At 38.5% G+C, this 72,089-nt stretch overlaps 1 protein-coding gene and 1 pseudogene across 2 annotated transcripts; both read left to right on the top strand.

The window, feature by feature from the left end:
* Positions 1–27,622: 27,622 nt before the first annotated feature.
* LOC145070298 (putative UPF0481 protein At3g02645) lies at positions 27,623–28,909 on the top strand. Its single transcript, XM_079017235.1, has one exon. It carries the CDS (start codon positions 28,076–28,078, stop codon positions 28,769–28,771), a length of 696 nt encoding a protein of 231 aa, XP_078873361.1. The 5' UTR covers positions 27,623–28,075; the 3' UTR covers positions 28,772–28,909.
* A 17,522-nt stretch (positions 28,910–46,431) lies between these two features.
* On the top strand, positions 46,432–59,773 carry LOC145067539 (UPF0481 protein At3g47200-like; annotated as a pseudogene). The gene is made up of 5 exons (XR_013688852.1): positions 46,432–46,598; positions 46,706–46,786; positions 53,388–53,640; positions 58,570–59,297; positions 59,373–59,773. The product of XR_013688852.1 is annotated as a UPF0481 protein At3g47200-like (transcript).
* Positions 59,774–72,089: the final 12,316 nt, after the last annotated feature.

The raw sequence follows: 72,089 nt of genomic DNA, 5'->3' as shown, positions 1-72,089 counted from the left end.
TCTGGAAGAAATTCCATGAGGAGCTGGGTACTAAACTGCATTTTAGTACCGCATACCATCCCCAGACAGACGGTCAGAGCGAGCGGACGATTCAGACATTGGAAGACATGCTTAGAGCGTGTGTGTTAGACTTTGGGGGTAGCTGGGATGCGCATTTGCCTTTGGCTGAGTTTTCCTACAACAACAGCCATCATTCGAGCATTAGTATGCCACCTTTTGAGTTGTTGTATGGTAGAAGGTGTCGGACTCCCATTTGCTGGGGAGAGGTGGGACAGAGAGTGATGGGCAGTACAGAGATCGTACTTCAGACGACCGAGCAGATTCAGCAGGTTAGGCAGAGGTTATTGACCGCCCAGAGCCGACAGAACAGTTATGCGGACAGACGCCGGTCCGAGCTCGAATTCCAGGTTGGCGACTTCGTCCTCCTAAAGGTTTCTCCTTGGAAAGGAGTGATCCGGTTCAGAAAGAGGGGCAAGTTGGGGCCCCGGTTCATAGGTCCATTTCGTGTAATTGCAAGGGTAGGTCGGGTAGCTTATCGGTTGGAGTTGCCAGCAGAGTTGGGTCAGATTCACAATACCTTTCACGTATCACAGTTGAGGAAGTGTATAGCCGATGAATCGGCAGTGGTTCCGTTAGAGGATATTCAGGTGGATGCGAGCCTGAATTACGCCGAGAGACCAGTAGCTATCAGGGATCGGAAGATCAAGGTTCTGCGGAACAAGGAGATACCTCTGGTGTTGGTTCAGTGGCAACATCGGAGGGGATAGGAGATGACTTGGGAGCCGGAGCGTGAAATGCGGGAGCAACATCCGGAGTTATTCGCAGAGTGAGACTTCGAGGGCGAAGTCTAGTTCTAGTGGGGGAGAGTTGTAACAGCCCGGTATTTCAGGTATTGTTTTAAAACTATTTTTGGGGACATTTTAGGAAGGGACTCGGCGAGTTGGTGCCTGACTCGCCGAGTAGGACCACAGGCTTGGTCGCGGATGCGCGACTGGACTCGATGAGTCCAGATATGGACTCGGCGAGTCGACGCTGTTCAGCAGAAACCCTAGCCGTTTAGTTTGGAACATATATAATGCCTCTTAGGCCGTCACTGTACGTTTTTTTTGGCCGATTGTGAAGCACCTAGCATCTGTGGACAATTAGAGGAGAAGGGAAGGCTATTGGGGACCTTGAGGAGATTTTTAGGCAAGAAGAGGCAAGGTTTTGGTCAAAGGAAGATCAAGAGGATTGAGTTCTGAAGGTTGGGGACACAGAGATCACGTTCTTCAGGTAATGCTCGGCCCATTTCTGTTGTTTTGATGGTGAGCACGAATCTAGGGTTTATGAAACCCATTTAGTGATTAGATAGATTATAATGTTGTTATCAAGTGTTTAAATCCCAGTAATAGTATGTTTAGAGGTCCAGGAAGTCCCATGTATATGTATATATCGGAACCATGCGGATTACAGGAGGCAGTTGATCGACTGCATGGCATGGACTCGCCGAGTCCAATGATCAGACTCGGCGAGTAGCTTGAAGGCTCACTGGGACTCGCCGAGTTGTTCTTCAGACTCGGCGAGTATCTTGAAGGTTCACTGGGACTCGCCGAGTTGTTCTTTAGACTCGGCGAGTGGAGTCGGGGTGGCCCCGCGATTCTTCCACGAGGATCTCGTCGAGTCAGGAGGGATACTCGACGGGTAGAAAGGGGAACAACAGGGAAGTTGGGGAGGACATCTAGACTCGCCGAGTCGCCTTTGCACTCGACGAGTCCGGTCAAGTTGACCGTTGACCAGAGTTGACCTGCATGTAATTTCGTAGGGTCAGTTGTCTTGTTTGATAAGATTATTAATAAGGGTATGTGGTATTATAGGGAGTCTGCAGTTTGGCGGATTGAGTGCGAGTAGTTTCAAGAGTTCTAGCCTACATACTACGAGGTGAGTTTTCTCACTATACTCCACCCGGAAGGGTTTGACTGTGAGACCGGAAGGTCGTATATGATATGTGTTATTTATGTTATAAATAGAAAGATAGATGTTATGCATGATATGTATGTTTATGTGGGCCGGAAGGCGATATATTATGTGGCAGAAAGGTCAGGTATGATGTATGTGCTACGTGCTATGTGTGTTAAGTTATATGTATTATGTGTTGTAAATGTTATGGGCCGGAAGGCAATATACTGTGGGCCGGAAGGCAATATGATACGGGCCGGAAGACGATAAGTCATGGGCCGGAAGGCAGTTATGTTACGGGCCGGAAGGCAATGTATTGTGAACCGGAAGGTCAGGGCCTGGAAAGGCGTATGTGTGTAAGTTGTATACTGGGGAACTCACTAAGCATTTATGCTTACAAGTTGTATGTATGTGTTTCAGGTACTAGCGAGGACCGTGGGAAGGCGCCGGCGTGACGCGTACACACTGCCATTGTTGGAGATCTTGGGGATCCTTTAAATCGTATTTTGAAATGAAATTTGGAATAAATACTATTGTTGAGTGAAATTGTTTTATTTTTTTGAAAAATTTATTTCAGAATTTGAGCTGTTACACATTTTTAGATGATTCTAGGATTTATTCCAAGGCTTTTGGTGATGTTGGATGGCTTTTTAACATATTAAAATGGGTTTACTCCCCATGAATGAGGAGTTTACAGCCCAAGCATGTTCCTTGGCCGTAAACTCTTATTTTTCCCTTAAAATCCATGTCTAGGGTGTTCTAAGTCCGGTTTTGCAAGCCTTAAGGTCATATCTAAGTCCAAATGATGGTTTGGAAGGGTTAAATTGCTCAAAAACCCAAGTTTAAACACGAATTTGAAGGCCTAAGAGGTTAAACAACAAGTTGGGGATGTTACCTCAAAGATTTGGAGCCTTAATTCAATGTTTTGGACCTTGAATCTTTGATTGAGGAGAAAGGTTAGAGAGAGAGAGAGAGTAGTGAGATGAAGCAAAATCTTCAAATGAAGGCTTAGAACACTTTAAATAGTGTTCGGGATTTGGACATGGTGAAATTCTACCCGATACCGGCTTTAGACGGGGCTTTTGGTCGCACCCGGCCAAGTTGCCGTAACCCGATATGGTTGATTCTAGAAATGTTCCGATCACTAGAATGGGGTGTTAGAATGATTTCTAAATGCATTAGGACACCCATTAAGTCATTTTAGATAATTACAATTTAATGACTTAATTAAATAGCTAAATTGGAAACGACGATTGGTTGATCGAAATGGATTACGAAAAGGGTTACAAGTAATGATACAAAATTTCGGGTTGTTACAACAGCTGCTTTTGAAAGCTTACGATTGCTAAGTCGGATCCTGAAGTCACATTGGCAGCTATAGTTATTAAATTTATCCAAATGGGAGACTGTTAGATTTGGTGTCTAATCCCATAACTATAACTGGGATGTACTTGACCCGATAGTAGCATGATCCTTTTGGGTTGCCTTCACTAGTGCAATTTGATAGGATGGACTTTTGAGAATAAGGTTATTTATGGTTTTTTAATATATTACAAGTATAATATATTAATATGAAATGATATGATTATTTAATTAGTATTGATCATGAATTAATTTGGAATTAATTTTGTGGTTAAAAGAGACTAATTAAATATATAGGGATTGATTATGTAAATCATTGATTCTTATAATGTGGGCTAATGATCCATGATTTTGTAGATGGGCTAAATCAATAAGATAATCCATGGAGGTTAAAACCCATGGAGCATAAGAATGTGAAAAGTCATGGAGCATTAGGGTTTCCAAAGTGTAACCCTAGCATTTGCTATATTATAAATAGACCCCGCATGAGCCAAAATCAACTACACCCTCTTTTGAGTCAAGTAACTTATTCTCTTAAAGCCTCATCTTGCATATTGGTGTTTGTGAACCATTAGAGGCATCACACTTGGGGTGCTCAAGATTTCAAAGGTCAAGAACTCTACCCTACTCAAGAGGTAAGCATCCAAACTAAGTTTTTTATGTTATATAGATTCAATTGTATGCTAGCTAGGGTGAATGCTTTGGAAAAAGAAAATGCATGTATAATTATAGGAAACATAGATCCAAAGCCTTTAGGGTTGCATGTGCACCATAAAAGTGTTATAGTGCTAAAAACCCAACCTGTAGGGCATAACCTTGGAGTACACAATGCATAATGGGTTTTGCCTCGTTTACTCTTCTGTGGAAATGCGGTATACAGGGTGTAAGTATGGAGTATCCAGGGTGTAGTCCCATAGGTGCACTTGGGCCATTCTTGGGATTGGGCCAAGTTGGGTGGGTTTAGCCTTGGAAGAGTAAAATGGTATTTTACCATTAGTGAAAGAGATTATGTATTGGACCTTTATGATGGGTTATTACCATAAGTATTGACTAGTATTGGTTTTGTTATGTTTAGTTTGAGGAGCCTTTGTAGCAGAAGCACCTATGTGATTGGTTATCTTCAGATTGACGTGAGTCTCCTCACTGTGTTAGGGGGTCGAAGACACCCATATCGTCCGTGTAACATCCCAAAAATCAATGCAAAAACTTTCATTTTCAAACCAATCCAAAATCCATAATATCACAAAACATAGTTTCCAACAGTTATTAAACATGAATCAGAGTCTCCCCAAAAATCATAATCACATAAAATCCAGGATGATGTGCACGATCAAGAATTTGCCTTTACCCTGTCCACTGAAGTACCTAAAATCACAAATTCAAATTGTAAGCCAAAGTGTCACACCCCCGAACCAGACGGTGAAAACGTCCGAGGGCTCGTGTGACTTAAATTGAAATATCATTACAGAGTATATAATTGAAACATAACATCATCATCATCACACATGTAATATAACAACATTCATAGTTTACATTGAGTATTGTACTTGAATATTACATGCTACATAGTTAAAGTATGATGAAACCAAACATAACTAAATATCCGCTAGTTTGTTCAGCTCAACCTGCTTGAACGGTATCCTGAGAATACAAGTTAATTTAAAAAGGTCAACATAAAAATCTTGGTGAGTTCATAAGCATGTTTGCGAAAATGATTTGTATAACTTTGAAACCACTAGAAAATCCTATATTTTCTGAAAGCAATTTAGTATGTTAGTGTCAGATCTTATATGTAAAGGAAATGTAAAGAGAATGCCTCCAGACAACCCGATGTTGTCCGTAAACAAGAATGCTGCCATACCAACCCTCGAGGTTGAGTACCAGTACAAGTATGTTTCTGAGTAATCCAAGAGAAAAGAGAATGTAAAGAGAATGCCTCCAGACAACCCGATGTTGTCTGTAAAAGAAAATGCTGCCATACCAACCCCCGAGGTTGAGTACTAGTAAAGGTATGTTTCCGAGTAATCCAAGAGAAAAGAGAATGGTCTTCCGTACTCTTCATAACGTTAATTCCTCTAAGTGAGCCATCATAACCATACTAAATAATGACCATTTCGTCTGTCTTGGCATTGTTGGACGCTGATTTTGATTTTTGATTATAAGGTTTTCATCACCCTAGACTGAGTTAGTCTAACTATAGTGAACAGCTCAGGTGTGGGGTGTCATCCCCGTATAGATCTATACACAAATCCCCGCTTTCCCTCCAAGAGACTCTGGTTATAACTACAGGCTACGATCCTTAATCGAATTTACGTGAAGAAAAGTATAATCTCATTCTAGGCCCAATGAACCATGTAAGTGAACCACTAAGGCATCACTAAACATGTAAATCATTTAAAGGCCCAAATTGGAATGAAATTATATAACATTGGCCCGAAATATATATAAGAAAGGACAACTAAGGTCCATTTCAAATGTAATGTATTTACAGGCCCAAATAGCACACAAATAGTATCGAAGGTCCGTCGCACATGTTAAAGGGTCAATGAGGCCCAATAAACATATAGATAGTATACATGACCTATCACACATAAAAAATGGGCCATTGAGGCCCAATAACCTAGAAAATGATCAAATTAATCCGTTTGTTAGTTATCGTTGGTTTTGGTTCAAGTATTCACTAAAATAGCATGAAAGACCACTTTTTGTAAAAATGACGTTTTTGGCCCAATAAGCCAAAAATTTACAGTTAAGGCCCATTTTTTGTAAGAAATACACTTTAGTCTCCATTTTGTTCAAAACTTGTGTTGATGACTAGTTTGTGGTAAAAATAACATTTTAAAAACCATCATTGTCAAAAATGTCATTCTTGGCTTGATTTTTGTGAAAATACACATTTTCTGGTTTTTGAGTTTTCCGACCTAGTTGTTGGAAACTTTGTAGAAAAATCATCGTAAGTCGAAATTTGGATCTGTAAATTCTAGAAGTTTGGAAATTTTGTCTACTTTGGTCACAATTGTTCTCATAATTTTTAATAGCTTCTAACAAGTGTGAAATTGCTCACCTTCACAGGCTGGTCCGAAATTATTTCAAATCTGATAGGTAGTTTTGTAAAATTCGCCAAAAATTGTAGAAAAATCGTATGAAAACGTGAAAGTACTCATTTTAAAGGTATAAAGCTGAATGTTTTCCATGTAAAACAGTTTTGAAAAATACTTCCATTAAGAGGGTCAAAACAGTTCGAGATTGGGCTAAAACTTTCCTGTCAAAAGCTGATTTTTGAGTATAAGTTATAGATGCACCACAGTACACTACAAAATCCTCCATCCCTTCTGGTAGAGCAAGCACCGGAGCTTCGCACAATCTATGGCGAAGGGTCTCAAATGAGGTCTGCTGCTCCGGACCCCACGAGAAAGTAACACCCTTCCGAGTCAACTTGGTAAGTGGCACGACGATCTTGGAGAAATCCCTGATAAATCTCCAACAATAACCAGCGAATCCTAAGAAACTCCTGATCTCGGTAGGCGACCTCGGCACCTCCCAAATCATCACTGCCTCGATCTTGGCCGGATCGACCAATATCCCTTTCTGGTTAATGAGGTGCCCTAGGAACTAGATCTCCCGTAACCAAAAATCGCACTTGGAGAATTTGGCGTAAAGCCTCTCTGATCTCAGAACTCTGAGGATCTCCCTCAAATGCTCCTCATGCTGCTCTCTGTATCTCGAATATACCAATATATCATCAATAAATTCGATCACCGAACGATCCAACATCGGCCGGCACACCCTGTTCATGAGATCCATGAACGATGCTGGTGCATTGGTGAGCCCGAATGGCATTACAACAAATTCGTAATGCCCATAACAAGTCATGAGCGCTGTCTTCTGGATATCTTCATCTCGTACCCTCATCTGGTGATATCCCGATCTCAAGTCTATCTTGGAGAACCAAGACGCCCCCCTGCAACTGATCGAACAGATCGTCGATCCTCGGTAACGGATAACGGTTCTTGACCGTCAACTAGTTCAACTCCCGGTAATCATTGCACATCCGGTGTGAACCATCCTTTTTCTTGACAAAAAGGATCGGCGCTCCCCATGGTGAGCTGCTCGGTCTAATGAACCCTTTTCCCAGCAGCTCCTGAAGCTGCGAGGATAACTCCTGCATCTCGGGCGGCGCAAGGCGATAGGGTGCCTTGGCGATAGGTGCCGCCCCCGGTATCAAATCAATAGGAAACTCCACCTGCCTCTCGGGAGGCACACACAAAAATTCCTAGGGGAAAACATCAGGGAACTCCCACACAATCGGGACCTCATCAATCGAACTTAGCCTCCCAACAGCCTCCCGCGTGTCCATCACATAGGCCACAAACCCCCTACAGTCCTGCTGTAGACTCTGCCTCGCCCTGGCAGCCGGACAAAATGCTGACTCAGGATGGGTACCCTCACCGTACACTGTAAGCACTCCCCCACTAGGGTCTCGTATCGTCACCAACTGACGCTCGCAATCTATAATAGCTCCAAATTGACTCAGCCAATCCATGCCCACTATAACACATACGTCCCCCATCTCAATCGGGACTAGTTCAATCGGGAACCCCACAACGAAGATCTCAAGTCTACATCCTCGAATCACCTCGGTGGCATACACCGCTCGCTCGTTAGCTATAGAAACTCGGAGAGGCCGACTCAATTTCCCCCCGAAAAATACTAATATGACGACTAAAAGCTAACGGCACAAAAGATCGACTCGCTCCCAAGTCAAATAGCACTAAGGCAGGTACAAAATTCACAAGAAAAGTACCTACGCATAACATAATATAAGCATAATATCGCAGACTCAAAATAAATAGAGAGAAGAATACATACCGAGACAACGTTGGGTGCTACGCGGACCTCCTCCGCTGTCAGCTGGAAAGCTATCCCGCGAGCCTTCGGCGCCTCGACCTTCGCTGGTCGAACCTCGGTAGCCCTAACAGTAGGCGCAGATCCCTGATGTAGCTGAGGGCACTCGACCTTTCGATGGACGGTCTGGTTGCAATGAAAGCAAACCGAAAACCCCTTTGGTCAATCCCTCGTGATATGCCCCTCCCTCCTGCACTTGTAGCATACCCCCGCTCTGCACGACCCCTCGTGACTCTTGCTGCACTTCCCACAAGAACGACCCTTCGCACTCCCAGATCTCGAATCAGCGGGCCTAGCCCGCTTGGCTGCCAGCTGAGACTGTGCTGGCCGCCGATCCCTCCCTTGAGACTCCGCCTCTTCCCTGGCCTGAGTCTCCAACTTTATCTCCCTCTTTCGGGCATTTTCTTGGAGCTCGGCAAATGTCTGGTATGTCGAGTTCGCCACGAACTCCCGAATATCCTTCCTCATCACACTCAGATACCGGCTGATACGAGCCTGCTACATAGACACCTGCTCAGGGCAAAACACCGCCCTCTCATGGAACTTCCGCGTAATCACAGTAACTGAATCAGTACCCTGCTTGAGGGTCAAAAACTCCTGAGCTAGTCGTTCCCTTTCCACAGGTGGAATGTACTCATCACGGAACATGGTGGTGAACCTCTCCCAGGTCACCACAGTAAGCTCAGCTGGGGTGAAATCTGCTGACACAAACTTCCACCAGTCCTTCGCCCCCAGGCGAAGCTGGTTCAGCGCGAACTGCACTCTCAAGTGCTCTGGACATGAACAAGTGTAAAAGCACCCCTCAACATCTGCAATTCACCTCATGGCAGCAATCGGATCCTATGTCCCATCGAACTCTGGTGGTTTCGTGTTGTTAAACTCCTGATACAGCAACGAATCACCCCCATGCGGCCTGGTAGCTGCGACCGCTACGGTGGCTGCAGCAACAACAACATCAGTAAGTGCAGCATACCGCTCATAAAATGTCTCAATCAATGTGGTCTTGATAGACCCAAACATCTCCAGTATCTCCGGCCGAATAGCCGCAGCCACCTCCTCATGAATCATCCGACGGATCTCCTCGTCGCTAACACCGCTGCTCTTAGGTGTGTGTCGTGTCCCAACCATGACGTCTCTGAAATACAACATAAAAAACATCAGAGACTCGATCGAGCATGCTCGCACTCGATAATGCAAACCTACTCGTCCTCCAGCATCCTAAGGATTCTTACTTGGACTGCTCACTCATCCGGTGTCTTCGGTATTACGGGCCCTATACTACCGACCACACCGCATCAGCATTCACCCCAAGTCCTCCTCCTTGGATTCCAGATCGCAAGTAATCTACTCTCGCTATGCATTGGCTACCCTCTGGTAGACCTTTCATGAGCTCCTCATTGCTACCTACTCTCTCTAAAGGCATCTCATAGCAGCAGTAATCTCCTAGGCTAAGGCATCACAAATCAGGCCACTCTAGTCCTAATATGAATACCTAGCCTACTCTAGCATGCATAACATAACATAGCATATCCCATAACACATAATGTAAGGTTATTTTGGGGATCCACCGTTCGGGTGCTGGCTGACTGTACACACTGCTCTGATCGGGTTGTCTCAAAACTTCTTGCTCTTTTTAAAATTTGCCAAAAAATTGTAGAAAAATCGTATGAAAACGTGAAAGTAGTCATTTTAAAGGTATAAAGTTGAACATTATCCATGTAAAATAGTTTTCAAAAATACTTCCATTAAGAGGGTCAAAACAGTTCGAGATTGGGCTAAAACTTTCCTGTCAAAAGCTGATTTTTGAGTATAAGTTATAGATCTTTGAGCACAACACTCATTTTTGCTATTTTAAGCGTATAATTTCCAAATCTACAAGTTTATATGTAAAATATGTGATAAAACATTGTAACAACGTAATTTTCAAAACAAAATTTTCATTTTTCAACAACCAAAATTACATTTAAAAACATTCCCAAAAGAGTATTTCACAATTGTTATTTCTTAAAACATTTTCCCAAGATCATAGACAACTGTCCACTCTGTGTGTACGGTTCATGCTGGTGCCTTCCCACGGTCCTCGCTAGTACCTGAATCACATAACACAACACTGTAAGCATAAATGCTTAGTGAGTTCCCCAAAATACCGCATACAACACATAGGCCACTCGAGGCTATAGCACGACCCTCCGGTCGATGTGTCTCAGTGGGACCCTCTAGTCCCGTAGCTCGTTGGACCCTCTGTTCCGGTCATAGCTCGTTGGGCCCTCTGGCCTGGTCTGAATTGTTGGACCCTCCGGTCCGGTCTGTATCATTGGACCCTTCGGTCAGGTCTATAAAATCATAAAACATATATATATATATATATATATATATATATATATATATATATCACATAGCACATAATCTCATACATAGCACATAAGACCCTCTGGTCAACACATAATACCACTCTAGGTAACGTATAGTGAGAAGACTCACCTCGTGTAACTCGATAACTCGGAAATCTCAAACTCTGTGAAATAGGACATTGCCTCCACCTAATCATATGAAATAAACACTCGACATCAACATATTTCCCAAGGCTAGACCAATCCCTCTAATCATTCTCAAGAAGGGTAAAAGACCATTTTATCCCTTACTTGGTTCAAATACACTAAATTTGGCCAAACCCTAAAAGTCAACAAAAGTCAACCCTCCTTGTTACGCTGCGCGTACCAAACATGTACGCTGGGTGTACTTGGAACCTTTACAGAGTTGGGGGCACGCGGCCCCTTACGCCGCGCGTACTGGGATTACGCCCAACATAACACCCAACTTCCTTATCCATCTCATTCAGGTCTTAATCAGTTAAGACTTGCGTCCAAAATCCAGATCTGACTCCTATAGTACGACTTAATCCATAAAGTTGGTGACTTTAAGCCTTTGCATGGGTGTAAGGGTCACTTTGTGCTCAAAACACCTTTCCTCTTTCCATAATGAAACTATAACTCGTGCATGACACAAGACTGAATTTTTATGAATCCTCAACGCACTATACACTAGAAAAGGCTAGATCTAAGCTCATGGAGACTCTTTGCACACAAAGTCTCAAACTTTGAACCAAAAGCCCTAAAAATGGTCCAAAAAGCAAAACTTATGAAGAACAAGGAAAGCTCTGAGCTTTTTACGTCTAAAGGGATCTCCAACCACTGTAGAACTCGGATCTACACTTGTTCTTCAACTTCTATCTCCAACAATGGCTCCTTCTTCTCCTTCTTCACCTTGAAAAGATAACTTCAAGCTCAAAAACACACACACAAGCTAAAGTATGGATCTCAGCTCTCTAAGGACTCACTCAAGGGGATATGGTGGCTAGGGCAATGGGCTACATGTTCCTTTTATAGTGCACAAGCCAGAAATTAGGGTTTGCATCTGGGCTCACTACGCCCAACGTAACCCCTGGATACGCCCAACGTACTCGGGCAAGTCCGCGTCCAAATTAAGTGCGTGAGTACGTGCGGCGTACACCTCAGTACGCTCAACATACTCACTAATCCAACATACAACTTAAGCGACTAAATTTACCAACTCTCAAATTAGAAGGGTCATAAAGCTTACCCGGATTTTTGGCTGTTACAAACATACTTTTCTCAAGGTTCTTATGAAGATCCAAGTGATAAACTTCAAGTTCTTAACATATTTTTAGATTAATGAAGTAATCAACACATAATCACCAAATAATTCATGGAAAACACATATAGTCATGCATACACACATAGATAAATACAGAACAACTTGTATTCTCCCCCAAAACAAAGTAAAAATCGAAAATAGGTGGTATGAACTCGCCTTTGCTTGTTGTTCTCGGTTTTGAAGAAGAGATGAAGATATTTTTGGTCCTAGCAACACCTTGATGTAGATCTCGAGCTTAAGAAGTTTTCTAAGAGTATGATCACCAAAAGCTTGTTTAGGAGGAGTGATCTAACATGAGAAATGAGTTATATAACTTGGATATGTAAAAACTTACCAAAGAATGATGATTTTTCTTGTGAAAACCCTCTTGAAACACAAGCAAGATTTTTGATATTTTAAGAAAGGAGGAGAACGATTCTTGAGAGTGCTTGAGAGAGTTTGATGTTGTGTGTGTGGGTGTTCTTTGCTGTTGGCAGGGATATCAAGAAGAGAGAGAGGGTGAGATGAGTGTGCATGGATATATGGGACTTGTATAGATGTATGTGATGCATTAAGCTTGGTTATTCTTTGAACCAAAGTGATGTGTCATGGTGTGGATTTAATAGCCATTTCTCTGTCTCTCTCTCTCTCTCTCTCTCTCTCTCTCTCTCTCTTTCTGTTATATAATACATGGGCCGAGATTTGGGTTAGGAGGAAGGAAGTGGATTAAATTAGGGCCATTACTTTCCTTTGCTCGAAATCATGAGGCCCAAATAATTATTTTCCGGCCCATTGGGCCCTTAGGAAAGTTCACGGCCCATTTGAATAAAAGAAATGGAGTTTATGGCCCATCTGGGCTATTGAAGCTTGTTGTGGCCCAACTTGGCCCATTAGAGATAAAATGACTCATTTTAGGTCCATATGACCCAAAATGTTAAGTTTTATGAGAGTGGGTCCATTTAGAACACACTTAAGGATTCTAGGCCCAAAATAGTTAAAATGAAAACTTATATTGTGCATTTGGCCCAATAAGAAATTCATAGTTCATAATGGCTTAAACCAGAATTTGTACGGTTTCCAACTTTTATTTGACTATTTGAAATGTTTTGTATAGAGTTTTGCACTTTACTTGATGAACCTTGATTGAATTTCTTGTCATTGATTTAGCATAGTGATTGATATCCATAGGAATTACATATATCACAATGGATGATGTTTACAGGAGTACAAAATTTCCTAGCTAAATTACTAGTTGTGACATCATCCCCCCGTTAGAGGGAATTTCGTCCCGAAATTCTTTCGAAAGATAGGTCCACAAATGAGAGAATATGTGAGGGTACTTTGTTTCATTTGGTCTTCGCGTTCCCATGTGAATTCTGGTCCGCACTTAGCGTTCCATCGAACCCTCACAATCAGAATGCGGCTTTGTTTTGTACGGTTTACTTCCCCAACCAATACCTCGACTGTTTCTTTGATGAATAGGAGATTCTCATTTATTTCGATCTCTTCTAAAAAAAATGATAAGAGTTTCATCAGATATGCATTTCTTTAGATTAGAGATGTGGAACATGGGGTGTACGTTGCTGAGCTCCGAAGGTGGCTTATAAGTTACTGGACCAATTCGAGCAAGAATCTAAAATGGACCGATGTATCACGGATTTAGTTTTCCCGTTTCCTAAGGCGAATCTGTCCTTTCTAGGGAAAGACTTTCGATAGTACCCGAACCCTGACTTGGAATTCCAAAGGTTTTCATTATTCGTCAGCATAACTCTTTTGTCTATCTCGGGATGCTTGAAGTCGAGTTCTGATTTGGATTATCTTCTCTGTCGTTTCGTGAATGGTTTTTGGTCCTGTGAGAGTACTGGCGAGTGATCTGCATTTATGAATATAAAGAGCCTCGAAGGAGCAACCTTGATGCTCGTGCGATAATTGTTATTGTATGAGAATTCAATCAAGGGTAACCAGGTATCCCATGAATTGCTAAAATCAAACACCCAGACTTGTAGCATGAATTCGAGTGGTTGAATGGTTCGTTCGCTTTGGTTATTGGTTTGAGGGTGGTAAGCAACACTCATACTTAGCTATGTTCCCATATCCTTCTGAAATGATTGTCAAAGTCTTGAAGTAATCCCGTTATCTCGATCCGAGATAGTAGATACCGATATTTCATGGAGTCTCACGATCTCCTTGATATAGGTCCAAGCTAATGTTTCCGTCTTGTTTGATTTTTGTATTGGCAGGAAATGGGCGGATTGGGTTAACCTATCGACGATCAACCAGATAACGCCCAACTCAACTTGCATAACTATAAGCTTCTTCCTTCGACTTCGAGAGTTTTATCCATCCATGTAGTGTTTTCTTTGCGATATTCTCTAGCTTTGATGCTTTCAAGGTTGGTCATAGATGTTGATAGTGTTTTGTTCTTACTTCGTGAGTAGTTGAGTATGTTATCATTGAAAATACATAAAGGCTGACTAGGAATGGTTAGGAGAACTCAGTTTGTAGGGTCCATGAATACTGTGGGAGCATTCATTAGACCAAAGGGTATCACAACGAATTTGAAATGGTCGCGACGAGTTCAGAAAGCAGTTTTTGGAATGTCCTCTTCTCGGACTTGGAGCTGATGGTAACTAGATCTTAGATCTATTTTGGAGAAGCAACTAGCTCCTTGAAGCTAGTCAAATAGTTCGTCAATCCGAGGAAGTGGGTATCGGTTTTGATAGTGAGCTTATTCAATTCCCTACAATCGATGCACATTCTGAAGGATCTGTCTCCTTGATGAACTAGATTCGAGCTCCCAGAGTGAGAAGCTTGGTCTTATGAATCCTTTGCTCAACAATTCTCTTAATTGACTGGATAACTCCTGAATTTCGGCAGGAGCTAACCTGCAGGGTGAATTGGCAATTGATGTGGCTCCTGGTATTAGGTCGATTCGAAATTCAACCTGTCTTTCTCGAGGTATTCCCGGAAAGTCTTCAAGAAATACATCCGGAAAAATCGCAGGCCACTGGGATGTCTTTAATGTTGATTTTCTTCTTTGGCTTTATCTACAACATGGGTGACGAACACATAATTCTTCTTGTGCAGGCACTTCTGTGCCTTGATGTACGAAATGAGACGAAGATTGGTGCCAGGTTTATCACCATAGGTTATAAGGGTTTTGTGATTAGGGAGGTAAAGGAAAACGGCCTTCTTGCGACATATAGTATCAACATGGTGGGGGATTCACCAATCCATGCCGATCGTTACATCAAAACTCCTAATATTTACTGGCATCAAATCTATTTGAAATGGATGGTTGTTTAGTGTTAAGGTGCACCCTACATAAATTCCTTTGGTTGATTCATTTTTTTTCCATGAGCCATCTCTACCGAGAAGGTTTTGTTTAGCTTCTGGGGTTGTTGTTTTAGTAAGTGTTTGAATATGTTACTAATGAAACTTCGCTGAACTCAACTACTGAATAAGATGTAAGCGAAAGAGTTGTTAAGTGGGAACATACCAGTAACAACCGTCGGGTCTTGGACTGCTTCGCCTTGACCTAAAGTTAGGACTCTTCCTGATCCTTCTGCTCCTTGATTGTTAGCCTTGGGGAATTGCGCCCGAAGTGACCGATTCCTCCACACCTATAGCATGTGTGAGTGGTCCCAACATTAGTGTTGCTGTTAAGGTTGTTGCGATTGTTGTTGTTGTTGTTTGGATGTTGATTATGTCGTTGATAAGTTCTACAGTATTTGGTGGTGTGACTCTTTCGATTGCATCTATTACAATATGGCTCCCGGCAGGCTCCCTTATGATGGAAGTTGCACTGGTTGCACTTTGGAAGGCTTCCAACATATGATCTCGCAGGTGTTGATGTAGTAAGTGTCATGGTCGCATGGACAGCAACAACATGTTGCTTCTTCGAGGACCCTTGAGTTAGCTGTCCCTTTCCCTTACGCTCAGACTTTCACTTCCTGCTCTTAAGCATGGGGTTTGGAGTGCCTTGATGAGCTGTCACTCGTTTGTTTTCGTGCTCTTTTCTTTGGCTGGAGTTGTCGATGCTATTTCCACCTCTGTTGGTGTTGTTTGCGTTGAGTTGTGCCATAGCAGCAATTACGGCAGCTGTTACAACAACTTGGAATGTAGCAGAGTCCATCTACAAGATTGGTGTCTCATGGGTGCGCTTGTTATTTCTGCGGGGTGTCATTTTTTGCTACATGATGATGATCAAGATCGCCAGTGGCGATGTTTATTTCTAATTGTACTCTATAACTTTCGCGTTTTGTCGTATGATTGTAAATGTTCCAACCTACATCCTCATGATGTATATATGGTGGTGAGTAATAGTAGATCCTGCACGAATATTAAGTCTATCCCTAGAGTACATGGATCATTTTGGTTCTGAGATCCTTGAGTATATAGCAGTTTCAGGGGTTCGGTTGTGCATATAAGTGAATTTGTGCGATAACATGAAGCAAGGAAAACACATAATTGCTTCATTAGTGAATACCATCTTAGCACGCAAAAGAGAATCATAACAAATAGTAGGGGGGGGGGGGGACTGATCCTAATCGTGGTGGAAAGTGCCTGGTGGTGGTTCTAATGATGTGGATGCACCCCGGAGACGAGCTACTTGTCACTCGGTGTCTCGTAGTCGTGCTTCCCAAACTGACTGTCTCGCTTGGAAGTCTCCGATCACTTCCTGTGTTTGTCTCTCATCTCAATCAACAGCAGTCCACATTTGGTCCGTTTGATTTGGGGTGTCCTGAGCTTGGTTGTCAATATCTCGGGTGAGTCGGACCATGTCCGAGAGGGCCCGATCAGCTGGTCCTCCATGACTAAGATTGAAAAGACCTCGGTTCATACCATAGGGCGGTTCCATCCCTTGTTGGCGACTCCATCTCCAATATCGTGTGCCTATGAGGCGTGGGGCCTTCGGGGCCTATACGACAAGCCAGTACTTTGGCCACATATGGAGGATTGATGACCTCGAACTCTACATCCGAGTCATCATCGTCATTTCCCTCGTGCTCTTCCTCTTCGAGGTCCACCCATGGCTCGGCGGGTCCACCTGCAAGTTCTACTTCTTGTTCTTACTATGGTTCTTCCTCTGAGTCTCCTTCTGGGTCTTCTTCTGGGTCAACCACTCGGCCTTCCCCTGACTAAGGAGATAGGGGTCTCCTGGCTAATGACACCCGACCATAGTGTCTGCACGAAGTTGTATAAACACTAGAAACTAATAGCACTCCAAATACTCCTATAGTATTTTAATTTTTTATAGGTTTGGTTCTATAAGCTCTTTGGATAATTAGGTGGTAGGTTTTTCATCCATTGTGCATCACGATTACTTCCGAGCACATGTTGGTCGTATTTTGAATAAATGTAGTTGATCAGGCTACATTCACCCCCAATACGACTACATAACTGCCTGAGTTTAATTGTGATGTTCAAATCCTCCAAAGACTTTTACTGTTCTTGTTGTGTTACTACTCTAAAATGCACACATAAGTAGGTATTTTAATTATTTTGTTCAGAGCAGTTTGCCCTATTGTACTTATAGTTGCATATCCTGTATGATTAGATATGCTAGTTCATTATAAACCTGGCTCTCATACCAACCTGTCACACCCCCAAACCAGACGACGGAAACGTCCGAGGGCTCATGTGACATAAATTGAAATATCATTACAGAGTATATAATTGAAACATAACATCATCATCATCACACATGTAATATAACAACATTCATAGTTTACATTGAGTATTGTACTTGAATATTACATGCCACATAGTTAGCGTATGATGAAACCAAACATAGCTGAATATCCGCTAGCTTGTTCAGCTCAACCTGCTTCAACGGTTTCCTGAGAATACAAGTTAATTTAAAAAGGTCAACATAAAAATGTTGGTGAGTTGATAAGCATGTTTGCGAAAATGATTTGTATAACTTTGAAACCACCAGAAAATCCTATATTTTATGAAAACAGTTTAGTATGTTAGTGTCAGATCTTGTATTAATGCGTGTGTGTTATTGTTTATGCGGATGTATCAAGATATTACTGAAATGATAAAGAGAATGTAAAGAGAATCCCTCCAAACAACCCGATGTTGTCCGTATACGAGAATGCTACCATACCAACCCTCGATATTGAGTACTAGTACAAGTATGCTTCTGAGTAATCCAAGAGAAAGTAGAATGCAAAGAGAATGCCTCCAGATAACTCGATGTTGTCTGTAAAAGAAAATGCTGCCATACCAACCCCCGAGGTTGAGTACCAGTACGGGTATGTTTCCGAGTAATCCAAGAGAAAAGAGAATGGTCTTCCGTAAAATTCATAACATTAACTCCTCTAAGTGAGTCGTCATAACCATACTAAATAATGGCAATTTCGCCTGTCTTGGCGTTCTTGGACGCCGATTTTGATTTTTGATTATAAGGTTTTCGTCACCCTAGACTGAGTTAGTCTAACTGTAGCGAACAACTCAGGTGTGGGGTGTCATCCGCGTATAGATCTATACACAAATCCCCGCTCTCCCTCCAAGAGACTCTGGTTATAACAACAGGCGACGATCGTACACTTAATATGTGCTAACCGACAAAACTCACTAGATCCTTAATCAAATTTACATGAAGAAAAGTATAATCTCATTCCAGGCCCAATGAAACATGTAAGTGAACCACTAAGGCATCGCTAAACATGTAAATCATTTAAAGGCCCAAATTGGAATGAAATTATATAACATGGGCCCGAAATATATATATATATATATATATATATATATATATATATATATATATATATATATATATATATATGAAAGGACAACTAAGGCCCATTTCAAATGTAAGGTATTTACAGGCCCAAATAGCACACAAATAGTATCCAAGGTCCGTCGCACATGTTAATGGGTCAATGAGGCCCAATAAACATATAAATAGTATACATGACCTATCATACATAAAAAATGGGCCACTAAGGCCCAATAACCTAGAAAATGATCAAATTAATCCTTTTGTTAGTTATCGTTGGTTTTGGTTCAAGTATTCACTAAAATAGCATGAAAGCCCACTTTTTGTAAAAATGACGTTCTTGGCCCAATAAGCCAAAAATTTATAATTAAGGCCCAATTTTTGTAAGATATACACTTTAGTCTCCATTTTGTTCAAAACTTGTGTTGATGACTAGTTTGTGGTAAAAATAACATTTTAAAACCCATCATTAGCAAAAATGTCATTCTTGGCTTGATTTTTGTGAAAATACACATTTTCTGGTTTTTGAGTTTTTCCGACCTAGTTGTTGGAAAATTTGTAGAAAACTCATCGTAAGTCAAAATTTGGATCCGTAAACTCTGGAAGTTTGGAAATTATGTCTACTTTGTTCACAATTTTTCTCATAAGCTTTAAAAGCTTCTAACAAGTGTGAAATTGCTCATCTTCACAGTCTGGTCCGAAATTATTTCAAATCTGATAGGCAGTTTTGTAAAATTCGCAAAAAATTGTTGGAAAATCATATGAAAACGTGAGAGTAGTCATTTTAAAGTTATAAATCTGAAATTTATCCATCTAAAACAGTTTTGAAAAATATTTCCATTAAGAGAGTCAAAACAGTTCGAGATTGGGCTAAAACTTTCCTGTCAAAAGCTGATTTTTGAGTATAAGTTATAGATCTTTGAGCACAACACTCATTTTTGCTATTTTAAGCATATAATTCCCAGATCTACAAGTTTATATGTAATATATGTGATAAAACATACTTTTGTCAAGGTTCTTATGAAGATCCAAGTGATAAACTTCAAGTTCTTAACATGTTTTTAGATTAATGAAGTAATCAACTCATAATCACCAAATAATTCATGGAAAACACACATAGTCATGCATACACACATAGATATATACAACACAACTTGTATTCTCCCCCAAAACAAATTAAAAATCGAAAATAGGGCGTATGAACTCACATTTGCTTGTTGTTCTCGGTTTTGAAGAAGAGATGAGGAGATTTTTGGTCCTAGCAACACCTTGATGTAGATCTCGAGCTTAAGAAGTTTTCTAAGAGTATGATCACCAAAAGCTTGTTTAGGAGGAGTGATCTAACATGAGAAAGGAGTTATATAACTTGGATATGTAAAAACTTACCAAAGAATGATGATTTTTCTTGTGAAAAACCTCTTGAAACACAAGCAAGATTTTCGAGATTTTAAGAAAGGAGGAGAGTGATTCTTGAGAGTGCTTGAGAGAGTTTGATGGTGTGTGTGCGGGTGTTCTTTTCTCTTGGCCAGGATATCATGAAGTGAGAGGGCAAGGAGAGTGTGCATGGATATATGGGACTTGTATGGATGTATGTGATGCATTAAGCTTGGTTATCCTTTGAACCAAAGTGATGTGTCATGGTGTGGATTTATTAGCGATTTTTCTCTCTTTTTTTTTTATATAATACATGGGCCAAGATTTGGGTTAGGAGGAAGGAAGTGGATTAAATTAGGGCAATTACTTTCCTTTGCTCAAAATCATGAGGCCCAAATAATTATTTTCCGGCCCATTGGGACCTTAGGAAAGTTCACGGCCCATTTGAATAAAAAAATGGAGTTTATGGCCCATTTGGGCTATTGAAGTTTGTTGTGGCCCAACATGGCCCATTAGAGATAAAATGACTCATTTTGGGTCCATATGACCCAAAATGTTAAGTTTTATGAAAGTGGGTCCATTTAGAACACACTTAAGGATTCTAGGCCCAAAATAGTCGAAATGAAAACTTATTGGTCCATTTGGCCCACTAAGGAATTCATAGTTCATAATGGCTTAAACCAGAATTTGTAGGGTTTCCAACTTTTATTTGACTATTTGAAATGTTTTGTATAGAGTTTTGCACTTTACTTGATGAACCTTGATTGAATTTGTTGTCACTGATTTAGCATAGTGATTGATATCCATAGGAATTACATATATCACAACGGATGATGTTTACAGGAGTACATAATTTCCTAGCTAAATTGCTAGTTATGAAACAAAGATTAATGAGTTTCCCCATAGTACCACATACAACTAAACATATAATAACATGCAAATATGAGCCCTCAACATGACTGGACCGCCACACAGGGCATACAACCTATCGGGACCACTCTCCTGGCCTTCGACCTGACTAGAATGCCTCATAGGACCTCCAGTCTATCCATACCGCCCCGACTATCTTGGCCTGTAACACAAAGCCGAACCACCTCAAACCAACTAAAATGTGTCGACGTATACAATGGATAAATACATACATATGTCCAACAAAATCAGGTAATCATATAAATCTACCAATCTATCATATGACCATCATAACCTCATCCTATATACCAAGATATATAACCTAGTGGGCTGGCATTGGTGCCGTTAACCCACATGTATAGTGAGGAAAACTCACCTCATTGCTCAAAGATAGCTGAATCGATAACTGCTCCAATTACTGCCTCTACAGATCACCTATACAATGAAAGGGACCCAAACTTAAACTACTATTCAAATTAAAATCAAGTTTATTTTCGAACTCAACTTGGTGCTTAATGAGTCAAACTTCTGTACAATTTTGGATTTAATTTGCTCTTTGTCTTATTCACCCAAAATTTGTTTAAGCATGTTTTTGTGATCTTTAGACTTTATGAAAGATTTGATTTTTTCCAGTCCTACTCTGTATGTATCTGAGTTTTCGTCTGAGGAGACGATGGATTCACACCTATAACATTCTGCATCGATTTCGTCCTCTTTCAATTCGAGAAAGGGCAGAATCATCTTGTGAATTTTCTTTCCAATCTCACAATTAAGATGCAACTGAGTAATATTAAAATAAAGTCTTTTGGAAATTAAGCAAAAAATGTTACGCTATTTTAAAATACCTAAATTATCTCTTTGCAAATAAACTGACTCATCCCTAGACTTAGACAAATCAGACTCCAACTTTTCAATCCACATGCGTCTCTCTTCACTTTTTGACGAAACCCTACCGAGTTGATCGGTTCAGTTAGGATTTGTTAAACGAGTTTGTTTTAGACTGTCACTGAAATTTGAAAAGGTGTTTTTTAAGTCGTTCAATTCAGTTTGATATATAGATACAAGTATATTAAGAGATTCAAGGATAGAGTTTACCTTGTTGATCACCTTCTCGCACTCGCTTATCTGCTCAAGAATTGGTTTCGAAGCGAAACAACTATCAGTGCTACGTCCACCACCGGTTGTATAGCCCCTCATCTCTGACACTTCACTAGTAACCATCAAACACCTTCCATCAAACCACGAAGCTTCATCCTTTGCCTCGAAGCTCCTTCCATGAGTAGGTATGTGAACCTCTTCATCTTCGGAGTTAGTCGACCAGTCCTCGACTTTGCCAAATTCATCTTCAGCTTCCTTTTCCTACACAATTTAAGCAAGCATGGTGTTACCAACATTCTTCTTTTTTTTGATATCCTCTAGCTTTCGGAGATAGTATGCCTCGTCATCCTCTCCCTCCTTCTTCTCGTTCGTTTTTCTCAGCATGCATTCCTTGGCTAGATGGTTTTTACCATGATAGTAATTACAATCATAGCCGAAGTCTCCCATAAGCTTTTTATCCTTCTTCGCTTCTTCTTTCTGAGTGTTATTTGCACTCTCTTCCTTTACCTTTTAAGAGCTACAACCTCCCTACTAGTTTTGGTTCTTCTTACGACCGAAGTTATTTTTTTCAAATCTCTTTGGATTAGACACCATCATAGCAAACTCCTCCTTATAAAGTTTGTAATTGGAGAGATCAGACTCCAAACCATCATCATCTAATGCCTTTTTACCCTTCGCAACAAGGGCCGGTGATCCCATCCCAGAAACTATCTTCCCTTCTTTTGTCACTTCATCTTCATGTGACCTGAGTATTCCAACTAGCTTTGCCAACATATAGTTCTTAAAATGCTCATGCGCTTTTATAGTAGAGACAACAACCTTCCATTTAGATCTTAGCCCATTCATGAACGTGACTCTTTGCTCGATTAGTTCACATCTAATCTTGCGCTTCTTTATCTTACTGAGAAGATGATTATAGAGATTGAAGGTTGGATCTAGACTCTCTTCAGGCTTTTGTACAAACATTCCAAACTCTTAAAGCAGTAGAGTTTGAGTAGAATGCTCAAGATCAACATCAGTTGAGTATAGTTCCTTAAGCCTGTCCCAAATGGATTTTGTTGTGTCGTATGAACTAACCAAATGAAAAGTGTTTGGTGGCAAAGCAAACTTGATGATCCTCATTGCTTTAACATTGCTTATTAGCCTATCCTTCTCATATTGTGATACGTCTTTTACATCAAGAAGAAGCTCGTTGTAATCATCTTGAGTTTTAATTTATCTTCTTGTTCCTGTATGAGTAAACGTCTGGACAATAATGGATTCCCATATCAAATAGCCATTGTCTTCAAGCCTTAGGTCGTAATCTTCAAAGTGCAACGCCCACACTTCATAATCTCTGGGGAAAAGAATAGAGATCCTTGTTGTAGATCCATTGTCGCTTGAAAGATTTATTGAGTTAACTTAAGAATCGTTAGACATGATTAAAGATCGATTAAAACATAATGATTCAGATGTGTAAACTAAAATGGTTTTTGGGTAATATAAAGATCAAAGATCAGCATCAATAACAATGATGTCGGCTGAACCAGATCCAATAATAGCGGAAACCATAAAAACTCTTTCAACAGAAGAGACACGTATAGATTACACAGTCTCCGGCTCTGATATCGATTGTTGAGATTAAACCTCTATAGATCGAATAGATTCAAATAGGTAAAAATAATCAAACACATAATATGAATCAAGAATGCGTCGAATGATTAAAAGTCACAGCCTCAGAAGAGCTCGATAGAGAACTGCTACTGTAGAGGTTATGTAGTTTTTACAATGACATGGTTAGCTAATACACGATTCATGCATGCACCTTAAACAATAAAACCCTAATCATTAATCACGGGTGGGAAGGCCCATCCCGGATACACAAAAGACTAAGTAAAAAGCCCAAAAAGACGCAACATAAAATACCAACACTTTGTGCTTACGATTTTCAGTTTTGGTTTCAGGTACCTCTTTTTCAAAAGGAAAGGAGCCAGTAGGATCGCAACGTATCACACTATGATTTCCGAATTATGAGATATTTGGGAGTTGTACTATGATAATACTTTTCTATGACATGTTTTAGTCATTTGAAATACTAGTTTTTGATTATGAAATGAGTTAACACTATGGATGTTTCTGACTATTGTTTTTATAACTTATCTAATTAAAATGAAATTTTTGGTCTTGAATTTTGGGATGTTACATGTATTCAGTGATTAGTACTAGGGTTGATATAACATACGTTGTAGGAAAGCTTAGTAGGTATATCAATCCTAGTTCACATACAGTGGATTTCCTTCTGTCTTACAAGGTTATTTAGATTCCTGCTAGCTAACCCACTTAGAGGATCACTCCTCTATTAGTGGTTTGATATTTCTTCTAGGACGAGGTGTCATTTCTTAGACATCCAAGAATCAGATTTGTATTACAAACTCCACCATGGAGTATGAGTTTGTAGCATTGTCTGCTGCTGGTAAAGAAGCTAAGTGGCTAAGGAATTTGATTTATAAAATTCCATTGTGGCCCAAGCCGATATCTACCATTTCTATCAGATGCGATAGTGTTGCAACCTTGGTTAAAGATTATATTCAAGTGTAAAATAGGAAGTCTAGACATTTAGGTGTTAGACATAACAAGAATTTGTGAGCTCATTATGACCGGTATGATATTTGTGAAGTTTGTGAGAAATCAATGGAACTTAGCTGATTATTTAACCAAAGGGTTAGCTAGAGATCTTATGCACAAGGCAACGTTAGGGATGGGTTCAAAGTCCACCTAAAATCTTTCATATTAAGATACCCAATTCCCTTCTAATACAATATTAGATGTTGAATTCAATATGGAAAGCTTGATACTTTTAGATTAGAACACATTATTAAAATATCCCAAGGTATGTGTTCAGTACTACAAGTAAGGGTGGTTGGAATTTCATTTCTTGATAGTTCTTTTAAAAAATTGCATTTGCAGGTGTACGGATAAAAGAACTGCCTATATAAGCATGATGTTTAGCTGCTTCAGGAAGTTTGAGACTTGTTGTTGATATCCTTATATAAGGATAGGACACAAGTTAGTAAAATATAGTGTCAAGTTCGAATTTATGAGAATGTAAATTGTTGTGTATATTATCTTTATGTATTCAGTTTGAATAGAAATGGTTCAATCCTTAGTGACACCCTGATATTCGAATACTTGGATTGAGTAATATAATAATTTGAAATTCAACCGTCACGGCATTTCATTTATGCATCAATTTGTTTTTGTTATGTTTTGCTGCAAGTTAATCATGATTATACATAAATGGGGGAGGTTTGTTGGTGATTTGTTATCACTAATATTATTTAAGTGTAATATGATTAATTTGTTGACAAAAAGAAATCTTGTTGAACAGTGAACAAGTTTGGGTGGTGCGGAGTGCACACTTCTTTGAGTTTTTCAAAATTCAAAATACATTGTCATTTAAGGGCGAAGCCCCTAAACCGACATGTGTCCGAGGGCAACTCTCTTGGTAGCGGGGTCCTAGGGGCCAAGCCTATGGCCGGTGTCGAGCTTTATGATAGTTTAGTGATGGTTTTTGGTAGTTTTATGATAGTTTAAAACTGTTTTGCGACAATTTTCAGACATAGAGGTTATATTTTGTTTTTTGGTCATTTTCTGGTACATCTTCAAGAACATATTCACATATATTCTTTCATTTCGTAATCTCTAAATTTTATCAAATTGGGTGTTCGATTTGTACCATCGAAATATTTCAATTTAATATTGTTTTTACAACTTTTAGAGAATCTAAACAATCTAATACCCCTATTTTTTAACTTTCACCTAACAACTCATTGATGGAATTCTCAATTTAATTCCCCAACAACCTTTTTTTTTACTCTAATGCGGCCAAATATTTCACTTGTGTAAAAATATTTCCTATGCAACATTTAATGAGACACAATGTTAGCATATATTTAGAGGGTATTTGACATTGAGTTCGAAAAATGTTTATTTTGATTTATTAGTTTTTCAAAAAATCAATTAGCTTAAAAAAGTATTTGAGAAATAGAAATATGCTTTTAAAAACAACTTTTTACAACCATTAAAAATGTGTTGTTAAAAAGTTATAAACTATTGGTTTTTAAAATTTATCTATGACTTTTTCACCTAAAACGACTATAAGTTAATTCAAACACATTTAAAAAAAAGCTTATCAGTTATAGTTTGTTGTCACCATATAAACTAATATAAAGTTTATTGTCACCATATAACCTAATATAAACACTTATTTAAAAACCATGTTATAGCTTATTGCCACCATGCATATAAACTAATATAAATATCTTTTTAAAACCACATCTATTCTAATAAATGAAATTTTTTTTTGCCAAATGTCATATTCTCATTGATTTGGCCACGTGTCATTTTATAGTTATTTTCAATTAAATTCTTTCTACATGACATTTTGTGGTTTTTTCATTTTATTAAATTCTTTATAATATTTAAATATAATAATTATAATTAATGTAATAATAAATGCATATCAATTTCATTAATTGATTTTCTTTTTATTTTTAAATTTTCTAAATTAAAACCTCATTAGTTTTCTTTGTTTATTTATCTAAATTATTTTTTTTTTTTAATTTAAAAAAGAAAAAAACACATTAAAATTCATATTTTATTTTTCTTTAAATGAACCTATGTAATATATGGGTTTTACACCTAGTAAGTTAATAAAAACTTTTATCAAAAAAACCTATTAAGTTAAACGAACAATTCCAAACAAACTCTTGGCAGATTGCCATATTTAATCATAGGGTTAGAATGGCTTATCTATTTATTTTGTTTGCGGTAGTTGTTCTCTATGTCTCCCTTTCCATTCATTGTAATGTATATAAAGTTTATAAAAGCAAAAGTTTTTTTTATAAGTAAAATATGACCTCTTAAACAAAATATTTTTGAATTTTTTCTTGCAAACAGAACAAATATAGTTACATGAAGAATAATTTAACCTTTCTTGACATTTGGAGACAAAAATTTTCTCTTGGTATCTATAGAAACAAACATTATATTTTTTCCAAATTTTATAATTATGCTTGTTTGTAGAAAAGTTGTTTTTTTTTTGCGAACCTTGATTTCTTTTTACAAGGAATTTTTTTTTACTAAAAAGAATGAACGAAAAAACAAAAAAAATCAAACAATCATGCCATATGACATGGGGCATATCCTGGAATATGAGAATGGCCGATATCGTCATCACGCCACCCCTCAGCCACCCTCCACCACTTCAACACTAGGGTTCATACACCACCTCAGCCTCACGACTAAGGGGGGCGATGCTCACAACGTGAAAACCCTGCACCTCGGTGTCATGGATGAGGCATGACGACCACACCCATGAGCCTAGTAGATGCACATGAATAAAAGCTTGAAGTTACATCTTACTGTTCCTGATTCACAATAAAGCACCTTCAAAATTTCAATGTATATGCATGAATCTTAATTAATACCAAGTGAACACACAGCACTGGTACCATGTACTATGTCAATAATAGATATTGATTTACTCATATATGTCAATGATATGGGGACAAAAAAAATTCATAGCGAACCTACCTTGAACGTACTTTTTCCACCCAAGGTTTATGCTAAACATAAATCATGATAAGTTGATTATTCGTAGTTGCAAATTAATTTGTAATTTGGCTAATTGCTGACGAGTTTATTGTGATCAGTTTGTGTAGATATATCCTAGACGTCTTTGGTCAGCAACAACGCAAAAGCTAGAGGATTCATTATGGAAACAGAAGCTGACGATTACAGAAAAGAAGTTCACGATTTCATCAGTAAACTGATAAAAAGTGAATCAGTAAGACTGAATCAATCCGAGCAATCTAATATTGTCACAATTTGTATGGTACCCAATACACTTCGAAATCTCAACCCAACTGCATATACACCTCGAATCACCTCAATTGGCCCTCTTCACAAAGGGGATAAACATCTTCAAGCTATGGAGGAGCACAAAGTGACTTACATATATGCTTCGAGGATATTAATATCATAAGTGATAGCGGGCTTTCAATTAACAGAGATCATGATTATATCGTTGGGCTTCTTAATAGAGATGTTACCATACCGAATCGTCAAATGGTTGAGCTTTTTTATAGAGCTCTTGCCGCAATCGACGAACGTCCACTAGATCATTGTCATATCCTAGGGCTTCTCCAAAGCTGCTACAGGCCTAGAGCTCCAAAACTGGGTCGAGTTCCAAATATATCGTCTGCTACTGAAATCGCTGGTGCAGGAGTCACATTCAAGGCACAAACGGATGAATATTCTCCGCTTGCAGTGAAATTTATACAACCATCTCTTATTCCTGGGTTGGGTTCTCTATTTTTTCGAGAAACCTGTTTCAGAATTCCAGTGTTGTGCATCAATGACTCCACACCATCGTTCTTGAGGAATCTCATTGCCTATGAGCAATGCTACCCATTAAGTCGTCATTATGTTACTGCTTTTGCCTTTCTGATGGACAAGCTCATTGACACTAAAGATGATGTTTCGTTGCTTGTGAGGTCAAAAGTCCTTCAACACAACCTGGGAGCCGTTGAAGATGTCACAAATCTCTTCAACAATATTTGCAAAGGCATCGTCGTTAGAGATTTTTATTACACTGAGGAATGGAAACGATTGGATGAATACTGCAATCGTTTCTGGCCTAGCATGTTAGTTTCATTGAGACGCCTTTATAGAAGTACCACCTGGAAAACGTTGACAGTCATTGGTGCTTCGGTACTGTTCACCCTAACATTACTCCAAACTATCTATAGTGTTAGAGCTTAATTAGAACTGTTTGAGATGTTCGAGACCAATTCGAAGACTCACCAAAGTAATTTCTCTGAACTTTTTTGGATTTTGAAATTGTCTTTCAACCTTACATATTCCTTGTATTAGTAGTTTTTTATTCAGAATATTCCAAGTTACAGCCAAGGTTTTCTCCTTCAATTTGTTACTAGAAAAAGGCATGCCAAGTACTGAAGACGTGTGTGTGAATACAAATACGTAAACACTTTGCCAAATTTTTTTAGTTTTCCCTAATACAATCCACTTTGTAACTATCTCAAAACTAGCATTATATATCCCATAATCTTAGAAATTTAATCAACACTTTTTCAGTGTTAGGTTAGTTGTTTTTTTCTTTGTTTTAATTTTTTTTTTGTTTGTGTTTGTGTTTTTGTTTATTTTTTTGTTGACAATTTGTATATTGGTAAAAAAATACACACTTGTTTCGAATGTTAGGACAGTTTTGTTAAGTGTTAGGCCTTATTGGTATTGACTATTTATTAAATTTGCTGGTGGTTTGTAGATCTGAATTTGGTGGTCTGAAGATTTGAATTTGGTGCTGATTCTATTCTTATGGATACAAGTCAAGTCGGTTCTCATGGTGGTGCTAATCTGGATTCTTAATGGATTTTTCTGCAAGTTGGTAATCTTGGTGTTGCTTCTAGGAATAGTACTTTTGGCCATTTTAATTTGGTTACTGTTGCAGTTTGACTGATAGTCGGTTCTCTTGGTGTTGCCTCCTATTGATTGCATCTGTTTTACTTTTATAGCATGTGGTTGGGGTTCGAAGGTGTTAGTTACGTGCTGCAGTGTTTGATTTGTCTTTGAATGTTCCTCGTCTTCAAGGAGATCAGTTTTCTGATTGTACTGGTTCTAGCATGGTCGTCTGTTTGGCTGGTTAGCATTTCCTATATCGAGGTGTTGTCTTTTTTTTTTTTTTTTTTTTTTTTTTTTTTTTTTTTTTTTTTTTTTTTTTCTACTTCAGCATGGTGTGGTAGTTGTCACTTCTCTTTTGTTTCACTTTCCTTGTAGCATTCCCAGCATGCTGGTTATCTTGTCTTAATTTAATAGGAAAACTAGGTGTAAGACCCGTATAATATATGGGTTTATTAAAAATAAAAATTTAATATCAATATTTAAACATTAAATTTAATATCAATATTAATTTTAGAGCTCTCATTAATTATGACATTTATTACATTATAAATTTATCAATTCTTTTTCAAGGAAACATTTATTTCTCTCAATATTATAACCGAAATAAATTATGATATGTAAACAAATCAGAAAATTACATGTGGAAATAAATAAATTCTAAAGTTTTATTAAAATGTCATGTGTCCAAATCAATGAGGACATGACATGTGGCAGAAAATGGGTTTTATTTATTAGTATAGATGATACATTAGCCCTACGATGTTTTGAACATTTGTCAGTTCAGTCCTTTAAGTATTTTCCGTGGTTTATGAAGGAACAAACTGTGAAGTGACCGTCTTTTTAGTCCCTATAACCTACCATTACCAGTTTAATGTATTGGGTGTTTACCCTTCTTAACTTCAAAATATCGTATTTGCCCAACGTAAAATCTAAATATCATATTTACCCTTCTTAACTAATTAAAATATCATATTTGCCCAAAATTATTTTTTAAACATTTTTTTTAACTTTTTTAATCAATTTTTATATTTTAAAATCATCTTAATTTATCAAAAAAAGCTAATTGACCAAATTGCCCTTAATTTTAAACCTTTTTTGCCTTACATGGGATTGACCAAAGTCAGTTTACACGTATATATCTATCCATCTTGCGATCTCATTGCATAAATGGGTCGTTCCAAATTGACCTTGACTTATCCTATTGACCCAATGTTTAGACATCAGGAACGTTATCAGTTTATGACCATGAACATAATAAGCTTGACTGGAGGTTCCATGGTGACTCGTGGTCTCTTTTTTGGGAAGAGGGAGGGGTTTGTGAGTGGGTTCTTTTAAAAATTCTTACTTCTTAAGATATGAGGTATTGGGTGATAAATCTAAAGAGTTGTTAGATAAAGAAGAAGAAGAAGGATTTTGAGTTGTTATTGAATGGTCTTTAGACTTATTAAAGCCTTGTGTGTGTGCTCTGAGTAATGTGTGGATATGTGAATCAAGAACCATTTTAGGTGTTTTTCTTGTGGATTAGTATTACAAAGATGTTATGATGATGAGGTTTAAGAACGGTGAGAATGGGACGTGGAGAGAACTTGGACATATGTGGGAGGAAGGTGAGAGGAGGAGGCTAGGGAGAATCATTGTAATTGAAGATATAAATGGTGGTCCTCCCAGTGTCTTCATGCTTGATAAAAGTGACATTTTTAGGTAACTTCTAAACTCATGAAGTCATGATCTGATTTTGATTTTTCAAGTCATATGACATCTGAATGAACATGATTACACATATGCCATATTGCCATGGATTCTAATGGTTGGAAAAAGGAAACTAACATCCCAAAACAGCTAACAGGTGAATCAAAAATGGGTTTTGTTACACTAAATGGCGAGTGTTGCATGCGATGTGTTCTTATCAGATGGTACCAACTTGCCAATTTCTGCAATCCAAAGTAAATCTCTCACCTGTAATTTTCGCACACCACCCTTGATCTTGAGTTTAATGTTGTTCAATAAATCCCAATCAGGAAATTACCTGAAGACGAAATTAACCCTAGAAAATTAGAATCAGAGGACGCTGAATCACGAGTTAAACGGAACCTGAAGATATCGACTATTGTCATGAGCAAAGAACAACAAATATGGTTGTCTTTCCAATTTCAGAAGGTGCCGATATCCATCTAGGTGATGAGAAAAAGGGTTAGATAGCTAGGGGTGTTTCGGTCCATTAAATTCAAATGTATGGCAAAAGGGTTATAAAGCTAAAGGGCAATCTGGTCAATTAGCTTGTTTAATAAATTAAAATGATTACATAATATAAAAACTAATTAATAGTATTTAAAAAAATAAATTTGGACAAATATGATATTTTAAAGGTTAAAGAAGGGTATATATGATATTTAGATTTTAGGTTGGGCAAATACGATATTTTGAAGATTAACAAGGGTATATACGAAATTCTCCCTTTAATTAATTAAAAAACTAAAATCAACCATTCTTCCTCATCTTGTGTTGGTAGTCATTTGTAGTCAGCTCAAGTGATCTATCTAGTGAACTTGATATAGCTCTAGTAAGCTTGAGACAACTCTAGTGAGCTTGAGTCTGCCCAACACAACTAAAGTTTCTGGTCCAACTGTTTTGGCCCAAAGTTAAAAAGCTCATCCTTATTTGTTATGTAATTCTTAGTGAAGAGAGGTAGGGTTAGAGTATGTGAGAAGAACATCAAGTATTGTAGAGGAAAAAGTGAGGTAAATTGCTTAACCTAATACAAAAGACTCTATCTTTTGGTGTGGATGTGGGTAAATTTGCTGAACCACGTAAACATCTTGTTTCTTTCTCTATTTACTTTCATTGCTTGATTGTTGTCATTGTTTCATTTTGGGTCCAAAGGGCAAAAATGGGAATCTAAGTTACACAAGGTTAGTTGTTTTTCTTTTGATTTTTGCGTTTTTGCTGGAACAACAATTTGTATCAGAGCTTAATAACAAATTCCGGTGGTAGAGCTCAGATTTGAGTTATTTAGGTGGTATTTTGTGTTCTGCACACAAGGTGTTTGATAAAAGTCATGAGAGAGGCAGATTCGAAACAAGCGGGTAAATGACATCTAGGAGTGGAACGGTTAAAGTTAGGAAGTATGAATTAGAGAAGTTTAATGGGAGGAATGATTTTTCTGATTTGAGGACGCAAATGAAAAATTTACTAATCTCATAGAAGTTACATAAGGCTTTGGCGAGTAAGACAATGAAGCATAAAGATATGTCCGATGGGGATTGGGAGGAGTTAGATCTTGAAGCACGAGCATTGATCATTTTATGCTTTGAAAGAGATGTTGCTTTCTTGGTAGGTAACGAGGAATCGACAGCTGTGATGTGCAAAAAGTTGGAGGCAAATTTCATGACGAAAACTCTAAGAAACAGGATCTATTTGAAGTCCAAGTTGTTTTCTTGCAAAATGGATGAAGGTTCCTCAATCCGGGAACACATCAGCAAATTTGATAGGTGTATATAAAATTTAAAAGACATTGAACTGAAGGTAGAAGATGAGGATTAAACACTTTTACTACTTCTTTTGTTGCCAAAGTCTAATAAGGATCTTGTACAAACGTTGACGCTTGTGGGAAACAGTCTTATGATAGATGAGACCAGAACTTCAATTCTAGCGAATGATATTCGAAAGACTACAACCGGTGACATGGCTGCTGCTAATAGTAACAAAGACTAGTGTAACATCGTAAATTTTGAAAAAAAAATCATTTTAAAAATCACATAATTCTCATAACACGGTTCACTTAAATCTCATTTATTTAATTTACAACGCAACTCCACAACTGTTTAATTAATACTCCAGGATCCTCAAAACATAACTCTTTCTCTGGTGTGTACAATCGAACCGGCACCCTCCCGCGATCCTGAGAAGAACCTGAAACACATATCACATAACACGGTAAGCACGTAGCTTAGTGGGTTCCCCAAAATACCGCACACACAACTCATTAGCCACTCGAGGCCATAACATTATAAGACCCTTCGGTCAATGTGTCTCAGTGGGACCCTCCGATCCTAACTCAGTAAGCACAGAATATTACACAACATAAATCACATAGACATAATGCAGGATTTCACAGTACTGAATATAAACACATAAGACCCTCTGGTCAAACATAAGTTACCACTTATGGTAAGTATAGTGAGAAGACTCACCTCGGATGATGAACAACCTCTATAAATGCGTACCGGCCACTAACTCTGTGCCAAACCCACAACTATCCCAATTAGAAACTAAGCCCAAAATCTCACTCATTAGGTCTAAAGGTGGTCCACTAACCAGCCTATCAATGACCTAAAACCTATTGGGCCCACAAAGGCCCAATAATAAATGGGCTCTCCCAAGGCCCAATTCTCAATTTAAATGACAGGCCCAACCCAAGGGCCCAAAGCTCAATATAATATTTCTTTGATCACAGTCCCTAATACACAAGCCCAAAGCTCTAGGCCCAACCCTCAAGGCCCAAAATGCGACTTAGCCCAAAATTCCACAGTGAGGTTACGCGGGGCGTACCTCCTTTGGTACATTCAGCGTACTCACGCATGAATGAAACTGATCGGGGACACCAACCCAGTACGCGGGGCGTACGCTCAACTTTGCTTAGCCCATTCTCTTGGTCTTAACCCGTTAAGACCTTAGCTCATTTCTCAGATCTGGACTCCCTTATAGCTCTTACTCTATAAAGTCAATGACTTTAAGCCTTTGCATGGCTGCTAAGGTCACAAAAACACAAAGCTCTTACTCTCTTAACTCAAAATGCTCATATCTCATGCATGGGCTGATCCTCACGTTCAAGACCTCATTTTTATGGATTCTCTACACTAGAAACATGATATTGCCATATTTACACTTATTTTTAGGCAGTATTTAAGTACATTTTTATTAATAAATTGATAATATGTTTAGAATAAAGATACTTATGAGTTTAAATTGTTATTTTCAGTCAATACAAAGGATTTTCGAAGAAAGGGACCAAAGGTGACAAAATGGGGAACATGGGAGGCTTGGAAGACAAGAAAATAATAAATTCGCGATAAGAGCTAATTTCACGACGTGGCGATGAAGCCCACGACGTGGCATGGGTGTTCAGAAGATAAGCATCGCGACGCGGAGGATTTCCTTGAAGGATACGGATTGCTTGAAGCCCACGACGTGGCGCAACCTGGCCACGACGTGGCGCGAGTTTTTAAGCATTATATAAGTTCTGATGATTATTACGAAAGGGGAGACTTTTGGCAGAAGAGAAAGAGTTCCAGAAGACGAATAAGAATGAAAGAAAGGCTCTGGAAGAGGGTTTTCAACACCAAAAGAAGTAAAGGTTTATTTTTAGAACATGTCTTTCATTAGTTTTAGCTGTGTTAGTTTAATTACTATAATGAGCAGCTGAATCTAGCTACTCTTGTTTAGCTAGATGAAGCTTTGAACTTATGAATAGTTATATGATTATGGATTAAGCTTAGTTGGTGAAAATTTGCTTGTGTTTGATTTGTATGACCTAGCATGTTAATATTTGTTTATCTAATTGTTTAATTACATGTTCTGTGTAGCTTAGTGACCATTAAACTGCATGAACCTGTTTACCTAATAATTTAGTGAACATTGAATTGTTAGAGCTAGGATTGACCAATCTTAGTTAATAATTAGAATAAATAAAGTTTAGTTGTGCTAGAGAACGAGAATTGTGATCATAATTGCGTTTACACAACAAATCTTATATAGCATATTTTCAACTATAATTGGTTATGTGTTTAATTATGTGTGAACATACATGGTTTGACATGAATTAGTTAAATATTGGTAAGATAGAACTAAATTACTAATATAATTAAAAACCAACTTAGTAATCCGTAATTGTTAGCTAGCCATAAGGGAAAAGTGAATTCAATCTAAACAAGAGTGTGTGTTTTTACTTATTGAATTGGATTTAAGTTCATCTGATCTTGTAAAATCAGATAAAACCCTTCATTAAATTTGTTAATAAATTAGGTTAATTTAATAGTAAGTAAATTAATTAGAACACCGTTCCCTGTGATCGACACCCGACTTACCTAAGCTATACTGTAATCTGACTAGGTACACTGCCTATAAGTGCATAGATAGTCTAAGTTTGTTAGGTTATAAATATTAAAATTAGTGGGTACTTTTGTGCACATCAAAACACTTAAAAGAATAATTATTAAGCTCTGGAGTGCAAGAACTCATAAAGCCTCAAGCTTTGGGACCAAAAACCCTAAAATGGACCATATCATGCACAAAACAAAATGGATATGAAAGCTTTGAGCTTTATATCTTTAAATGATGTCCCAACCACAGAAAAGCTCAGATCCAAAGCCTGGGATCCAACTCTATTCTCTTCCATGCTCCTTCTTCACTCCAATAATCCAACAAGAACACTTAAAAGCTCACCATGGTCACACACAAGCTCAAGAACGAGGATTAGGGTTTGAGAGGGTTTATGGACTGAGGATGGTGGCCAGGAATGAGGCGATCTCATTCTTCATATAGGGACACTCCTCACAATTAGGGTTTTCCTTCTGTGCCTTGTACGCACAACGTACCCTCTGGTACGCCCACCGTACTAGGTGGCCCTTCTTAAAGATCACGCACATGTGTACGCTAAGCGTACACACACGTACGACCAGCGTACCCTATTGCCACCTTTTTCAGTTAAAGGACTTATCCTGCCATAACTCCAAATTTTCATGGCTTCCTTGATATAACTCCGCTTCCTAATGAATCTCATATCCTCGGAAAGGTGTCAAGATGCTCTATGCTTCCAACAACTCGTCGCAACCCCGAGACTTCCTCGTGCCCAGGTTGCAGCGCACAACCCTAATCTTGGATGATCCGAAATAGGATGTTACAAGTAGGCACAAGGACTATTTGCAAGAGGTAGAAGTAATGAGAGAAGAAAAGGCAGCGTAGGAAAGTCTAGGTCTAAATCTAGACCTCTTGCAGAAAAGTGGTGTTTCAAGTGTAACGAACTTGGGCATTACAAAGCAAATTATCCAAATAAGAGAGTATGACGGAAAAAGACAATAACAACAACAAAGGAAATGCGCAAGAGAAGCAAGAAGCTTGTTATGCCTCGGGAGAAGGAAAGACCGATGATTGTTACTTTATCACTTCTGATGAAGAAATCTCTGGTAAATGGATTCTTAATTCGGGTTGCTCTGATCATATGTGTGCAAATAGGAAGTGGTTTACTAACTACAAAAGCATATATGGTGGAACCATGGTAATAGGAAATAACCATTCCTGCAAAATGGTTGGGCTTGGTTCTATTAGAATCAAAATGCATGATAGAGTGGTCAGAACTTTGTTGGATGTGAGACATGTTCCTAAGTTGCAAAAGAATCTCATCTCTGTAGATGTATTGGACTCCAGTTGGCGTAAGATAGTTACATGGGAAGGAGTAAAGAAGGTTGTTCCTAGTTCTTTGGTTGTAATGAAAGGTATTCGTCTAGGAAACCTTTATCTTCTTTCGGGCACAACGGTGACAGATGGTGCATCAGTTGGAACAAATGGTAGTGGTGGTGACTTAAGCAGTTACTATAGTTAAAATTTCAATAGCAGTCACATACACAATGTGAAATCACGGTTATCGCGGTGGTATAGCTGTGATATAGTGTTTTCTAATATTATATAGAATTTATATTATATATTTATATGAAATTTATATATTGGAGTATTAATACTATATAGAATTAATATCATGAAAAAGTCATATAAAAACATCACATAAACCATATATATATATATATATATATATATATATATATATATATATATATATATATATATATATATATATATATATATATATAATATTCTAATATAATAATATGGTAATTAAAAAGAGTTAAAGTGTCATTGCAGCTCAAGTCGAGATTTGTTAGTACAAAAAGAGAGGAGAAATAGAAGTTGTCATTCGTTGTTTTGTAGTTTTGAATTATTAGATTTATTATTTGGACTTATTAAAACAAAAACTGTAGTGGACAAATTGTAAAAATACATATGTAATATTGAAATAGCCTACAATCGGTTTGTTCTTTGTCAAAGTAGTCCAATGTGTACGAAATTGTAAAAGCGGGTGTAACGTCGCTATAGTGTTGATGGGGTTTGCAGTAAATAACAACCAATAGCACCAATAATAGCATCATTGCTATTCGTAAATGCTATTTCAAAATAGTGGTTCATTATCACCTCAAAATGCTATAGTGCCGCTATAGCGCACTATTGATAGCATAGGTGGTGACCCATATGAAAGCACTTGGTTATGGCATAGACGGCTTGGGCATATATCTGAAAAGGGACTTGATCTTCTTAGTAAAGAAGGTTTTGGAGGAGTTTCATGAGGAGTTGGGTAATTAGCTGCATTTTAGTACAACGTACCACCCTCAAACCGATGGCCAGAGTGAGCAAACGATTCAGATGCTCGAGGATATGCTCCGGGCTTATCTGTTGGATATTGGAGGAAGTTGGGATACTTACCTTCCACTGGTCGAGTTCTCCTACAACAATAGTTATCATGCATTTGAGATGTTGTATGGAAGATGGTCCAGGACCCCGATTTACTGGGGGGAGGTCGGGCACTGAGTCATGGGGAGTCCAAAAGTTGTACGCAAGACTACGGAGTTCATTCATTAGGTATGTGGTAAACTGTGAGCCGCACAAAGCTGACAGTAGAGTTATACCGATTGATGGCGTTCGAACCTTGAGTTTCAGGTAGGAGGCTTGGTGCTTCTAAAGTTGTCACCTTGGAATGGTGTTATCCGCTTTTACAAGTGGGGCAAGTTATGCCCCAAATTTTTCGGACCCTTCAGGGTTATTGCCAGAGTGGGCAAGGTAGCATACCAGCTGGATTTTCCTAATGAGCTCATTCAGATCTATAATACCTTCCATGTGTCGCAGCTTTGGAAGTGTGTAGCTGATGAGTCTGTAGTTGTTCCTCTAGATGATATTCAGTTTGATGATAACCTGAACTACGTGGAGAGGCCGATGGCGATATCAAAATGAAAGACTATGGTTTTGCATAATAAGGTGTCATTGGTCAAGGTCGAGTGGCAACATCGGAATGGTTCCAAATGGACCTGTGAACCCGAGACGGAGATGAGAGAGCACTACCCTGATTTGTTCGCAATAGAAGACTTCAAGGACGAACTATAATTCAAGTGGGGGAGAGTTGTAACATCTATTTTCCAGGTTTTCTTTTGAACACTTGAGTTTTGTTTTAGTTTCAAGAAGGGTCCCCGACATCAAAATTTATGACTTTTGGTGTTGCTTGAGTATGCGAGGCGTACACCTTGGCACACTGAGCGTACTAAGCCTCATGCCAGTACACTGCGCGTAATCTGGTACATCGGGCGTACGTGGTTCAGACCAAAACCCTAGTAATTACAGTTTCTGCACTATTTAAACCCCATTATGGCCCTAAGAACCTCCCTTTATCGGTTTCCATCGTAAGATCGACCCTCTTTGCAAACCCTACTTTATTTTGAGCATTTTGATCTTTTTGGAGTGATTGTGTGCTTCCTTGGTTGTGAAGAAGGACCCTCAAGAATTAAGCTTTGCTCTCAAGACTTTGGATCCATCATCTCCTCTTCATTGTGCACCATTTGGAGGTATAAATCTCCAAACTTGGCTTATGTTCCTTTAGATATTAGTTAAGCATTGTTTTCTTCCTTTGTGTCCCGAAAGTTTAGGGATTAATGAGTATGAGGCACTCCTAAGCCTTTAAGGTTTCCTTTAAGACGTTTTAAGGCATCTTAAGTCATAAAAATGCAAGCCTGGACCTTGATTTGTCTCCATCCATGAGTTAGAGTTTAGAAAAGGTTGAAATAAGTTAGGTTTTTAGTGTTGGGCTTCTTGTAGCCATGCAAAGGCATAAAGTTTGCAACTTTATGGCCTTAGAGGTCTTAATGGGTTCAGATTCAAGTTTTGATTGTATGATCTTGAGTCATTAAGACATTTTGCTTGGGTTTGCACGAGGGTTGTGTATGTTGGATGTAACTCCCTGTACGCCACGCGTACTGCATCCCAGTCGCGATCCACCCGCTTCGGCCGAGTACATTACATGTATGATTTGGTATGCCGAGCATACGTCCCAGTCCAGCTTGGGGTCATTTTTTGGCCTTAATCATTTGGATTGCATTTTGGGCTGGACCATGGACTTTCTTGTTGTTGGGCCACTTTTTATGATGGGCTCATATTGGACCTTGGATTATCCTTGAGTTTGGGCGTAGTATTTTATTGGGCTTTAAAGACTAGCTCGCCCCTTTTTACCTTGGACATTAGGCAAGTGTTTTAGTTTAGTTTTGGGTTATGTCTTAATTATTAATTGGTACTTTATTGTTTAGCATGGGGATTTCTCCATTCCAGCAACCAAAGTGTTTATCTGGGATTTTCAGCAGTTGAGGTGAGTTTCCTGTAACATCCCGTTTAAAATAGAATAATCAAATAATAGACCCGGAACACCCATAAGTGATTATTATTATTATTTTATATTGCTACAGTCCAAAATCGAATAATAATTAGTGGGGACTTGGTTTCGGGGAGCCAAATGATATAATTTTGATTTCCGAGGGTTAAAGTATAATTTCAGGATTTATTTGGTAAGAATTTGTCATGGAGGGGCGATATGGTAACTACTGGGACTTAAGTTGTTATGAATTTTGGATGCTAGGGGCTGATTGGTAATTTTTGGACTTATGTTGAAACGAATTTTGTAGAGCAGGGGCTGTAGTGTAAATATTGAACTCTATCTGAATTAAATTGTGAAGTCAGGGGCCAAAACTTGTAATATGTGTCAATTTCATATGAGAACGGGACTTAAGCCACTGCTTACCCTCGTCGCCTTCATTTTTGAACGCAACCAAACCCTAACCCTACCTTAACACTCCAACCGCCACCCACCTTATACCCCCTCCATCCGGCCACCACCTCCAGCTCCTTCGTCGTCAGCACCATCGAACGCTATGCCACCGCCTCTGAAGATGAAGGTTGTCTTTAGGGAGCCGTGACAGTTGACGATCGGAAGAGGCTAGCATTGGGTCGTATTTGCTGCTGTTCATTGCTGTATCCTCCACCGGCAAAGACCACCTCGCACGTCTCTACTGCCAGGATTGCTGCCCTGTGCGTTGAAACATCGAATACGCACTTACCGATGCCCATCCCGCCATCCGATGCCATTGACGCTCCAGTCGCCGGCGAAGACGAAGACTTGTGTACCATCCCAAATTTTGAGGCCAAAAATTTCATTTTTTAGAATTTAGCATGCAATAAGGCGTGTTACTAAAACATTGTCAAAGTTACATTAACTATAAAACATAAGGTCATGTCTCAAAATGATATCATCGGAAACAGGAAAATCAGAGTACGATCCCAGAAAATCCAGTGTGAAAATCATGTGTGTGATGTGTCGCTATGCCGTCGGCTCTTTCCCCTTTAACGAAGAGGTACCTGATGTCACACCCCAAAACCGGAACGGCGGAAACGTTTTGGGGTGGATGACGTCATGTCAAGTATCACAACACATGCATTATAGTAATCGAAGTACAACAAAACATTGCATTAATAGTAATAGTTTTACATGCCTTTCATTACAATACATTAAAGTAATACGAGTAAATATAATAAGTACAGCATGGTACTAAGCTATCTTCATCAATAGCTCCGGGGATGTACCTGTCTAATGCTGACCTGAGAATACAAGTTATTTGAAAAGCAAGTATCAGCATTTTTACAAATGCTAGTGAGTTCATAAGCGTTTAGTGACATTTTATACAAATAACTTTATATAAGTGGTAGTTTTCAAGTATACAGTGAAATAGAGTCCTTTCCAGAAAATCCTATATTTTCTATTTAAACGCAGTCTTCTACCAAGACTGGTCAGGGTTATGTGGTAAAAAGTAGTTTTCCCTTAATCGCTATCATTATAAAAATACATAATTTGATTATTAAAGAAAGCAAGAAGAATTAGGGAAAATAACATATGCCTCAGCAGTGAGGACTGCTGACTAAGGAAAAAGGAATCATAGACTCCAGGAGAGTATCGAACAAACGACACGCCTGGCTCAGTCTAACGAAGAGAGACACAGACCCCAGATGGTACCAAATGAAAGGTACAGCTAGTAAGGTCTAAAACAGTGAACACAGACCCCAGACAGTATCAAATGAAAGATACAGCTAGCAAGGTCTAAAACAGTGAATACAGACCCCATACAGTATCAAATGAAAGATATAGCTAGCAAGGTCTAAAACAGTGAATACAGACCCCAAACAGTATCAAATGAAAGATACAGCTAGCAAGGTCTAAAAACAGCGTGACTCCGAGAGTGGGTTCCAGCATACAGTGTAAATTGCTGGTGAAAAACCATTACCTTAAGGCCATGAATTATAAGGTAACCTGGGATACTTGTAACCATACTAACCGACACTAGAGAATATGACATTTGTCACCCCTTGGCTTGGTAGGCCGTGGACGGTAGCTAGCAGTCAGGATGCGGGGGTGTCAATCCCGTATAGATCTATACACACAATGTCCGCTCTCCCTACAGGAGACTCTGGTTACCAACTAGATGACGGAGAAGGCCGTGTCCCGAAGATGCATCCCAAATAGTGAGTAGTGTGTTTCCAATGTAAGTGTTGAACTAGAGGTAGAGACTCATAACTGAACTGACTAGAGTAAACCTATATGTCTATGCTTGTGTACATAATATATAACTAATGATCAAATGACCTTCGGACGGACATCCGATCCCACCAGACCACATCTCAACGAAGAAAAGGAAATAGGGTGGACAAGCCTTCCTAAGTCCTTCAATCATTATTTATATGCATCTATACAAGCACAGACATACATCTAACTACGCTTGAGTGTGTAACAAGTGGAATCATATCATGAAGTATAACCGAATCGTGATGTATAGCCGAATCGTGTGGAATAACCGAATCGTGAAGTATAAGCGTATAGTGTGGAATAACCGAATCGTGAAGTATAAGCGTACAGTGTGAATAACCGACTCATGATGTATAACCGAACAGTGTGAACAACCGAATCGTAAAGTATAAGCGTTACCAAATATAAGTGTATCACGAAGTGGAAATGACAAGAAGTGAAGTAACAGCGTATAATAGGTATAAGCGACTACAAGTATAAGCGAAATAGAGGCAATAACAAGTGTAAACGCGTCACGACGTGAAAGCGTTATCAAGTAGGAGTTTAAACTAAGAGGGAGTATCAAAACATGAAAGAAAACCTTTATTCTTGAGAAAATCACGACAGGGTAATCTTTTGTAAAATAAGTTTGAAAACCTTTGGAAATCCTTTGGAAAACTCTCATAAATCAGTTTTAAATGAAACATTGATAAAACAATATAAGTAAGAGATTTGAATAAGTGAAAACCATTTATAGTATCATACTCGGTAAAACAATTAACAGTGTGATAAATCCTTGTGCATGCGGGTTATCAATCACATGTGATTGATATGATAACTGGCAATTTTAACTTGTATTCCCCCCCTATAAAACATGTAAAAACATTTAAAAGGTTCATTCAGGGGTATGAACTCACCTGGTGTAAGTGTATCCAACGAAGGTGCCGGTTGAGTGCCCGGTGTCAAGTAAAGACTTGGGTACACTTATTGACCTATTTAACATATGATAACATATGTTTTCATACAATTAGTATATATATATATATATATATATATATATATATATAATACTAATTAAACAAGTATACGCACCCTAAAGAGCGGAAAACACTTTGGTTAAGTGTTTGGGGTGTCCCGGGTAACATTTAAGGGCTAGAATGGCTTAGGAATGGAGTTTACTCTCCAAGAGTAAACTCTATACTTAGTGTTTACGGTCCTAGGACAACTCCCATGAGTTTACGGCCGTAAACTCATGGTAAGGGTGTTCTAGGATGCTAAAATGTCTCATATCAACTGTGGAATTTTCCTATGTCCAAATATAAAATGTGTGAATGGATTTATGGCATCATATGGACCATTTGAGGAGTTTACGGCCCTAAGCAAGGGAGCTTACGGCCGTAAGCTCCTATACACTCATTCTTTTGATGTTTTGAAGTCTTAAATGGTAGAGGATAAAATCCTAAACATTTTTCCAAGTCAAATGGGGAGTTTAGGGCACCATTTAACCCCCTTATAGGAGTTTACGGACCAAGTACCCTTATATGAGGGGTTTACGGCCGTGAACTCCCTATGGAGTTGTTTTAATTGAGTTTAAGGTCCCTAGCTTGTTGGTGGTTGATTCTAGAATTTAATCCAAGGCCATTGGTGTGTTTAAGGGCATTTTTAACACACAAATATGAGTTTACTCCCCATGAAGAGGAGTTTACGGCCCAAGCATGTTCTTGGGCAGTAAACTCATGTTTACTCCCCAAAATGCTAGTTCAAGGTGTTCTAAGTCCGATTCCATAAGCCTACAAGTCACATCTAAGCCTTAGGGACAATTTGGAGGGGTTTTGGGGCTTAAAAACCCCATTAAATGGTGTTCACGGCCCAAGAGTATTCTTGGGCCGTAAACACATGATTATGTCCCTATTTTATGTTTTAAACTCGAAATTGCAGGCTAGATAAGTTATACAACGAGTTAGGATAGTTTACCTACGCGTTTGAGGCTTGAAACGGACGATTTTTGGCTCGAATTTAAGTTGTAGAGAGAGAGGGTGGGGAGAGTGTAAAAAGTGTCTAATCGACTCCACTCACCCTTATATAGGGGTTGGAGTTGGGGCTCAGTGGGATTCTACCCGATACTGCCGTTAAACGGGGCTTTTGGTCGCACCCGATTTAGTGGTCGTAATAATAAAAACTAACTTTTTCTAAATTACCATGGAAATGTAATTTAGGTGTTTTCATTTACTTTATTACGACTATCACGACATAAAACATAAATAAATAAAACATTTATTTATTTGACGACCTCTTATTCACGAAACTTTTATACAGCGGAATATTCCGTTAACGGAAACGGGGTAATGTAACGGAATAAACTTTGGGGTTGTCACACCTGAAACCACAATAAAAACTGTAAGCACGAAGCATAGTGAGTTCCCCCATCATACCACATACCATTCAATGCCATCGGTATCTTTCAACCGGTAATCATCTTCGGTATCTTTCAACCGGTAATCATCATCGGTATCTTACGACCGGTAATCATCATCGGTATCTTTCAACCTGTAATCATCATCGGTATCTTTCAACCGGTAACTGAGGTCTATTCCACCCCCTTACTACTACTAGCATATAACAACAAGGTATAAGCATACAATCAGGCTTATCCGAGTACTGACGTACTCTTCGGTCCTAAAGACTATTGTCAGGGAAAAACTATCCCTATCATGCACATAGCATATCATACATAAGTATCTCATAATCAAACACGTATCCATACCAAGATAATTATCACAAAGAAAATCATCTTCTAAAATACTCCTACTTGGTGGGCCGACATTGTGGCCTTAGACCCACCCTTATTGGAAGGTAACTCACCTCGAAAGGCTGACTGCTGAAAAGCTGATCCACAAATGTCTGACAACTGCTCCGGTGATCCCCCGGTTGTATTCCCACAGAACACTTAATCAGAAATTGATACTAATCCCAGGGTAAAATGACTATTTTACCCCTGACCGATTCCAAACCAAAGTCAAGTCAAAGTCAACTTCCAGTTGACCCGACTCGCCGAGTTGGCTTGCCAACTCTTCAAGTTCATAGCCAGCCGATTGACCTTACTCCCGTCTCTACTTGTCGAGTTAGGCATTGACTCGACGAGTTCTCTTCCTAACTGAATACACAATGGTCCTTCATCCAACTCGCCGAGTTGTATGAACAACTCGTCGAGTGAATCTTCATCTGATGAACACGATCTGTCCTCGACTCGCCGAGTTGATGAGCAACTCGCCGAGTTTTATGAAGACTGCCTTGGACTCGCCGAGTCAGAGCATTGATTCGCCGAGTCTCTCCATGGATGAGTCTGGCTTCTGACTCACCGAGTCCACCCATGACTCACTGCTACTCAGCATACATGCAAAAAGGGGGAAAATCAGGGACTCGCGACTCGACTCGCCGAGTCTGAAGAACGACTCGCCGAGTCGCATGTATGCAAAAACTGTGCACTCGATTCTGCTTGGATCCAATGCATACCATTCATAGATCTGGGTTCCTAGGGTTGATTTTACACATAAAGTTTCCAACTTTACGTGGATGCATGCTCATTCAAGTGATTTAAGGACTTTTATGGGGTTAGAGGTGTAGATCTAGGCTTGTTCATGAAAATGGCCCATAAAGGTTGTGGATCTGAGCCTCTTGAGCTTAGATGTGGTCAGATCTAAAGGCTAAGCGAACCAAGGAGTCCTCTAAACCACAACCATAGAAACAGAAGAAGGGGTCGAGTTTTACCTTACTATTCTCTGAAATGGGCTCACAACTACTGTCCTCCTCCTTCTCCTTGATCTTTCCTCCTTCTCTTCTTCAAAACTTCAAAGAAACACACAGAAACACTGAAATCACAAAGGGGAAGGTTAGGGTTTGGCTAAGGTTGCTCTAAGAGTGAAGGGGGGCGAGCTTGGGGGTGCATAAGGTGGTTTAAATAGGGTGCAAACCCTTGAAATTAGGGTTTCATCCAGACAGCGGGGACTAGCCGAGTCCAGAATATGGACTCGTCGAGTCGCCAACTTAAACATGCTCAAAATCCCGGCTCTACTCGGCGAGTCGGGTCTACAACTCACCGAGTCCAAGGCTAAAAATGTAAATTACTTAGATAGGTCATACGTACCAGGAACCAGGAGCTACACTTGTGAGGAGATCGTCAAACTCGATTCGTAGTACTGTTGCTATTCTCATTTGGGCCACACACACTCTCTTCTTGTTCTTCTATTGCTGCGTCAATCCATATCCGCCGCCGTCGCGTTGCTGCCGCCGTTAACTTCCTTAAAGACCGATGAAGAGCTGCTCGGTAGGTGTTCTGGTTGTTTGTGTGCCTGGTTCTGTACGATTCAGCATGTGGGTGTGTTTATGGGATGGCCGGAAAATGTTGGGAGCCACCATGGCAGCCATCCATGGTGGCTATCGGCCGGTTGCTGCTCTTATGCCACCACCAGCCACCATGTAGTGTGGCTGTGTGTAATTTTATTGTTGCTTGTGTGTAGCTTAGTGTGTGTGTGTGTTATTGAAATTGCATTGTAAAACTGTAATAAAGTAGGAATAATGAAAAGAAAAGCTCAAACCACCACTGTAGGTTGGTGGTTGCCGCCTCCTACTGCCACCGGCCGCCGTGTTGGGTGGCGGTGTGCCTTGTTTGCATTTTTAGACTCGTTTAGGGATGTCTGGACAAGGTGGGACCAAAGAAACCCTAGTGGGCCCAATAGAACCCTAATAGGCTTAGTGAAACTCTAGTGGGCCTAATGGGCCCAATAAAGCACTAATTGACCTAAAAAGCCAACTATTTGATTAATGGGCTAGTATTGGGTTGGAAACCCTAATTAAGGTTTGGAAAACCCTAATGACATGAAACCCTAATTTGAGACTTATCGGGACCACATCGGAATTATTAATGAACTTAAAATATTGAATTACAATCATTGGAAAATTAACTTAAGGTAATAGTGGACTTAATGAATTAAGCCCTTAATGGATTAAGTCCTTAATGGGTTAAGTAGGGACACTTAACCCTAATCACCATTTTATGTTAAACCCTAATTTCACTTGGGCCTCGAGTTGGACCTTCCTATTGGGATTGGGTGATTGGACTATTGAAGGGCTAACCAAGAACAAGTAAATGGACCTAAATAATTGGATGGACTTTAGGGTAAGGCCCAAGTGAGAGACTTGGCCCCAATTTGGAAAATTGGGCCATAGATGGGCCATATCTGGGCCTTTATGATTATGCAATTTTGGGCCATGGGAATCCCAAGAGTTTGGACTAAAATAATTGAATAGGCTTTAAGGAAAGACCACGTGGAGGTCTGGGCCCAATTTGGAAAATTGGGCCATATGTTGGGCTTTGGCCAATTACCTGACTTTTGGGTCCTTGGAGTGTGAGTTGGACCTTGGGTTTGGAACCAAATTTTTTATTGGGTATTGTTTGATGTTGGCAGTTCGGGAATTTGTCAACCATCAGCTGGAGTTTCATCCGCGGGACTTCAGCGGTGCCAGGTGAGTTATCCTCACTATATCAACAGGGTCTAAGGCACGAAGGCCGGACCTTTATGGATCGTATTCGGATTATTCCACGTTATACTTACTGATTTACATCCTGGTAGTTAGGATGGTGAGATGCTATGTTAATGACTTGTTAGGTCGATATACTGGTTACAGGATTGTTGCTATGCTTGTGATATGTTAGATCGGTTTGACTGTTATGTATATACATGCCAGTGTTATATAATATCTATGTGCACATGATTGTCCTGGTTATAGGATGATGCTATGTTAGTGACCAGTTAGGTCTGTATCTCGGTTATTGGGATGTTGCTATTATTGATGATCTGTTAGGTCGGTTTGACGGTTATATGAAATGAGCTAGTGTATGATATTTATGTGCACATGTTTGTTTGGTTGGGGGTTGGGTTGAGGCGGTCCTGCTTTGTGTTGTAGGCCGACATACCTAGGCCCGTCCGGATAAACTGAAGGCCGTACAAAGGGATCCAGTCAGGCCGAAGGCCCGGCGAGCGGTTCGGATAGGCTGTAGGCCCTGCGAGGCGGTCCAGACGTGTCGAAGGCTCGGAGAGCGGTCCAGATAGACTTAAGGCCCGCGAGGCGGTCCAATCGGGCTGAAGGCTCATTATGCGTGTTGTCTGTATTTGTTATATGATATTGTTATATTTGTATGGCGTTAGTATTTTGGGGGAACTCACTAAGCTTCAGGCTTATAATTGTTAATTATATTTCTGGTACTTCTGATGATCGCGGGAAGGCGAATGCATGATCATGCACCTCCTCTTATTTTCATGAATTGATTCTTAGGATACTCTGATGCTTAAACTATTTTGAAAACAAATTGTAATAACTTAATGGTTTTAAATGTTTTAAAAAGTTTTAAATTGGCTTGAGTTTTACGGGTGTTACATTTCCTCACTAGTTCCATGGGTCGAAGACACCAATACCTGCCCATTGTTTGTTGTGTAGAATTTTAGATGCTTTGTGATGGATATATAGAAGACCAGGATCTGGCCCCTAGTAGTTATATGAATGACCATGATCTGGTCCTTAGCATTTGTATGCTAAACCGAGATTTAGCCCTTGACACTCGATGGAAAGACCATGGTTTGGCCCATGACATTTATCTTCTTTCATGAGTGGTATGTGATACCTGGGGAACTCACTAAGCATTAAGCGTAAAATTTATGTTTATGGTTTCAGGTAAACCCAGTTCCAAAGGGAAGGCCTGGCGTGATGGTACAACATCCTCCTCTCATGGTTTATGTTTATGGTTTCAAGTAAACCCAGTTCCAAGGGGAAGGCCTGGGTGTTACATTTCCTCACTAGTTCCATGGGTCGAAGACACCAATACCTGCCCATTGTTTGTTGTGTAGAATTTTAGATGCTTTGTGATGGATATATAGAAGACCAGGATCTGGCCCCTAGTAGTTATATGAATGACCAGGATCTGGTCCTTAGCATTTGTATGCTAAACCTAGATTTAGCCCTTGACACTCGATGGAAAGACCATGGTTTGGCCCATGACATTTATCTTCTTTCATGAGTGGTATGTGATACCTGGGGAACTCACTAAGCGTTAAGCGTAAAATTTATGTTTATGGTTTCAGGTAAACCCAGTTCCAAAGGGAAGGCCTGGCGTGATGGCACAACATCCTCCTCTCATGGTTTATGTTTATGGTTTCAAGTAAACCCAGTTCCAAGGGGAAGGCCTGGCGTGATGGCACAACATCCTCCTCTCATGATTTCTGCATTTGAAATAATTTGTACTTTGATGATTTAATACTATGATTTTATGGGTTTCGAACAATTAATGAATGTTTAGAATGACTTTAATTAGAAAAAAAAATTATTACTATTTTGGGCATTACATTGCACTTGTGACATAAACATAATTACCAAATCACCATGCATTTATTGATGCCAAAGCACATTGCTATTTTTAGACTATGGACAAAAAACAAAGTACATTGCTATTTTTTTCACTTAGGACATAAAAATTCATAATAAGACTTACCATCCTGCTCATGTTGATCATGACCTCTATTGTTTGTGTGTGGTGGATCCCGAACTCCATCAACCCCATGTCCACGACCCATAACAGTTGTGGTGTAAAGAAACAAGATCCAAATCGACGCCATTACCTGAAAAACTATAAAATATGCACATACAATTTCTATTACAAAATACACATTATATAGAAATAAACATTTCTATCTAAATTAAGAATCCAAATAAAGTTATATTACAAATACACATAACATGATAACATTGTCGATAACAACATCCTACTTTTTTTGTTTCTTTTTCAATTATAGTGGTTCACTTTAAATATCATTATCAATAATAACATCCTGCTTTATTTTCTTTTTCCATTAGACTAGTTTACTTTAAAAACCATTGTCAATAATTGCATCTTATTTTATTTTGTTTTTTTTCCATTATAGTGCTTCACTTTAAATAGCATTGTCAAATAATAACATCCTACTTATACCAAATACACATATACCACATTGAATAAAAGTACCCATATAAATACATAAATACATACATAATAAACTAATAAAATCAACATTACATACAAATACACATATACATACTTAATAAATTGTACATATGTAATAGCATCCTACTTATACCGAATACACACACTTTCACATACATATACCATATATAAACCAAATACTCATACATTCACATATATCAAATACACAATAGCGTCCTACTTATACCGAATACACATATTTTCACATACGTATACCATGTATATAACAAATAAACATAAATTCACACACATATAACAAATACATGATAGCGTTTTACTTATACAAAGTAGACATACTTTCATATACATACATAATAACATCTTACTTATACCAAATACATATACTTTCGCATACATATTATACATACAAACATACACCAAATACATATACTTTTTCACATACATACACCAAATACACATACATTCACATAAGTATATAAAATATACATATATATGCGTAATTTCACATAATATATTCAAATAAACATAATTTTCAATTAATATCGAAATCCACAGTAAATTGAACATATGGTGACCGGAAATCACCAGATGGTGTAGTGATGGTGATAATTGTCTTTGGTGACAACAACAGTTGGCCAGTGACAGTGGAAAAAGAAACTAAAAGGAACATTTTTTTTTTGCAAATAATCACGATTATAAACTAGAAATCAACGTTACAAAAGAAATAGAAAGTGAAATAAGGAAGGAAATGAACTATTGTCGTCGGAGATGCACTACAGTCACCTATATCTTTTTTTGCACTTCGTCGGAATGCCACAGTAGGGTGTTTCCAGTGGCGTGGTGGTCTTTATTCTGCCTGAATCGATCGATCATGTGAGAATCGTTGGAGAAATGAGGAAGAAAAAACAAGAGGAAAATTGAAGTGGAAAGCGGAAAGAGGATAATTGTTGTGGTTTATTTGTGACAATTAATACAGACGGCTACAAAATCAATAGTGGCGACAGCTATCAAAAGCCACGACAACTAATGGAGGGAATTTACACCGCATTTTTTTAGACCATTTGCGGCGACATTAACCGTTAATATTAATGTCACCGCTATACGTTTTATGCGAAATAGAGCCCCAACCATTGGATTAGAGTCCTGATCGGACGAATGAGATTTACCAGAAACGTTTGACGTAGATTCGGTCCTTTAGTCATTATCGGCGACTCTTTAGTGGCGAAATAAGCTTTTAGCTAGCTGCGAAATTTTTTGTATCGCCGCTAGAGGTGTTGCCGGTAATGCTTTGTTTTCTTGTAGTGCATTCCTAGCATAACAAACATAATTATTATCTAAATACAATATACAATATATGAATAGTCAAAAAGAAAAAATTTCTTTTTTGAAATTAGAAATTAAATATCCTCTTATTTGTTCTTCTTATCCATTGTTCTATCATTTTTACATAATGACAAGAGTAATAAAATTTTATTTAATTTTATTAAATGTGACAAATATCATAATCTTAAATGAGTAAAAAGGTGATAAGAGAAAAAAAAATAGAAGGATATTTGATTTCTCTTGAAATTTATAGACAAATTGAGTATTTTTTGAAAAATAAGATTCATGCATAGAACTCTCAAGCAATATGTTCAACAACTCAACTATGGGAGAATCTTGAAGCAAACAATATTGTTACTAATTAATAAACTTAATTTATGCAAACAAGCAAGATGTGTAAGTGTAAAACCCAAACAAAACATATGACCCAAATTAAATTAAATGAACTTGGGAAAAAGCTCGGAAACACCCACTAGTTTGCAGGAGCTAATACTGTTTGCTCTTTCGACAGTGAACTTAAAAGATAAGCTCCGGTATATAGTTTAAGGGCAATGTTGTAATTTTTATATTAGAGAGATGGTGTAACTCATTGATGAAGTTGTCAATTTGATTTTCAGGCAACTTTCTTTTTTATTCTAACTAATCTGGTGATCAAAAGTTTCACTTGTATAAAAATATTTCCTATGCAACACTTAATGAGACATAGTGCTAGAATATATATATTTAGGATATTGCCATATTTAGCTAATTAGGATTACAACGGTCTATCTGTCTATTTATTTTGTTTCCCCTAGTTGTTCTCTATGTTTCCTTTTCCATTAATTAATGTACCCGATGTATATTTTATAAAATGAAGTTTTTTTTTTAAAATAAAATGTGAACCCTTAAAATAAACTGCCACTAGGCGGTTCATAGTAGGGATGAAAGTGGATCCAAACCCGGACCCGGAATACCCGGAACCGGTTAATGGGATTTTGTAGAACCGGAAACCGGACCGGTATATAGGAACCGGTTCCGGTTCGGTTCCGGGTATGGTTTCGGGTAACGTGAGTCTAAAACCGGAAAACCTGGAAACATCAAAGTGGGTAGGTTGGAACCGGATAAAGTTGGTTTAGAACAGGAAAACCCGGAAAAACCGAAATTTTTTGAATTACTTCCTACTTAGTGGGTTAAACTTTGAAAATTTTCATATTGATATCCCGGCTTTGGGGGATTGTAACTCATTGAATATGAAACCAAAATTAACAAAATTATAGTAAAAAATCATATACAAACTCTAAAATACATTCTGGAAAAAACTTCATGTCAATCCGACTTTAAACGAATGTGATATGCATGTGTTAACAATTTCACATAATACAAAGTACAAAAACAAATAACTAAAAAGTTGAAAATTTTCAGTTTTGATATCCCGACTTTGGAGGACTGTAAATCATTGAATGTTAAACCAATAATGACAAAATTATAGTCTAAAATCATGTATAAACTGTAAACTACAAGTTGGAAAAAACCACATGTCAATCTGGCTTCAAACGAATTAGATATGTATGTTTTAAAACTTTCACCGAATATAAAAAAACTGAAAAATTAAAAACTTCCAAGTTTGATATATCGACTTTGGGGGATTGTAAGTCAATGAATATAAAACTAAAAATGACAAATTTATAGTCTAAAATCATGTACAAACTCTAAACTATATGTTGAAAAAAATCGTATGTCAATCGAAGTTGAAACGAATGAGATATAAATCTTTTAAACGTTTCACAATAAACCGGTTCCGACCCTAAAAATAGTTCCGGTTTTTAGACCCGATTTACCCGGACCAAATGGACCCAAACCCGGATTACCCGGAACCCGGATAAAGCCAATTTTTGAACCCGAAACCGGTTCGATATATTCCAGTTCTAAAGGTTCGAGCCGGCTAAAATGATGGTTATTGATGGCTGTTTCATACTTGAGCTTCTCTACAGGTTCAAGTATGGAATTGGAGAGGGTGATCCAATTTTTGACAATATTCTGGTGATGCGTGACATTCAACACGATTTGCTGCTTCTAGAAAATCAAATGCCTTTCTTTATTCTTGAAATATTGTGTAGGATCACTTTGGAGCGGACTTCGTTAACTGGCCTTGTGTTTTATTTCTTCAAGGATATGAATATGATGGTTTTGACAGGTTCTTCAAGGTGCCAATCTGCAAGGAAAATTAAGGAGAAACAGAGTATGGAGCAATAGAGAGAGAGAGAGAGCTGGGCAAATGCTTTTTGTATTATGGGATGAAGAAAGAGAAGTTCACAATACAACGATTACATTGCCAGGGATTTAAACCAAAAAAAAATGCGAAATACTAGGAAACAAACTACTTGCTTGAGACTCGGTATTACATATGACGAGTTCTTTATTCCTAAGTAAAACATAACGTGCATAATAAAATAATAACTTTTCTGAATTAACCCCAACATTCTCCCCCTAATTCAGAATCTTGTTGATCGAAATAACTCCAATCAAACTTCGCATTTCCTCAAACTTGACTCGTGCCATTGACTTTGTAAGGATGTCTGCCTTCTGTTTTGTACCACATACATGGCTCACTGTGATCTCCCCTGTTTCAACACATTCTCGAATAAAGTGGTACCTAATATTTATGTGTTTGCTGCGCCCATGAAACACTGGGTTTTTCATTAAGTCAATTGCAGAGCTGTTATCTACCAACAATTCCACTGGAGGTACCTTTTGTCCCGTTATTGCTGTAAGCAATCTCCTAAGCCAAATTCCTTGGCAAGCTGCTTGAGTTGCTGCCATAAATTCTGCTTCACACGATGACAGAGCCACACTTCGTTGCTTCTGTGAAGACCAAGTCACCAAATTTCCGTTCATATAGAACGCTGTACCGCCAGTGCTTTTCCCATCCTCCATGTCTTTGCCAAAATCACTGTCTGAGTATCCTGTGAGGATGACTTTTCTATCTCCTCTTTTATACTGTAAGCCATAGTTCAAGGTACCTTTGATGTACCTGAGTATAGCTTTCACAGCTTGGGCGTGTTTTGTTGTTGGTTTCTCCATAAAGCGACTGACTACTCCAACAGAGAAAGAGAGATCGGGTCGTGTGTGTGTCAAGTACCTGAGAGCACCTACTATGCTTCGATATTCAGTGGGATTTGTCAACTCTCCTTCCTCATCCTTACGCAACTTCAGCTTGTGATCCATAGGAATTCTCTTTGCATTACACTCCATCATACGAGCTTTAAGAAGGATGTTCTTTGCATACGATTCCTGCTTCAGAGTTATTCCTTCTTCATTTTGATTAACTTCTATTCCCAAATAGTAGGTCAATAGGCCAAGATCGCTCATTTCAAACTTACCTTTCATTTCTGTTTTGAAGTTTTCAACATTCTTAGCACAACTTCCAGTAACTAGGAGGTCATCTACATATACCCCCACGATCAAGGTATTCCCACTTTTCTTTCTTGTATACACAGAGTACTCTTGATAGCATCTAGTGAACCCCAAACTTTTCAGATGCTTGTCTAAACATGCGTTCCAAGCTCTGGGAGCTTGTTTAAGCCCATAAAGGGCTTTTGAGAGCTTATACACTTTTCCTGCTTCACCTCCTTTCTCGAAACCTTCAGGCTGTGTTACGTATACTTCCTCTTCCAGTTTCCCATTTAAGAACGCTGATTTCACATCGAGATGGTGTACCCACCATCCATTTGACCCTGCAAGTGCTAGAATGACTCGCACTGTCTCGATTCTAGCAACTGGTGCGAAAACTTCTTCATAGTCGATCCCCTGTTTCTGTACATACCCTTTTGCCACAATCCTAGCTTTGTATTTCGAAACTCTGCCACTTGGGTCTCTTTTTACTTTGTATACCCACTTCAGTCCGATTGGCTTTCGTCCTTGAGGGAGATCGACTAGAGTCCAGGTCTTGTTTCTTTCAATTGAAACAATTTCTTCTTTCATAGCACTGACCCACTCCTTTTTCAGCTTTGCTTCATGGTAGGAGACTGGTTCTTCATCATTCTGTACAAATAGAAGCTCTTCAGGGGGCAATTGAATCTCTTCTGTATTCTCGTACAAATCGTTGAGGGTGCGATATCGTTTTGGGGCGCCACCGCCAGTGGAACTAGAAGCGGTGTTCGGAGACGAGTTCAGGTTTGGTGAAGTTGGGGTCACTGGTGAAGTTGGGTTATCATACAGATTTGGGCTATCATACAGATTTGGGCTCGACATTTGTGGCATAGTGGGCTCATCCGAGTCCGACCCAGAGTCCGAACCATGTTCAGACCCGTGTTCGGACCTGCTATCACAGGGTTCTTCATATTCATCTTCAATCGCCCCAAAATCTGTGAAAATAAAACCATTAACCGTGAAACTCATACCTGGAATTGCCCGAATCTTGTCACTCTCCCCCCAATTCCATGTTTGATTCTCCTCAAAGACGACATCTCGACTTACATACACCGAACCCGTGCTAGGATCCAACAATCGATGAGCTTTAGTCCCTCTTTCAGTACCGAGATACACCACTTTCTTACTCCGATCATCTAGCTTCTTCAGATGCCCTTTCATGATTTTCATGTGTGCCGTGCAACCGAAAACCCTTAGGTGCCCAACATTTGGCTTCTTTCCAGTCCACATCTCGTATGGTGTAGAATCCTTGAGAGCCTTGGAACTTATTCGATTTAGGATGTACACACTATGGCTGACAGCTTCTCCCCACAAGACATCAGGTACATTCATTGTTTTCAAACAGCTTCTTACCATTTCCAGAACTGTTCGATTTCTCCTCTCCACTATCCCGTTCTGTTGTGGGGATAATGGTGAGGTGTAATGACGACTCAGGCCTGTCTCATCACAATATGCTGCAAATTGATTCGAGAGAAATTCCCCCCCTCGATCTGTTCTGAACAGTTTCAATTTTTCACCTGTCTCTACTTCTACCTTTTTTCTGAATGTCTTGAAAGTTTGAAGTGCCTCATCTTTTGTTTTCAACAGGTACACCCACATGATCCTACTGAAATCGTCTACAAGCAGCATAAAATACCTGTTACCACTAGGTGTTGGTGGTGAGACAGGACCACACAGATCACCATGTATTAGTTCCAACCTCCTTTTTGCCCTGAAGTTAGTACATGAGGGGAACGGCTGTCTTGTTTGCTTCCCTACGAGACAACCTTCACAAGGCTTTGATGGGATCACCATCTTGGGAATTCCCTCAATCAATCCTTTATCAGCCATAGACTTGAGTGAGGTAAAGTTTACGTGACCTAACCTTGTGTGCCATAGCCATGTAGTGTCCTTTATTTCAGCAACTAGACACATTGTACTAACTTCTGCTAATTCAATCTTGTAGAGCCGATTTGGAGATTTGTGTACCTTCATTAGCAACCTTCCTGTGCTGTCCCGAACCCAAAGAAATGGCTCCTTTATCTTGATCTCATCTCCTCCTTCTGAAAGTTGACCAAGACTAATGATATTGCTGCATAAGTCTGGTATGTAGTACACCTCCTCTAACTTTCTTTGTTCACCATTCTTGCATATGAATACCACAGTCCCCTTTCCTTCTATCTTGACTTTGGTTTCGTTTCCAAATTTCACATAACCATGAATTTCCGTGTTCAGGTTACGAAATTTCTTTTTGTCACCTGTCATATGATTGCTCGCCCCTGTATCCAAGTACCACAACTTCGATGGGTCTGGTTCTCCTCCTGTTGTCTTTAACTTAGGGTGAACATTTTCTTCATTCAAAAATACCTCACCAGTTTCTTGTTTGTTTTCCAGGGACATTAATAGCAAGGCTGGCTCGCTATCTTCTTGGATCAGATTGTTCTCATAGCTTCTTTCTTTTCGTGGGTTTGTGCATTCAGATGCATAATGCCCGAATTCCTGACAGTTGTAGCATTGAATGCTACTTTTGTCTCGACTGCCAGAAGCCCCATTGCTGCCTTCTCGTTGATGGTGTGAGTTGCCCCTCCCACGACCACCACGACCACCTGCACTCCTGCCTCTTCCTCTACCTCTACCACGTGAGTTTCCAGATCCTCCTTTCTGTGTCTTAGACTTGGAATCACCTCCTCCCTTCTTCTTGTTTTTTTCTGTCCACTCTTGATGAGTCAAAAGAAGTTTTCTCTCTTCTGTCTCAGCGTGACCTCTCATCCGTTCTTCGTGTGCTTTTAGCCTCCCAATAACCTCTTCTACTGTCATCTCCTCTAGGTTGCCAAATTGTTCAAGAGTGGATGCTAGTTGCAGAAATTTAGTTGACACTGCCCTGAGAAGTTTCTTCACAACATAGGACTCTTCTACTGTGTCACCGAGGGTTCGCATGGAACTAACGATATTGCCAATCTTCACAGCGAAATCGTCTACAGCCTCCGTCTCCTTCATGGTAAGTGACTCGAATTCTGCCTTTAAAGTCTGAATTCTCGCCATCTTTACTCTATCTGCCCCTACAAACCGTGTCTTTAATGCTTCCCACGTGTCTTTGGCTGTTTTCTTCTCAGCCACAGACATCAAAAGATCCTCTGGGATCCCTTGATAAATTGCTGCTAACGCCATCTTATCCTTTCTTGTGTCAACAACTGTGTTTGGGGTTCTGGGCTCCACCGCTTCCCAAACACCATGAGCCTGCATATACACCCTCATTTTAATCGCCCATGCGCCATAATTGGTTCTCGACAACATTGGATACTGCAAGGTAATCTGACCCTCTTTTTCCCCATTTCCATTGTTTCCTGTCATTTCTACACGGGATTGATACTTGGGCATACACCAGGGTTGCTGTGATACCACTTGATGGTTTTGACAGGTTCTTCAAGGTGCCAATCTGCAAGGAAAATTATGGAGAAACAGAGTATGGAGCAATAGAGAGAGAGAGAGAGTTGGGCAAATGCTTTTTGTATTATGGGATGAAGAAAGAGAAGTTCACAATACAACGATTACATTGCCAGGGATTTAAACCAAAAAAAAAATGCAAAATACTAGGAAACAAACTACTTGCTTGAGACTCGGTATTACATATGACGAGTTCTTTATTCCTAAGTAAAACATTACGTGCATAATAAAATAATAACTTTTCTGAATTAACCCCAACAGAATATTTGAAGTACTCGTAAACTTACCACAGTTGACGAAACAGTAAAACATTGTCATATCCTTGGGCTTCTCCAAAGCTGCTACACTCCCAGAACTACCATGCGAGGCCGAGTCCCAAATATCTCTTACTCTGCCACTGAAATCGCTGGTGCAGGAGTCACATTCAAGGCACAAACGGATGAAGATTCTCTGCTTGCAGTGAAATTTGAACAATCGTCTCTTGTTCCCGGGTTGAGTACTCTATTTGCTCAAGAAACCTATTTCAAAATTCCAGTGTTGTACATCAAGGACTCCACCTCGTCGTTCTTGAGGAATCTCATTGCCTATGAGCAGTGCTACCCGTTAAGTCGTCATTATGTTACCTCTTTTGCCTTTCTCATGGACAAGCTCATTGACAGTAAAGATGATGTTTCTTTGCTTGTGAGGTCACAAGTCCTTCACCACAATCTGGAAGCCATTGAAGATGTCACAAATCTCTTCAACAATATTTGCAAAGGCATCGTCGTTAGAGATTTTTATTACACTGAGGAATGGAAACGATTGGATGAATATTGCAATCGTTGCTGGCCTAGCATTCTAATTGCACTGAGACGCCTTTATAGAAGTACTACCTGGAAAACGTTGACAGTCATTGCGGCTATGATCCTGTTTGCCCTAACATTACTTCAAACTATCTATACTGTTAGAAATGTTTGAGATGTTCGAGACCAATTTGAAGATTGACTAAAGTAAGTTCTCTGAACGTGTCGAGCTTTGAAATTTTCTTTTGAGGTTACAAAATCGTTTTTTGTTGTTGCTTCTAGGGATACTTTTGGTCATTTTGATCTGGTTGCTGTTGAAGTCTGGCTGATAGTTGATTCTCCTGGCGTTGCCTCCGATTGGTTGCATTACTGTTACCTTTGTTGAATGTGGTTGGGTTTCGAAGGTGTGGTTGGGTCTCGAAGGTGTTAATTACGTACTGCAGTGCTATTGGTGTTTGGTTTTTCTTGTTAATTCCATGTGTTGAAGGAGATTAGTTGTCTAATTGTATTATTTCTAGCACGGTCTTCTGTTTGGCTGGTTAGCATTTCCTCTACTACTTACTGTCGGGTGTTTTTTTTTTTTTTTTTTTTTTTTTTTTTTTTTTTTTTTGCTACTTTAAGATCGTGTGGTGGTTGTTAGTTCTAATTTGTTTCATATTCAGTGTATCATTTCAATTGTAGCATTTCCAACATTCTGCTGCTCTTCTTGTCTTAATATATTTGTTTGCATGCCATTCATTTTTTAACCTTTTTTTTTTTTTTTAAATATTATCAAAATGGGAAGTTTACAATCAACGCCTTATCACTTTTTCTACATTTATAAATCTATTTGGTAGTTGTCACCTCACTCTTATAACACTATTTGTGGAAATGTAAAACACCAAATAAGAAAACCTATTATTTTTTTATTTCATTTTTTTTTTCGATTTTTTAATTTCAATTTGTTTAACATCCCCAAAATGAGGTATACTTTGATGACCTTAATCTTTTATGCAATCGTCAAGACTAATCATTATTTGAGAAAAAGGTGGCAATTGAGAACGCGGGGCGTATGCATGTTTACGCGCAATGTACTCATGTATTTTGCATGATCGCGGAGGACAGCTAGTACGCTGGGCATACAAGAGGGTACGTTGGGCGTACTAGCCTCAGAGTAAAACCCTAATGTCATTTTGTGTCCCTATTTAAGGAGCATGATGGCCTCATTTCCAGCCACCAACCTCCTTCAAACCCTAAGTTCGTGTTCCTTGTTTGTGTGAGTGTTTGTGGCTTATTTAAATGTTCTTGTGAAGCTTTTGGTGAGGAATGAGCTTTGAAAGAAGGAAAGCTTATGCTTCAAGCTCTTGGATCTAAACTCTACCCTTGTTGGCGCATCTTCCAGAAGTATCAAGTTCAGAACTTGCTTATTGCTGTGTTAGTTCATGTTTTGGGTCCATTTTCAGGGTTTTATGTCCCAAGTTTGGAGCTTTGTGAGTTTGATGAACTCCAGGGCATAATTCCTGGCCTTTTAAGTGTATTTGGTTGTCAAGATTCATAAAAATGGGAGCTTAGTCGTCTAAATCTCTCCATGCATGAGTTTTATGGAGCTTTATGTTAAGAATGTTAGAGTTTGTGAGTTTAGGACTTGTTCAGCCATGCTAAGGCTTAAAGTCCACAACTTTATGAGGTAATGGACCTTATTTAGCTCAGATATGTAGTTGTATCATTTGTCATAATGGATTAACACCAAATGAAGTGAGGAATGGAAGTTTGAGGAGTACGCGGTGCGTACTCCCCGTTACGCGTAGCGTAGCGTCGAGACACCCCTGATGCATGCATGGCTGGTTCTATGCCCAACGTAGAGGGTTGTATATGTTGGGCTTTTAGCATTCTAACTCTCTTATGGTGTACATGCAACCCTATAAACCTTAGATCTATATTTTCTCTATTATACATGCAAATATTAAATATTCCAAGGTTTCATCCTAACTAGCATATTATGAAGCACATATACTACAAAATTCTAGTTAGATGACATACCTTTTGACGTAGCTTGATGTCTTCAAGCTTTAAGAGATTAGCCCCAATAGTGTGGAAGCCTCAAGTGGAATCACAAATCACCAAAACACCTTGGAAGAACTTGAGAGAATATGTATGCACACTAAAATTGGTCCACTCTTATGTCCTCACACACTAGTGCCATTTTAGGTACCAAGTACTCCTTTATATAGTGTGGTGGATTAGGGTTACATCCATGTAAACCCTAATACCCATGTCTTTTCATTTCCATGAGATCCATGGGTTAAGCTCCATGGACTATCCATGGTCTTACCATGCAAGCCTAGCCCATTCCAAATAAGCATTAGCTCACACTATATAAATACTTGAGCCCATATATAATTAGTCATACTTATGATCACTAAATTAATTCAAAATTAATTTAAGATCAATACTAACTAAATAATTTGATTTCATATAATATATTAGAACTTCTAATATATTAATAAATCATAAGTTATACTATTCTCACAAGATTATCCATATAAATTGTTCGGGTGAAGTGCAACCCAAATGGACCATACCGGGTCGGGTCAAGTACATACCAATTATAGTTATGGACTTAGAAATTAATCCAACAGTCTCCCACTTGGATAAGTCTAAAACTATTGTTGAGTATGACTTCAAAACCTAACTGGCAATCATAGCTCTTAAAGCCGCTGTCGAACTCTGACCTTGTCAACGAACTCTGACCTTTGTCAATGACTTGTCCATTAGATAAGGGATCATATATTCCTCCATTCTAGATATCATATGGACTGAGACATGGATTATAATCATTCTCTCAGTCCATTTGTTGTTTCCCGATTTCCGATTTATGATGACTGACTGATTGAACAAATCAAATCAGTCCTGGCTTGGCACAGTACTCACATGTGTCATCGCTAAACCATCGAGGGGCCCACATATATCGCTTTTATCCTGAAGGTAAAAGGTATGGATAAACTTCTAATCATATGGCTTGTTCTACTACTTTTTGAATCATACACAAAGGCACGTTTTATAACATCGAGTTACCGAATGCGTTTTCGTGCAATCAATGTAACAACTCATAGTAACAACTCATATCTCTAGGTTTGAAGAATATAAGATATTATCATCTCATGATCACTCATGATAAAATCCATGAAGTGATTTAAATGAGCGCAGGTTGAATCCAATACTCAGAACTTATGAGCACTCATGAGTGTTGTAGCACAACTTTGTCCACCAACTTGGACCTCTACAAGCCAACCCATGACAGTCTTGATTCATATCTAATTCCAACATATGACCGACTGTGGATGATTTGAATAACTTAGTCATTCCGGAAGAATAACCTAGTTATTATGGAAGTCAAAACATGCAAAGTGAAACACAAGAATAAATGAATCTAATATGGTATCAAAACCTATGAATATAAATAGAACACTTTCTATTTATCATCATACTTATTACTCATTATTCATTTTTTCGGTTTTATCAACCTTATACTTGAATTCAAACACTAGGTGTCCCATGCTCCAAGCATGTACACTATGTTTTCTAAACAATAGCTTTGCCATACACCAAGTGTGAACTCTATGTTTGTCTATGATCCTTTTCTTTATGAACTTAGGTCAATTGAACATAATTTTAATGATTCTCTTTTTATACTCCCAAACCCTTGTCTTAAATGTAAAAATTCCAAATTCCTATCATTTATCGAAATTTGTTTATATTTTAAACTTATATGCACTGTTCCTCTTGTAATGATTATGTACAAAGCCACAAAGACTTGGCAACAATCATTACAGAGTATCCCAATGGAAAGCAATTCCACGGAAAAGATATCTCAAATTCAAAGCGCATTGCTTTGAACATGCTTCTTGCGTTAAGTTTCTTTAACCTTACACAAATTGTTTCCACATATGAAGACAACTCTATATTCTTATTTTGACTATCACTTCTGAACAAGAGTTGCCTCTTTTCGGACTATGTCAATATGGTTCTTCCAATATTAACAGTGTACTTCCAACTATCCTTGAGCAACCAATCTTTGGTAAACCTTAGATTGTCCTCGACAATTGCTTAATCACTTTAGTCATATCCAATTCTAGACATTTTTCCCCTTAATGCCCCAAGGTATTTCGAAAATTCAGAAAGGACAAATATTATAGCACATGTAAGCAATCTTGTACCCAAAGTAAATGGGACACGATTCATGATGTTTCACATAAAATGGTTCTAGACCAGTCTTTTGCCATAACAATTTTTGTTTGCAATATTCTAAAAAATTTGACTATGAAAAGGGATGTCATAATCATAACCGAATTTGGAGAACGCAATATATAGAATTTTCTTAAGTTGAACCAATCCAACATGAAATTCATATATATTCTTATATATATATATATATATTCTTGACTAAAGGTGATTAAAATCTCAATATAAGGTCTTTTGAATGATTATAAACTCAATCTAAGCTTTTTAGAATTGAAATGAAGTATAATTTCCTCTCCCTTAATTATAGCAAAACAACTTTTTCAACCCCGGCAACCTCACAAATTGAAACTTTTTTTTTCTATAATTAACATTTCTAACTTGCAATACTTATCATAATTATCATGATCCGACTAACATGATGATTATTAGCATAACACTTATGCTCTCACTAGCTTTGACATGTATCCAGAAAACAGCTGGACCTCTAGAAGTCAATACTTTATTGAAATTCTTACCAAAGTTTAGATTTCTGATACTAGATTGCTTTGATAAGACTTTATCAAAATCATACACCTTATCTTAGATAGTTCATGGGTGTGTATAAACAATTTCAGAACTATGAAAAGGGATGCCATAATCATAGTCTCAATTGTTTAGACTTTTTGCCATTTCTCATAAGTCAATGTTAGTGTGTCCGTTAACCACGCACGCTCCACTAACGACTTTGAGAACTGCAAATATCACAATTGCTATCTACTTAAAATCTACTTAGTGAAAGAATTTCCTCACCATCATTTTCTTGAATCGAAGAGAAACCTTATGACACTTAGATTTTATGGTGTATGTGTTCTTATCCACATGAATTTGTCAAAACCATAATCACAAGACTAGGTTAATGACAAATCCTAACTCATATGGATTGAACTTTTGCAATCTTAACCTCTTGCCACCTGGCAGCTCAAGGGTCTGCCATTGCTTCCAAGTAGCTATGCAAACAATTGAGAACATGTAGAACTCAAATTTATATCCAACTTAACTGGAATGGGCACAGAAATGTCAACACGATAGGTTATAAACCTCTAGTTGTGTGCTAGTGATGAAATACAAGTTTTTATTCTTGATTAGTTCTTGAAACTATATCAGGATCTTTTAGACACCCACTATCTTCTTGACCTATAAGACTTTCTTGCCAAATATTCAAGAAGTAGTGTGGATTCTTAATCAAGACAAACACTTCACACAATTGGCCCTAGTTGGTCTTTGTTTTTATCCAAAACATCACAACTTACCAATTTCAAATGTACAAGAGTAGAAAACTTTTACTCTTACATTTGAGAAGTGTTTTTAAACCTTCTTTAAAATATGTCACTCAAGTTACAATCTTGGAGTATGACTCTAAGAATTGTTTGGAACGAAGTATGACTCATCTTGTTAATTTAACCACTTCGACAATTCATAACTCCTATTCTTAGCTATCAAAATGCACTTAGAGGATGAATTACGATAAAGGTCTCTTAATCATTAAGTTGATCATGTATACATGATAGTAAAGCACTCTCCCATCTTTTCAGATTTGGGAAACTTTTATCCTTCTGCCTAATTGGATTCTTCATATTCGCTCTGCCATACATTTGGAACTTTTCCAATGTCTCAGAGTTAAACTTAAGCTTGTACGTATAATCATATTTACTAAACCTTAGTAAATCATGAAGAATAGACTTATCCATCTTTTATGGTGGACTTTGACAAGTGCACAAGAAAGTGAATTTGATACCTTAGTCCTTCACTTGAGTCACATATACATGTGAACAAGGAACTAGTCTTAATTCTTTCAAAGTTGAAAATTATCATACATCACACTAAACACCTTGTATGATTCCAAGTTTCGGTCCAACTGAAACTTGGGTGATGAGAAACTTTCCTTATTTGGTAAAATTTAGACACTACCACAAATGAAAGAATCAAATTCATATTTCCAATATTGCTATAAACATACAAACATCAAGTTTTCATGAATGCCATATTAAGGAGATAAAAAAAGTAAAACAAACTTTTATTTATTTTAAAATGCGGAAAAAACTTTTCCTTACAATGCAACTTGAAATGAAAACTATGCTATTACATGTTTCCTAGCAATCTATCATAACTCCTAAGAAGTAGTTCAAGAATTCAATCTTCGACCAAGCGAAAGAAATCCATCTTCGTGATCAAATTCAGCATACTCTTTCTTTAAGTTTCCTTCCCTTTGTTTGATCCTGCTAAATATCAAAATGCAACCGAGTCACATTTTGTATTATGAATCACCAACTGGGAACTTAACAGAGTTAGATAGTGGACTTACCTGAAGTAGAGTTAAACTTTTGATTCTTCTTTCTTTTAGGTAGCCTGGGAAGCTTCACTTCTAATGCCCCTTTTCTTCACACTGAGAACATATAGACTCTTTGGGAGTGGTACACAGACTATTCCAGACTTAGACTTTTTCTTTACCTTCCGGTCAACCGGGTTGACCAAGGCCAATCCCTTTCCATTAGGAAGAGAAAGTTTTTCTGAACTTCCAATGTTAACATTGTCCATGTCCATGGAAGTTTGAGAAATAAACCTTCCATCCATATTTGCTTGACTATTGCACCAAATCATTTCTGATTCAGCATCAATAAGCAAATAAGAAAGATCCATTAGGGTCATGTCATGATGTGTCACATAGTAGTCTTTCTATATGACTCAGGAAGTAACTGAAAGACCCAGTCAATAGCCAACTTCCTTGGGACAACGACACCTAAAATTCTCAACCTATCACTATGTGACTTTAGTCCTAATACATGAGTGCACACAGGACTTCCAATTTTATGTTTTATTGTGAGTAAGGATTGAGTGAACTTTTCAAGTCCTTAAACTTGTGGGTCAGGGAGAATAATTGGAGGATGAGGAAGAAGAGAAGTATGATTTCCATGAGCCAAACTTGGGAAGTCATATTCATTAGGAAAGCTTAATTTGGGAAGATCATTGTTGTCTAAACCAGACATCAACAATGGGAGAAAATTAGAAATTCAAGTACAGTTGATTTAAGTCCTCAATATCACACCCAATATGAAATATTAAGGCTAGGACCGAACAAACTATTTTATAACTTGGAAGAGGGATTACGTAATCCAAGCTATAAAATATTTGAAGGTAGGTGAATGACGATTCACCAATTTCCACCAAGATAAACGAAATGTATTATTAGGTTTTAATTGGTTTTGAAACTCCTAGATTTTTTTGAGATTCATTTAACTTTTCAATGGCATGTTTCAATCTCGAGTGTGCCCTTCAGGTTTTGTGACTGGGATGCCGAGGATCACAAAACAAGGTGTGAAGTAACCATGAAAATATACTTGGTACCCTTAATATTTACCCCTCAATCAATGTGCTTGTTAACGACACACGCTCCATCGATACTATGATAAACATTAAGTTACCCTTTGCCTACCTTGTTAAGTCCAGGTTAGTGTTCCAGTTAACCACACACGCTCCACTAACGGCTTAAACAAAGTGCAGAGTGTAATTTCATGGATTAGCACCTTATTCACATTTTTCCTAAGTAACTAAGATTGAGAATTTATAAGGTTTAGTTACTTAGTATTTATCATTAATAATTTTAATGAAGGGAGAATTATAGTCCTTGTCATACCCGTTCGGCTAACGACCCTCCATCGGTCAAGGAAGCGGTGGGTGAGAGTGGACACCCATTAAACTTCCATTTTATAGGCAGTAACCTTATACCCCCCTTATAGACTGGCTTCGTGAATGAGGCCTACTAATGGTAAAACGACTTTTTTTGTTCTTATACATATATGAATATTATTATACTTATAATATTAGAAAGTATAAAGGTTAAATTTTAACCTTTTAAAATTCTAGGGATTGGAACTAAAGTTTTAATTGTGGCTTTACATGTTCCAAAACTTGAGGGAAAGTTTTGTAAACTTTAAAAACTTTTCATTTCTCATAACTTATGCGTTAATGGCTTATTAAAATGAGTGACTTTTCATCTTATGTAACCATTGTGTTCTTTTAATGGATTTAATGACTTGTGACTTTTGGTTATCCATAACTTGAGGACAAGTTATGGACGCCATTAAAACACATAATGATCAAGAATTAAACTACCAGGAAGGTTACAAATATTTCCTATGATCATCTAAGCTCATAAGTTCAAGAACATGCATATCAACAATTTCAAGAATCATAAAATTAACCATATAAAACTTGAAATTTTGATAACAACTTTGAAATTGGTTTATCATAATCATTACCACATCAAAAAATAGTTTTTATAAGTCCAAAACAGTTTAAGATAATGATTCTAGACCAATTCCAGCACCAAAACTTGAAGATATGCTGTCAAGGGGTCCAACTCACCAAGTGCATGAACCAACTCGACGAGTTGGTTGCATTTTGCCATGGACTCGTCGAATCCATGAGTGAACTCGGCGAGTGCACTGTCCAGACAGCAAGATCACTTTGATTTTTCAGCAATTGCATCAAGTATAAAAGAAAACAAGCCTAGGCTCTGACACCACTGTTGGGTTTTGAGCATTCTAACACTCTTATGGTGTACATGCAACCCTATAAACCTTGGATCTATGTTTTCTCTATTATACATGCAAATATTAAATATTCCAAGTGTAACACCGTAAGCTTTCAAACAATTTTTCACATTTTTAAAAACATACTTTCATTCATAAATATTATAAAAATCTCATTGTATCACATATCAATCCATAGAAACAAAACCTAAGATCATAATAATAATAAAACTCCTCATGTGTGTACTGATCATGCCGGCGCCTTCCCGCGATTCTCACTGGTACCTGAAACACATAACACAACACTGTAACCATAAATGCTTAGTTAGTTCCCCCAAATACCACATATAACACACAATATCCACTCGAGGCTACAACTATGTGGGCCCTCTGGCCCTAACTCTATGGACCCTCTGGTCCTAACTCTATAAACTCTGATATATACACAACATAATTCACATAGAAATAATGCGGTGCCACACATCACATAAATAGCATACAAGATACTCTATTACATAACTCTAATTACCCCTCAAGGTAAAGTATAGTGAGAAGACTCACCTCAGGAAATCTTGAAGAATCTTGAACTCGGAAATACTGAGCTAGTCTCCGCCTATTCACATAAATAATTACTCTAATCAATATGACTTTCAAAGGCTAGACTAATTCCCCTCTAAGTTATCTAAGAAGGGTAAAAGACCATTCTACCCCTATGATGTCTCAAGAGTCCAAGCATTGACTAATCCCTAAAAGAGGTCGTCATAGTTAACTTCAACTATGTTGAGAGGCCCCGAAGAGGCTTGGATATCACTTTCCAGGATTGCTTTTGTTTCAATCGAAGGAGCAGTGTTGCGGACGTAATAGTCATCGAATTTGAAATCAAACCTTTCAACTATTAGTCGAGTGCGTCTGATAAGAACTCTATATGCCACCTTGTTTGTTGAGTAGCCAAGAAATATGCCTTCATCTGACTTTGGTGCAAATTTGTTAAGGTTATCCTTGTTGTTGATCACAAAACATATATACCCAAATATGTGAAAGAATCGGACATTCGATTTTCGATTGTCGAGGCCCTCATAAGGTGTTTTGTTGAGACTCTTGCAAACAATGCTACGGTTTTGGACAAAGCATGTCATTGCCACTGCTTCGGCCTAGAAGTATAAAGGAATGTTTGCAAAGTTTAACATAGATCTGGATGCTTCTACCAGAGTACGATTCCTTCGCTCTACTACTCCATTTTGCTGCGGTGTGTAGGGAGCAAAGAAGTTGTGACTAATACCTTTGGAAACCAAGAAATTATCCAAGAGATGATTAGTGAACTCAAATTCGTTGTCACTTCAGATTCTGCGAACTGGTAGCTTGATTTGGAGTTTAATTTCTTTGATGATGTTTATTAGAACTTGCAGTGTTTCAGACTTGAGTCTCAAGAAAAAGACACATGTGAAACGAGTGAAGTCATCAACTATAACCAGTATGCACTTCTTGTGATAGATACTGGCTACGGTAGACGGACCGCAGGGATCAATATGCAACAACTCTAGAGGTTCAGAAATTAATGAATCAATAACCAGTGGGTGACTTCCCTTGGATTGTTTTCCACAATCACAAGCAGGGAAGAGTATTTCATTGCTATACTTCATAATTGGGAGGCCTCGGATGAGTTCTTCAGTAATAACATTATTGGTGTACTGAAAGTTCAGATGAGCCAACTTTCGATGCCACAACCAGCTAACATCAGATACAGCTTTGGACAGAAAACATAGTTGTTGTTTCCCAATGATCAATGAGATATCCAAAGGATACATGGTCCCTTCGGATTTGGATTTGATCAAGCAGGTGCTTCTATCACATGTCATGATGTAGCAAAATTCATTATCAAACTTAACCCGATGACCTGCTTTGCATAATTGTCGTATACTGATGAGATTATGGTTGAGGCCTTCTACTTAAGCAACCTTCTGTATTGAGAAGTTCCTTGTTGTGAGTACACCATAACCTCGGATGATACCGTTGGAGTTGTTACCAAATGTTACATGTCCTCCATTTCTGATAGGCACGAAATCTCGAAGGTATTCTAACCTTCCTGTCATGTGCAAGGAGCAGGCACTATCGATCAACCACTCCTCTGCTTGTTCCTACTTGCACAAAGCCTAGAAATTACACGGTTAGTTTAGACACCCAAATAAGTTTAGAGCCCGGGGTTACAAATGAATTTTACTTAGATACATGAGATTAGATTGTGGGGACAGGCTTCATATCAACTTTCAGACCTAGACGTAGATGTTTTGAGGTCTTTTGAGGATTACGAGGTTTCTGGAAGTTACGAGGTTTCAGATGATTATGAAGTTTTGGATGATTACGAGGTTTTGGAGGATTATGAGGTTTTAAAGAATTACCAGGTTGGACTTGATTTGGTCTTTTTTTGATGATAAAATCCAAAGGTAAGATTTTTCTCATTTAGCCAGACACAACACCTGGTCAGCAGTGTGGTTTGAGGCTTGTGACTAGTCCGAGAATGGGATTTGACAGAGTTGCCCTTGGGTTTTCAAAAATTTTGGGCAATAGACTTCCTCCTAGGTTTAGATCTTTTGTCTGCATTTGATTTCCTCCTAGGTTCTGTTTGTTTTTCAAATTGACGTGACTTTAGAAGTTTAGGAGTTGGCAAAATTCCTTTCTATTTTGGGTCATCTGAAGAATAGTTTTGAAAGCAATATCTATGAAAAGATTTGACACACTTTTGGGACTTGTCAGGAGATTTTGAAAAAGCTTTTGGAACTGTACATTCCTTTTTGTCTGTTTTCTTGATTGGAGTGTTTTTTCAAATATGATCATGATTTTCAGGACCCTTTTGTTTAGAGATTTTGGTTTTGTTTTTTGAAAAACTTTATTGTGTTTTCCCACGTGTATTGAGTTCCTCTTTGAAAGCTTGTTTTGCATATGTTTTTGGGGAACCACGGTCATTGAGGTTTAGTTATGGTTTCCATGAAAATTTCGACTGTTTTTGAAAATGAGGACTTGAGTCATTAGAGCTGGAAGAAACAAGACGTTAAGAAGATTGACCATATTCAAAATTATCTATGGGCAATTCATGAAGAATTGGTTGAATGGTCAGTGTACTCTTAACTTCGATCTGTGGTAGAGAAGATTAAACTACTGCGAAGTAAGTAAGAGATGGTTCTTTGGTGGGACACTTTATGGATGGTAATTTTGGGTCGAGACTGCAGTTAGAAGAACTATGGTCAGAGGACAAGGTTGGATAATGTACAAGAGCTTCGGGTCCTTCCACAAGGATTTCCTCATCGACAACTGATAAGGCCTGAGAGTTGGGATAAATTCTGCCAATGATTGGAATTTGATCACATGGATGATCTTAGGTTTTAGGAAGAATTTCCTCGATGACACAATTATTACTCAAATTGTGAAGTCTACTAAAGTAGGTTCTAATGTCTTCTAGAAATGTATTGTCAGTCACTGGGAAGTGAAACTCTCGGTCAGGAGGGACATAGAGACAGTCTTTGTTAAACCGGGATGATGAGTCCGTTTCGGTGGAGTACCCATTGGACCAACCCCAATTATACGTATTGTCAACGGTTCCATTATTTACAAGATTCTCAATGGCATCGCTTTCATTAAATAAATGTTCAATTAACAAGTTCAAACGTACAATTTCTTTTTATGCTAAATCCCTCTAATCTAATGCTATTCCAAATTGGGTTTCACATAACATTTTTTGCATCCTTCTCTAATCCTAAGTCTCTTTCTAGCATGGTCACTTTGAGTCTTTTGTCTTTTAGACGTCCTCTTATATGGAACATTTCCTGGGACACTATATTCTTCTTATCTAGGGCCTTATTGTAGTCTGAAAGGACGGCAGTACATGTGTCATTAAGGTTGTCATGGAATGGTTGAAAATCATGCATGCTATAATTGAGAGTTTGAATCATAAGCTTTACATGTTCCACTATGCTCAGAGTCCCGTCCTTCGCCATATAGCAGTAGTTGTTTTCGAGCTTGGTCGATCCATTTTTGTCCGTAGTGGCTAGCGTGCAAATCTTACCCTTGCCCTTGATGTTGAAATCTTCATCCTCATCACCTGAAGAACACACTTGATGATCTATTTTCACCTGGGCCACATATGCCCTTCCCTTTTCTTTTTCATCTATTTCTTGTGCCATTCGGAGATAAAAGGATTTGTCCTTCACAACATTTG

The sequence above is a fragment of the Lactuca serriola genome, chromosome 8 (assembly GCF_051521515.1).
Source record: "Lactuca serriola cultivar US96UC23 chromosome 8, Lser_US96UC23_V15, whole genome shotgun sequence".
NCBI lineage: Eukaryota > Viridiplantae > Streptophyta > Magnoliopsida > Asterales > Asteraceae > Lactuca > Lactuca serriola.
This window is presented reverse-complemented; position numbering and strand designations above follow the sequence as displayed.

Bases quoted from the DNA above. Each gene is read 5' to 3' on its own strand.
- LOC145070298 (XM_079017235.1), top strand. From the start codon at position 28,076: ATGGTTGAGCTTTTTTATAGAGCTCTTGCCGCAATCGACGAACGTCCA.